At 41.7% G+C, this 72,089-nt stretch overlaps 1 long non-coding RNA gene across 1 annotated transcript; it reads right to left on the bottom strand.

The window, feature by feature from the left end:
* Positions 1–23,696: 23,696 nt before the first annotated feature.
* Positions 23,697–51,999, bottom strand: LOC144588588 (uncharacterized). The gene is made up of 2 exons (XR_013544204.1): positions 34,337–51,999; positions 23,697–32,793 (listed from the first exon to the last, which is right to left on the bottom strand). It is a non-coding gene; the product is annotated as an uncharacterized LOC144588588 (long non-coding RNA).
* Positions 52,000–72,089: the final 20,090 nt, after the last annotated feature.

The following is a 72,089-nucleotide window of genomic DNA, read 5'->3' as shown; positions in this document are numbered from 1 at the left end:
TCAGAATGAAGTGATTTTTTAAGCTCCTGCTCACTCCTCTAGGTTCCTCGCTCCAGGCCTCCTGAATTCCTCCCTGACACACTATCCACTATGCCACCATCGCTTTCAACAGGTCATGTAGCCCACCTTCAACCCTCATCTTGACCTAACAGGAGGATCCATCCTCACCAGTTCAAGGCTCAGCATGACCATTAAGTGCCTCTCCTGGTTGTGACCTCATTTTGACATCAGAGGATCCTGACCTATGGCTAGGCTGGTTAGGAGACTTGTGGGAGCTGCAGTCAAAGCAGGCAACTTCATCAATCTCTGCTTGGCATGTGATTCAAACCTTTGGGTTGGCCTTATTGGCCTCATGGGCCCTTCTCAACACAGAATAGAATGATTATATGATTCTCTGTATCCAACAATGAATCACTTTTTTAAAAAAATTACTCTATGGGAAGTAACACAATTAAACCAATTAGACTAATTCTGTAAGAATGCATTTTCTTCTTCTGTTTTATATTTTTTAATAGTGATCGACACAATATAACATTGTGTTGCTCATTATCTTGCAGCACCATTTATTGGAAAACATAAACTTCCAACAGAAGAGGAAAAGTTCATTTGCTTAGTTGCAATCCATGTATTTAGTACAAGTATTGATTCCTCTTTTAAAATGGAAAGAAAGACAGACAGGTTTTTCTTCCTGGTGTTCATTTTTATAAGGCATTTGGCACCCATCAAATAATGGCAACAAGCATTCCACCGCATCGTTGACGTATTTAAAACTCTTGTGGTATGATCTTTATAGTCCTTACAGTCGTAGAAGGCAGACAATTTTTATTGTGAATTCCTGAAGATGCGAATAAGCACGAAAGTGTTGTACATAGGTACTGTAACTGGCTGGGGTGGAATTGAGCAAAACCCTGGAAAGTGACTTTCTGTAACTGGAGTGTTTAGATATCTTGCTGCAGAATCAGAAGTTGGGAGTTTGATTCCCCACTGTGGCTCCTAGACAGGGGCTGGACTTGATGATTCATAGAGTCCCTCCCAGCTCTGCAATTCTATCAATCCGCCATCTATGTGAATAATGACCATCTTAGTTAGGGGATCTGGGAAGGTTGTAGTTCAAGAAAGTAACTTTTCTCACCTCTGCCATGGGCTTTGATCTGGTCCACTTAAGGTCCCCATGTGCCTACACAGAAGTGAAAAGGAAAAGGAGTATTTGCTGCACATGACGTATTTTGCATATTGAGTAAGTCAACCCCTAGCTAACAGCCATCATCACTCCATCTGAGGGGAACAAATTCCATGACTGCACAAAATTAAAGATTTGCATCTGCTAAAATTGCCGTACGGAGGAGAATGCATACAGGTTTGAAAGACAGGGGGAGTCAATGTGTGCAGCTGGCAAGCCAAGAAGAAAAAGGCTCAGAGTAACTCATCTTTTGGCAGTCAATATGCCACTGAATCCATATGCATGCCGGCAGGAAGGTCAAAGAAACGCTGCCCAAAGAAGGGAGCTTGTAGGGTCTCATCCATCAAAAATCCTATTAATAATACAATAGATTATTCACAGATAATGCAAATATAATTACAGTCACCCAGTTGCCCTGGCAAAGAGAGAGAGCACATATTTGATGTACAAAATAAATGGCGCACTCTGTTTGACACAGAGCCGGGGTCAATTTTGTTTAAGAATTTCAGAAAGCTGACATTTTTGGTGTAGGTTAGAGGAGAAAAATACTGGCTTAAATCTGAGGTGCAAGTCAAGGTGCGGTTACAGGTTGCAATACTCCTATTTTTGCGTCAGTTTAGCAAATATATGAGGCACAGCTAAGCACACTTTTTTTTTGGTCTGGGAAGTGAGTTATTTTAAATAGCCTGGAGGGAGTTGTTTATTTTAAATTGATAGTGAACATGATTTATTTTGAATCCTTCTGGCATGTGTGAGTGCCTGTATCAGAGTAAATACTGTGAGGGTCTGGGGGGTTTGCTGAAATGGGTGCCAAGTCAAAGAGGTTTTCCTCTTTTTTTTTCAATTTTAATTTTTGATCTAGCGCTATGCCAGTTCAAAATTATATAAAGAAACACGAGGACACTGGGGATACAGTCAATCCCACCCGTGGCCGTGTTTTGTTGCATGGAGGTCCCAGAGAAACCTGACCAACATGCCACAATGACAGGAAGCAGGAGGAAGCCAGCAAGAGCAGCTGGGACTGAACCAAGCCACTCGCCTGCTGTGGAAGCCAATGAGGAGGCGATGGCAAAGTTGCTGCAGCTCATTTTCAACAACAAACAGAAGGTCTTAGGTGCACTTTCTAGGCAAGGGAGGGGCTTTGCTCCTTCCCAGCCAACCAGCCCTTCTTGCTGCTTAAGTTCCTAGGCCAAATATAGGTCTTGATGCTCCCGTTACCATAGGTGACCATGAGGATGCACACAGTGGCACAAAAACCATGTGATGTTAAAACTTAATTTATAAAAGCCCAATCCAGCTTCTGCCTAATTTCAATAGTGTAACCGCACCCGAGGTATGATTGCTATACTGTGAAGATGGTGACATATGGAGATGCCACAAATACCAGCTATGAGGTATACAAAAGGAGTGGCACTTGTCCACTCCCCGACTCTGCTTTTAACTAATTTTTAATATCATCTACAGGCTGATATGTGGAAAATCACTTTTCTGTAGGTCTCAGAATCCAACTGCTGTCATGGCTGTCCTGGTCATGCTCTCTGGGTATTCTGGGAATTGTAGTTCCCGTTTCTCTCAGCAAATGACCCACTGAGGTCTCTGGAGACAGTAACCCACTCCTCTTGGAGCAGCCAAATGGCTAGGGAGGAAAGAGGAAATGGAGAGGAAAGGAGTTTTTCAAAGCAATAATGGGAGAGGGTCTCTGCATGCTGCATGATATCAATGGGGCAGTGAACCTGCTTAGGAATTGAGGCTAAATGTAAGAGCCCTTTTCCAAGGTACTGAACCCTTCTTGGGAGATAACTTCAGCACCTGGGATAGCAACTTTAAAGTTCAGATGAAAACCCTGAATGGACCGACAGCCTCAATGACAGCTCCAACCTCCACCGGAGATAGTGTGCCTGAGGTGTCAGAAAAGGGGGGGAGAGAAAAAATAGAGACACAGACAGACAGACAGACAGACAGACAGACAGACAGACAGACAGACAGACAGACAGACAGACAGACAGACAGAAGGGCTGGCCCACTCACTTTTGTCTATGGCTTTCTCCCTCACTGATTTTGGGCTCACCCACAGCTGGCATGCAATTCTTGACAGAAAACAAAACTTCTCACCTTTGTGTGTTGGCAGGTAATTTTAAGGGGTGTGGCTGACTGACATGGGCACAAGGTCAAGGGTGTAGCTCAGCAACTCAAGGATATGATCAAAGGCCAAATTATTAATGAGGAAGAACACACAAAACCTCAGTATTTTAGACAAAGAACTCTGTGAAGCAAAGTCCTTCTCGGCCTTGGACCTGTATTTAAGCTCAAAAAAGGTTTAAACAAGGGGAGGGTATAAAATGAATTTTATGCTCTGTATTTAAAGTACCAGGTAGTGTTTGGCAGAGGTTTAGGGATTATTAATCTACTGACAGTTGATAGCAGGAGCATCTAAGAGTGTGGAAATCTTATTTTTTGGACTACGACTCCCAGATCACACCACTTTTGAGAATTATATCCCAATAATGTAAATGTATCACATTCTAGGACATCAAACTGCAACTTCCATGCTCAGTCTGAGGTTGTATACCTTTATATGCCAAATTGGAAAGGAAACAAATTAGTCTTGTAGCCTTCTTACAGCATTTCTTGGAAATGTCTATTTGATAACAGCTGCTATGAAAAGACCATTATACTAGTTAGGAACGGTTTCGTGGAGGTGGGAGAAGGTGGATGCAGCTACAGTTGTTTGTTCTCTTTTCTTTCAGAGCAGCAACATGAAATCAACTGTCAGGAAGTCTGGAAATGCAAATACATCAAACTTCATGTGAATGTAAAAGCACCTGCATTCCAAAATCCACAATTAAACCCCTGCTAAACAGAGACTTCTTGCTGTTCCATGCTGTCAAGTCATCTCCAACTCATGGCAACCTTACGAAGGAGTGATCTCTAAAATGTTCTGTCCTCAGCTGCTCTGCTCTTGTAAACTCAAGGCTATGACATCTTTTAGGAAGTCATATCTGGTCTTCCTCATTTCCTGCTGCCTTCCCACCTTTCCCAGCATTATTGTCTTCTCCAGGGAATCCTGCCTTCTCATGATGTGCCTGAAGTAGGACAACCTCATTTTCAATATTTTTGCCTCCAGAAATAGTTTAGGCTTGATTTGATGTAGGACCCACTTGTTCATTTTACTGGCAGTCCAGGATATCTGCAAAGCTCTCCTCCAGCACCACATTTCAAATGAAACATTTTTTTTCCTGCCAGCTTTCTTTACTGTCCAGCTTTCACACCTGTATATGGTGATCAGAAATACAAGAGTGTGGATGATCTTGGTCTTGGTCTCCAGGGACACATCCTTACACTTGATTATCTTTCCAAATTCCATCATTTCTGCCCTTCCTAGTCCCAGGCTTCTTTTGATTTCTTGGCTGCAGACTCCATTTTGATTGATGATTGAACTAGTTATAGAAAACCTTTCATTATTTCAATTTATTCATTGTTAGCATTGGTGTAGTTCTTCTATAGTCATGATTTTGTCTCCTAATGTTCAAATGGAGTCAAAAGCCATTTCAAGTCATTGCTGCTTTCTGCCAGTAAGATGGTACCATCTACATATCTTAAATTATTGATGTCTCGTCCACCAATTTTCACATCTCCTTCATCTGAATCTAGCTTGGCTTTCTGTATGATACATTCTGTGCATAGATGAAACAGATCAAGGGATAAAATGCACCCTTGTTTGACAACTTTGCCTAGAGTAAACCACTCTGTCTCTCCATATTCTGTCCTAACAATAGCTTTTTCTCCACAATATAGTTTACACATCAGGACCATCAAGTGCTGAAGCACTCCTGGTTCTTTCAAAACTATCCATAGCTTATCATGATCAACACAGTCGAAGACTTTGCTGTAGTCTATCTTCTGAAATTCTTTGGTGAGTTCCAGTAGCAATCCTTGGGTGCCTCTTAAAAATATTATTCTAATTGACAATTCTAATTGTTACAAGTAGAGAAGCCACAGGATCATTTCCTTAGTGGAATTTGGTGGTAAGGTAGAGATTCTGACTGGGAAAAACTAAACTGGATCAGAACCCAGAACCCAGAAATTTCCTCTGAATACCCACCCATACACCCACACTCATACCCATCTCTGCACTTAAAGAAAGCTTCTCTAATCTCTGTCATTATAGACTGCACCAGGCATGCACAAAAGCCTTGGAGTAAGAAACTGGCAACAGGACTCGGAGGGGATTTACAGTACTCATTTCTGGCCCTATATCTTTCATATGATGCTAAACTGGTAATGAAAGAAGCACAGGGCTAGGTGAACACTGGCAAGGTGGTTGCTAAGTAACTATTGAGACCTCCCTTCTTCACTACCTGTAACTAAGGATGTCACACTTCAGGTAACGAGTGGTCCCCAGGGTTTGGGATCTGTGTCTTTGCTTTTCTATTGGGAGCATGCTTTCGGGTCATGCTAAATGTTTCTTTGGGAATTGTTGTGAAGGCTGGTTGTGGAGCCAGAGGTTGGGAGTTGTTTTTCCCACTGGGCCTTCAGGGAGAAAGAGCCAGCCTGTGTCACCTCGGGCAAACTCATCACATGAAGGGAGATATATCTCAGAAGCTCCTTCCAAGAATTGCACCAGAATTTGTATTCGGCTTCTGAATAAAACGATAACATTTTCAGTTCTGTGGTGTAGCTTTGCTTTGTTTCAAAATCATGACAATATCCATTTCAAGCACTGCACCAATGCCCTTAAATTTTGTCATAATGGAGTAGTAAATGCTGCTGTCAAACTTCATGAATATTCACTGGAGTATAATGTAATTATATCCCAAGGCATTGGGAGTCAATTGAAAATACATATTTACAGATGACTCTTTTGATGAGTACATGGAACAATATTTCAGCTCCAAGAGGCTCAAGGTGACGTGCAAATAATTGCCCAAGATTGCTTCTTCCACCAAAGGGTTAGTTATTGATTCTTCGGCTTGGCTGTTACTGCTAGTTAAATATTCAAGGAAGCTGTCACAACCGATTTCTGGGAAGGCTGGCTGGGTGTATGGGAGGGACACATTCGCCAATGTTCAAGCTCTTGCAATTAAAATGCAGAACTGGAGGGCAATAAGGATGGTTTGTAAGCAAAACATACTCTAGTTCTTGGTGGATGGATGAAGCAACTTAAAAACAATTAGCGACTTCTTTAATTGGATGTGTATGGATGAAAACGTTCCATCAATACATATGTTCTCTTTGTTAATTAACCAATAACTCATTGTTTGCTGCATATGTCAGATTATGGTTGCTTTCACTGACTCCAGAAATAATGTTGCATGTGAATTGGGCATTGGTTTTCAAAAGATACAACAGCTGTTTTCCAAAGGACCAAAATGATTGCCTAGTAACTTTGAGCTCTGTTTAGCCTTAACTAGTCCATCAAGTTTTTCAGAGACATTACTAGCAGAACACTCTCTTGGTTCTCTGCATTTTTTAAAAACACAACTTGAAAAGCTTTGAAATGAAATCAGGAACAAAAGCAGAAACACAATGCAAACCCAATGTGACAAAAGTGTTATGCCCCTTAATTCCACGAACCAACATTATTCCAAAAATTGTGCAAAGCCTCTTTAGTCCAAAATGTGCCAGGAATTAAATCTTACCTAAACCAGTATCTCCCATACAGTAATCTTATTTTATATAAGGAATGTTGTTTCAGAGGTTTTATTTATTTATTTATTTATTTACTTATTTACTTACTTACTTAAAACATTTATAGGTAAGGTAAAGGTTCCCCTTGACATTTAGTCCAGTCGTGTCCAACTCTAGGGCGCGGTGCTCATCCCCGTTTCCAAGCTGTAGAGGCAGCATTTTGTCAGTAGACAGTTTCCGTGGTCACGTGGTCACCGTGACTAGACAAAGAATGCCATTACCTTCCTACTGAGGTGGTCCCTATTTATCTACTCGCATTTATATGTTTTCGAACTGCGAGGCTGGCAAGAGCTGGGACAAGCAATGGGAGCTCACTCCGTCGCATTGATTTGATCTTACGACTGCAGGTCTTCTGACCTTGCAGCACAGAGGCTTCTGCGGTTTAACCCACAGCACCACCACGTCCCATTTATAGCCCACTCTATATTACAAGATTTCAGGACAGGTCACAGAGCCATATAAAACAAAGAAAAACATATAAACTATTTAAAATTTAAAACAGTTTAAAACACATAAAATTGAAACATTAAAATCACTGCGTTAAAACTTGTCAAGGCCAAGATCCACAACCCCCAAAGGTTTCGATTTGGTATATACTCGAAGGCTTTCCTGGCTGGGATCCAATGGTTGTTGTAGGCTTTTTGGGCTGTTTGGCTGTGTTCCAAAAGTTTTTCTTCCTAACGTTAAATCATTTCCATGTTGGTGCAGATAGAATTTCTACCCAAGAAAAGGGGATTCCACCATCAGCATGCTATGGCTGAGAAATTTCTCCTCCATGCCTCCACATTGTAAAATATTTTAGGGCCATAAAATAAAGCACCTCAACAAAGATTTGGCTTTCCATTGCCTTTTCTCTAACGCATGTATCAACATTCTGTTACCTCCATGAAGGTGATAAGGACTTAATTGTATAAGGATGCATAGACAGAACTCTCAAACAGCAGCCACCAAGGGAGACAGGGAAGGTGGAAGAACTGCAAGATAAAGCAGAGGAGAAGAATGTGGACAAGAGAGCAAGGAAGAGTGCAGGAAGAACCATGGAAAAGAGTCGCTGTTAGGAGCAAAAGACATTCTTCACCCATGGAACTGCAAAATTGCTTTCAGATTCTTGAAAAGGAGTCTGGCTGATAGCATGCAGAGAAGACATATAGGGGACCCCGCAGGAGGATATGAGAGAGGCAGAAGCTCAGCCAAGCAGAGTCACTGAACCCACATAAGATAAGAGTAGTAGGAGAGTTCCCTACTGAATGGGACTGAAACTGGTTGGGAAGATCTATGGACCCTCAGGTATAACGTTTCCCTGGGGGACAGATTAGGAATGTGATGGAAGGATTGCCATCTCTCACAAAACCCACCAATGAATATTCCTTCCTTCTCATCCATGTGGGAATCAATGACACAGCCAAGAGAAACTACAAAGAAATCACATCAAGTATTCTTGAAGGCTTTCGCGGCTGGGATCTGATGGTTGTTGTGGGTTTTTGGGGTTCTTTGGCTGTGTTCTGAAGGTTGTTCTTCCTGACGTTTCGCCAGTCTCTGTGGCCGGTATCTTCGGAGGACTAGAGTAGGAACTCTGTCCATACTGTGTTGCTGTTTGTTGGATAGTTGAGTATTTATAGCTGTGGAAACAGCTTTTGTCTTTTTTCAGGAGAAACGGTGATCAGTATGTTTTTGTTGTGATAAGGGGGGAGAGATTATCTGTTACTGTGATTGATGGGTGCCATTAGCTGGTCTTTTTCGTGCAATGATCCCTGGTCCTTGTGGCTGGGTAGAGTTCGTTGACCTTTTACAGGCTGCATTTTTCAATATTGGGAGCCAGGCTGTGTTTAGTTTTAGGCCTTCTTCCTTTTTGTTGAAATTCTGTTGATGTTTATAGATTTCAATGGCTTCCCTGTGCAGGCTAACATAATGATTGCTGGTGTTGTCCAGTACTACAGTATTTTGAAATAGAATTTCATATCCAACTTATTTTAGGGCATGTTCAGCTACTGCTGATTTTTCCGGTTATTTTAGTCTTCAGTGTCTCTCATGTTCTTTGATTCTGGTGTGAATGCTGCGTTCTGTGGTTCCAATATATACATGGTCACAACTGCAAGGTATCCGGTATACACCTGCAGTGGTGAGGGGTCCCTTCTGTCCTTTGCTGAATGTAACATTTGTTGTATTTTTGTGGTCGGTCTGAATACTGTTTGTAGGTTGTGTTTTTTCAAAAGTTTCCCCATGCGGTCCGTGACCCCTTTGATGTATGGCAGAAATACTTTATTTGTGGGTGGCTGTTTTTCCTCTTCAGTTTGATGTTGTTTTCTTGGTTTGATGGTTCTTTTGATTTCATTCTTGGAATAGCCATTTGCCTGTAGGGCCCAATTCAGATGGTTGAGTTCGATGCTGAGAAATTGAGCTTCACAATTCCAATTTGCATGGTCTACCAGTGTTTTGATTATGCCTCTTTTCTGTCGTGGGTGGTGGTTGGAGTTTTTGTGTAGGTACCGGTCTGTTTGGGTGGGTTTTCTGTAGACCTTGTGTCCCAATAGGAGGTCAGTTTTGCATATGACCATGACATCTAAGAACGGGAGTTGGCCCTCTATTTCTTTTTCCATGTTGAATTCAATCTTTGGGTGGATGCTGTTAAGATGGTTTAGAAATTCTACCAGTTTTTCTTCGCCATGGTTCCAAATTGCGAAGGTGTCATCCATGCATTGGAACCAGACTGTGAATGTGAAGGGTGCTGAAGCCAGGGCAAGTTTTTCAAAATGCTCTATGTAGAAATTTGGTATAACCAGGCTGAGGGGGCTGCCCATGGCCACACCATCTGTCTGTTCATAGAACTTGTTATCCCACTGAAAGTAGCTGGTCGTTAGGCAGTGTTGGAAAATGGCCTTGATGCCTTCTGGAAAGATCTGCTGGAGGAGTGCCAGGGTGTCCTTTATCGGTACCTTGGCGAATAGGGATACTACGTCAAAGCTAATCAGTCTGTCCCTGACTTTGAGTTTCAGGGTGCTGATCTTGCTTATGAAATGTCCTGAGTCTTTGATATATGTTGAGGTTTGTCCAATGTGGGTTTGTACGGGGTGGCTAGATATTTAACTAATTCATATGTCGGGGAGCCGATGGCACTGACAATGGGCCTGAGTGGGATTGAGTCTTTGTGAATTTTGGGAAGTCCGTATAGTCTTGGTGGGAGAGCTTCTGTCTTGCAGGTTCATTGAAGGACGTTGGGGTGCAGGGAGGAACTCCTGATCAGCATGTTTATTTGTTTTGTGATTTTGTTGGTTGGGTCCCATTTCAGTTTTCTGTAGGTGGTGGGGTCTAGAATCTCCCCTCCCTTATAACAACAAAAAACACGCTGATCACCCTTTCTCCTGAAAAAAGACAAAAGGTTCCCACAGGTATAAATACTCAACTATCCAACAAATACCAACATAGCATGGACAGAGTTCCTACTCCAGTCCTCTGAAGATGCCAGCCACAGAGACTGGTGAAACATCAGGAAGAACAACCTTCAGAACACGGCCAAAGAACCTGAAAAACTCACAAAATCACATCAAAGATTGAACCTTTGAGAAGGAAATTCAAACATTTTGGGATAGTCTTCATGCCCATCCTACCAGTACTCAAAAGTGAACAGAAAGAGAAAGAAAAATACTCTGGGTGAATGACTGGTGATGAAGGTGGTTCTGAAATGACAGATTTGGATTTTGGGATTATGGACTATGCTTCCTGTAAAATGGACTTCTGACAAATGATGGGTTGCACCTCATAAGGACTGGGAAGAATATGCTTGGCCACAACATGAAGAACTTCATCAGGCTGCTTTATAATAAATTGGAAGGGGAAGGGAAATGCAAGCTCAGAGGTAAAAAGAGATGAAGGTTTATGCAGTATAAGAGGAACAGAGCTAGCAGCTCTAATAGAGCTCAATATTGGTCTTTATGGACATTTATGAAGGAAAGCAGGCCACAAATCAAACTATCTCCAGTGCCTATAATGCCAGGGTTATGGGAAATAAACAAGAAGAACTGGAAATCTTAGTTCAGGAGGGTAAGTATGGGGATAACTGAAACTTGGTGGGATGAGTCCCATGACTAAAATCAAGTAACTAAAGGATATAAATTGTTCAAAAACAACAGAAAGAATAGAAAGGGAGGATGATTTGCATTATATGTTAAAAATACATGTTCCTGCACAGAAACACAGGAGAATTATCTTGGTTGTCCCATTGAGAATATTATGAGTGACAGAGTGTGACAGAGTGTGTGTGGGTTCTAGAAAGACCAGCACCCAGACCTGAGAAGAAGATAGAGAATTCGCGAGGGAAGATGGGATAGTGTGCCTAATACAGAGCTTCAAAAGAAGAAACAAGTTACAGACAGAGACAGTTTCGCTATTAATAAGAGGTTGCCGTGTGGACAAAGGTTTGGATTTTTGCAGTTGTTGTGCCCAGACAAGAGGGAAATGAACTGGAGCAAGAAGTCCAAATATAATTAAAACTGGAGAAAGCAAGCTTAAGAAAGAGGAAGCAGCCTAGCGGGAGCCAAGTCTGTGGCAGATGGAACAAACTGTACACATGAAAGGAAGCATTCCTGCATGACAACAGATTGTATCTGCCCAGGAAGCCAGGGTCTGCCTCCCCGTGTGCTTGTGCCAGCCCAGATTTAGCCCATTAACACAGCCCACAAGGAAAAGACCTATAAGAAGGATGACCCAGGAAGAGACCAGAGGGCTACGGAACAGCGCTGGAATGACCCCCATCACCCCTTCTGACGATTGATCACCCTCAGAGAAGCACCTTCTGGATGAGTGAGTATCTTGTGTAAATGGGAAGTATGAAAGAGAGGCCTCTTGGCACCTTTTGTCTTATATCCTACGTCTTATGTCTCATCAATAAATGTGACATGAATAGTGCTTAACCCAAAATTGTTGGTGTGTGGTCTTCTTGTCAGTAGTCTGGTTGGGTTCTCTCTCTCTCCTCTCATGGTCCCTCTCTCCAGGATATAAAGAACAAGAACACAGTTTGGGGTAACAAGAACATCTGGATTAATATAACTAGGTTAAAAAAACAAAAGCAATGTGTTAATTGCGATCTACTATTAAAGGACGTGGTGGTGCTGTGGGTTAAACCGCAGAAGCCTCTGTGCTGCAAGGTCAGAAGACCTGTAGTCGTAAGATCAAATCCATGCAACGGAGTGAGCCTCCGTTGCTTGTCCCAGCTGCTGCCAACCTAGCGGTTCGAAAGCATGAAAAATGCAAGTAGATAAATAGGTACCACCACGGTGGGAAGGTAACAGCGTTTCGTGTCTAGTTGAGCTGGCCACGTGACCACGGAAGATTGTCTTCAGACAAACACTAGCTCTATGGGTTGGAAATGGAGATGAGCACCAACCCCTAGAGTCAGACATGACTGGACAAATTGTCAAGGGGAACCTTTACCTATTAACCATTCATTCAAGGAGAAGATGCAGGCAAAACCTTTGAAAAACGAATTGCAGGAATGCCAAAGAAACACATTGTAGTAATAAGGGTAAATTTTAATTATCCTGGTATCTATTGAGAGGCAAACTCTGCCAAACGTGGTCCTTCCAAGAAATTCTTGGCTTGTGCAGCTGATTTTTTTCTTCTTCTACAAAATGTGGAGGAAGAAACGAAAGGATTAGCCATCCTTGACTTGATTCTAACCAAGAAAGACAGCTTAAAGGAAGAAGTGGAAGTAAAAAAGAACTCTGGGGTGGAAGTGCCCATATTTTACTCGAGTTCTTATTTCAAAGGAAACAAAAACAGAGTGTAGCTGCACAAGTACAATGGATTTTAGGAAAACTAATTTTGATAAACTCAAGACCATGATAAGTAAGGTCCCATAGCAGGAGATCCTAACAAGAAGAGGAGTCCAAAATGGGCGGGAGTTTCTAAAAAAGGAAACTCTAATGGAACAACTACAAACAACTCAAAAAAGAAAAAAAAGGTGGAAGGCAGAAGAAGAAGAAGAAGAAGAAGAAGAAGAAGAAGAAGAAGAAGAAGAAGAAGAAGAAGAAGAAGAAGAAGAAGAAGAAGAGTGAGACCGAAGTCCCTTCCTAAGGAAGCTTTGTGATCTCCTGGCCATGGAAAAGTAGACACAAGCATAATTTGGAAGTTAGATGGTTAAAGTGTTTATCTCTGAGGAAATCCTGCCCAGGGCAAGAAAATGGGCTAAAACTTAGGAAATAGTTACTTTCTTAAATGTCTGGTGTGATCCACAATGTGTCTGTTGAGTAATTAGGGTAATTGTATTCTAAAATTTGTGCCTTCACATAAGAAGTAAGCTGATCTGGATAGTTTTTATTTATGTGCAAAGTTTTGTTTCTATGTCACTGGCAGTAAAGAGGGGCTCAACTACATTTTTAATTGAAAGACACGAAGTCTATTGTCCTCCTCACTGATACTTCACATATAATGACAATATGTACTAGAAAGAGAATCCAGTCATATGCCTGTAAGTTCCTGAACAATGCCTATATTAGAGAGCATTTCACGTCACAATTTCCTTCTGTTATGTTAATGCAAATTTTGGGGGGGATGCAAGATGTATTACAACAGATCTCTTACCTCAGGATAGAATTATATCCCTGTCATTCCTCTTGTCTTAGCCTTTGTGGAGAAAAAAATAACACCATTTGTGTTTATTTAAATCCTTTTACATAAATGACGAATTTATTTAAGAAAGGGTGGAGTAATAATGCTAATGAATCCCCACAGGAATATAGTCTTCTGACAAAAACAGAGCATTTATGTTATATTGGAAGTCATTGCATAGCAAAGTAACTTTATACCAAATCAGACAATTTGTCTCTCCTAGAATTGTATACTCTAGGCATGCAATGCATCCTAGTATGTGTGTTGTGTTTGATGTGGACACAGCTCTTTCCAACTCAGGAGCTGCACAGCTGCTTCTGAAAATTAGTGGCTGCCACAAAAGTTTCTGTTACCTCTTACAGCTGGCAAAAACATTTAGTAGTAACTGAAGTAATGCTTTGTTGGAGCAGGATGACAGTACAGTGCTTTCCTCTGTTGTGGAATGTGGAGATAAGGAGACCAGAGTATCTCCTTACATTCTGGAACTATGCCTTGAATATAGTGAATAGAAATGAGATCTTTGATTTTTCTGGACTACAAATACCATTATTCTCCGTGGTGCAAGTTGTATCTATCTTACAGACACCTTCCAAACACTTATGTGTTTGGAAGGCCTCAACTGGAATGCTTAGCTAGGCCTAGCTCTGCTTAAGCTTCCTGTTCAGAAAGAAAGCTCCCAGGTACCACTGGGGCAGGAACAGGAAGTGTGAGTAAACTAGGCCTAGCTAAGCCATTAAACTGGTATCTTTTTCCAGGTGTGTCACATTCAGGGGAGAATCATGGTATTTATAGTCCAGAAAATAAAATTAAAAATCCCTAATAATAAATTGTAGTAGATGTCCAAGTTTTGGACAGGAGTCCTTCCTCCTAGCTCTTTTTTAAGGTATTAAACTTGGCATCTTCTCCATGCAAAGCATATACAAACCATATACTGAGTTATTCCACTTTCCACTTAAAGTTGCAAATTGTGTCACAGATACATCTCAGCTGGAGTAGGCTGAGTAGGTTCTTAAACTGATGGATGACCTGAGTCATTGCTGGAACAGAACCGTGTTTCTTATATTTGTAATAGTTTAGGACCAAGGTACATACAGTCACAAATACATAGCCATCCCTGTCAGCTCCACATTTCTTCCTATGGTTCTCTAGTGATGTTTAGTCATTACAATGGGCTTGAGATGTAACATCAGTGCACTTATTTGGTGGCAGAACAAAGGAAGGCAGGAGCAGCGAAGGCTGAAGATCAGAAAACCACCTCCCTTAAAGGCAGGAGGTGGGTTTTTTGTTTTTTGTTTGTTTCCATATGTCCATAGAAGGAGAGATTGGATCAGACAGTCATACTTATCATGTAGAGGCATACCAGAACCTCTGTGCCACTTCTCAGAAAGGCTAATCAATCAGAGAGACAGTAACGATCCTCCAGCTTGGTGGATCATACCTTGCACACTCAGGGTCCTTCCAAAACTTGGAAAAGTTACTTATTTTGCCTACAACACCCAGATTCTGCAAGTTATAACTCCAAAAGGTAACACCAATGAAGAGATTTGGTAAGGTAAAGGTAAAGGTAAAGGTTCCCCTTGACATTTAGTCCAGTCGTGTCCAACTCTAGGGTGCGGTGCTCATCCCCGTTTCCAAGCCATAGAGCCAGCATTTGTCCAAAGACAGTTTCCATGTTCACGTGGCCAGCACGACTAGACACGGAACGCCATTACCTTCCCACCGAGGTGGCACCTTGTTTATCTACTTGCATTTTTACATGTTTTCGAACTGCTAGGTTGGCAGGAGCTGGGATAAGTGAAGGGAGCTCATTCCGTCACGTGGATTTGATCTTATGACTGCTGGTCTTCTGACCTTGCAGCACAGAGGCTTCTGCGGTTTAACCTGCAGCGCCACCACGTCCCTATCAAAGAGGTTTGAGGTACATTGAAAGTGTAACTTGTTTTATTTGCAATACATCTTCATGGATCACAGCTCACCTCATTGTATGCATGCAGTCAAATATTTATACACATGGCTGGGAGGAAAGTGAAACGTTAAAAGAAATGCAGAGTGCCAGCATGCTGGTGAATCTTTGCAAGAGTCATTCAAAAGTCATTGGTAGGTGACAAGAACATTCAAGCACAGATATGCAGTTTAAGATAGAAAAATATTTGTCCCTGGTAATCATATGTTCAGTCTCTAGATATGCACTAGTTGGTGGATGGATCGAATCAGAAGGGCTGAAGAAATTAGGAATGTAAAAGTTACACACAGAGAAAACTGACAAAACAAAACTGGATGACACTGCAGACAACCTCATATGGATGAGTCAATGAACACACACAGTGAAAGTTATTTTTGTCCAAAAATGCAACCTTTGTCTTCAATCATGCCACAGAGTTGAAACACTTGATGTATTCATGTTAAGTCTTGTTAGGAATGTGCCTTAGAAGCTCATCTGAGGATGGCCATCGTGAGGTCAAGGACAAAAGTGTTCTGAAAGAGTGAAGCCTACTCGCAATAGATGTTGAATATTATTCTTTGTAATGTCAGATTTTTCTTCTGAAGAGAACGGGCTCTATGTTCTATATTAAGTGGCCCATGTAAAGTGTTGCATGGCATTGCTGGCAAAAGTTAATGTGTATCAAATTAGAAGATGTGCAGGTGTATAAACCTGTTGTAAATTGCCTTATCTAGACAGCATCTTAAAAAGCAGAGACATCATCTTGCCAACAAAAGTCCGAATAGTCAAAGCTATGGTTTTTCCTGTAGCAATGTATGGAAGTGAGAGCTGGACCATAAAGAAGGCTGACCGCCGAAGAATTGATGCTTTTGAATTGTGGGGCTGGAGGAGGCTCTTGAGAGACCCCTGGACTGCAAGGAGAACAAACCTATCCATTCTAAAGGAAATCAAGCCTGAGTGCTCACTGGAAGAACAGATCCTGAAGCTGAGGCTCCAGTACTTTGGCCATCTCATGAGAAGAGAAGACTCCCTGGAAAAGCCCCTGATGTTGGGAAAGTGTGAAGGCAAGAGGAGAAGGGGACGACAGAGGACGAGAGGGTTGGACAGTGTCATCCAAGCGACCAACATGAATTTGACCCAACTCCGGGAGGCAGTGGAAGACAGGAGGGCCTGGCGTGCTCTGGTCCATGGGGTCACAAAGAGTCGAATATGACTAAACGACTAAACAACAACAACAATAAATTTCCTTATTGGGTCCTGTAAAAGTGTAGACATCGGGAACTGGCTGTCAAGGTGGAGGAATTTGCAGTGATTTGGACACATCCAAACTCAGACTTAGGACCTGTCCAGACAAAGGAATTTGGAGTAGTCTGGATTGGACCTAAAAGGTTCTTGTCTTCAGTGCGATCTATTTTATCTCACACTCCAGTGTTCCTTCCGTCCACACTGGAAATGTTTAGTCTCCTGTGACAAGGACCTACACAAGTCCTTGGGTTATTAGTTTACTTACATGTAAACCAGTTTAATTGGGAGTCGGATCTACAACTGGTTTACTTATGAGTAAGGTTTAACTGGTTTACTTGTGAGCAACTTTACTCAGTTAACTCATGAGGGTGTACGGAAGAGAAACTGGGGCAAACCCATGGTGGCAGTACTATTGTGAGGGAAATATTTGGGTGAAGGTTGGAGAGATGGAAGGGAGGTCACCCCCCCCCCCAATTTTTCTGCCTTTCTACTCAGCCGGGGCTCTGCTACAGCTGACATAACCCCCTTCTCTGCCTCTTCTTGCAGCCATCATTTGGCTCGCTGCAGTGGCTTTCCTTTTTATTTATTTATAAATAAATGGCATATTGAAGGAGAAAATGCATCAGCCTAGCATGGTATTGGAATTGTTGTGCATCAATTAAGGAAATATTTTTTTAAAAAAGAAGAAGAAGAAGAAGAAGGAGAAGGAGACAAAAATAGAGCAGGAGGTTTCTTTGTCCTTTCTTTTAACGTCACACAACCCACCTATTTTATCAGAGGGTTGTCATCTCTGATAACACTGCCCACAACTCTATTTGGGCCTGGACTAACCATCCGCACAGGTTACATAACAAGATAATTAGGATCACCTTGAATCATACCAAAAACGATACATGCCCTACCGCTGTGCCAGAAAGTGCGTGAAGTGAGCTTTTTTACTCATGCAGCAGAAAGACTGGCTTATCTTGTTTTGGAAACAGTGATGTATATTGGTGCCGCTGCCTTAAATATGGCAATACTAATAATGGTTTTATGATCCACTGACCAAAGGGTGCCACAGGGCATTGCACCATCCTTTACATTCAAGAAAGATGTGCATGTGTGAGAGAGGTTTTTTTTTTTTTATTAAAATCAGACAGTTGCTTTTACAAAGTTGTATCTGATTCTTTAAAGAACAAGGACAAAAACATTCTTTAAAACGCTATTCCGGTGCCCAGATCTCCCAGCTAATTCCTGACTTTCTCACAGAGGTGAACTTTGATACTCCAAGATTCTGCTACATAAACTTGCATTTTAAAACACTGAGAGATAAAAACGACTTGACTTGGAAAGCAATAGCCTTGTCCGGCTATCTGAGCATAGCCAGGAGATTTCTTGGTTGTATCCCAATCTTTTGCTTGCTATTTTTAGAAACATAAATGCATGTGTGCAGAATAGGTGTGTATGAATGAATGCACTGTATTGTCTCAGTCAACCAGCCACTGACATCAAGGGAGGAGGGGGCAGGGCGGGAAAGACAGTGGTATGCATTTAAGCAATTAACTGAAAATGAAGTACATATATATATATATATATTCCCTGAATATTTTAGGAATAAAGGAACACTGACAGGACAGAGGGGGGAGCCTGTGGCTCATGCAGAAAGACAATCACGAGGACCTTCAGAATTGCCATCATAAAACTCTTTTGTCTTAAACATAGAGGCATGGTGTGGGAAACTGGGCTTTCCACCTCCTCAAGAGTCAGGGCAAGATTCCCGACCCACAGTTCATTTGTAGACTCAGGTGTTGCTGATAGAGACGCAGATGACACCCTTGAGGCCACAAGCGCAGCAATGGCCGGGATGGGATTGAAGGAGGAGGCAGGAAAGGAAGACTGTTGGACTAACACTGTGAACTAGGAGGTGTTTGAGGCCCAAGAGGTATTGCCATTGCTGGAGTACTTGACCTTCCACCACTAAGATCCCAATACAAGACACTGGGAAGAGTTTCTGGTGTCACCCAAGGAACTGGCTTGAGTTTGGCAAGATGAGGCCATGCATCAAGAACCAGAGGCGGTTGCATCGCTGGCAGAGGAAGCATCAGGGGCAAGTGGCCCCACAACAGAGACCTCCTGGCCAGCCCACTCAAAGCCAGCTGGGGGGGCACTCCTCCTACACCTTCTCCTTCTGGATCACACTACACCACAGAGCCTAGCCGGGTCTGAGTAAAGTTTGTCCATGCCTCTTGAGAGGATTACGGTGCCTACAGACCAGCTGCCTCCAGTGGAGATTATGGAGGCATGGCAGGGGAAGGAGTTCATGCTACACTCCTCCAAGGACAGCTGATGGAGTTTATACAGCACCCCTGTTGTGGCAGTCCGTGCCTGGCTCACCTGAGAGGTGTCCTTGAACTGATAGAGGAGGTGGGCTTCTCTGCTTCTCCCAGACTGGTAAGGGGTTTCTCTTCTCCAAAAAGATGTTGGGAGTTAAGTCAAATCCATAAATCTATAAAGTTACTAAGTTACCCCTTGTTGGCCATTTAAGGAGTTCCATTGCTCTAATAAAGAGCTTGTTTCTGCAAGCACTCATCAAGTCATTATGGAGGGGGCTATGGTGGCTGCTGATACACAGGAAGGTGCCCAATACAAGCTCAGACTACTAGCCCAGCTTACTGTTATTGTTTATTATCTTTAAGAGGTTTAGCACTGCATTGCATCTGAGTTAAGTGGTGTGACGAACTCTAGCAGAAGCAGAGCCAAGAGTGACTTTTTAAAAAAAACTCAAATTTTCTTGTTACCTCTTAATCTTTAAAAAGTAACTTGCCATTATTTGTGGCATTTTTGTGCATCCAAGCACCCCTGCCCTCCAGCACATCACACCTGCCCAGAACAATTTTTTTAACAAACACTGCTTGGAATACTGCCTTCTGTCCTCCAGGGAGTGTGGAGTGCAATTTTTTCCATGTTTTGAAGGCCCCTAAGGAACCCTAAGGCCACCCATTTACTTCCTTTTAAAAATGTTGGCTACTAGGGGGTGCAAGGGGGCACTTGAGTGTAAAAAACACTTTTTTAAAGAGAAACCCATTTTCAAGTTAAAAAGAACCACTTGAAGTGCCATTTACAAAAGAAAGACATATCCAAATTAGCCTTTAGCCCCTTCCTCCATTACAGTGACCCTCAAGCTGTTTATAAATCTGAAAAATGGTTCTCAGGCTTGCTAAAACGTGGATCAATGGAAGTGAAAAGCAGGCAAACCTCTGCATGTTCTCTAACAAGCCTACTCAGTTTAAGATCCACCAGGACAAATGATCTCAGATCCTAAGAGCAGCCCATCAGGAAAACCATAAACCAATTTTTAAAAAAAAACAGGTTTGGCACCACAAATGGTATGAGAGCATGCAGTTAAGCAGAGAGTCCTTGTGGCAGAGTGATTAGGTGGCTGCATCACGTTGGAACATTTTCCCCATGGACAAATGTGAGTCTCCCTCTCCCCTAACCCTTAGGAAGCTTGTTTAAACCAAGCTCTTTAAGGAGGCCTTCAAAAATATCCTCCCCCTGCGATAGATATGTTGATCCATAATGTTTAAACTTTGCCTTTGGGACGTGGTGGCGCTGCAGGCTAAACCGCAGAAGCCTGTGCTGCAGGGTCAGAAGACCAAGCAGTCGTAAGATCGAATCCACACGACGGAGTGAGCTCCCGTTGCTTTGTCCCAGCTCCCGCCAACCTAGCAGTTCGAAAGCATGCAAATGCAAGTAGATCAATAGGGACCACCTGGGTGGGAAGGTAACAGCGTTCTGTGTCTAAGTCGCACTGGCCATGGGACCACGGAAGATTGTCTTCGGACAAAAACGCTGGCTCTATGGCTTGGAAACAGGGATGAGTACCGCCCCCTAGAGTCGAACATGACTGGACAAAAATTGTCAAGGGGAACATTTACCTTTACCTTTGGTTAGCTGTTGCCATTGAGATTTGGTTCTTTGGTTGGAATTACATGTTTGTTTTTGTTGGAGTGAGTGGGTGAGGAGTTATTTTACTTGTTCTGAACTGCCCAGAGCAGTGGCACTAGATGGAGCGGTGGTATAGAAATGTAACCATCAACATCATGCAAAAAAAATATATAACTTGCCAGCCTCCAAAATCCCATGGGAGGATCAGGTAGTGAAGGTGTCAGAAAATAAAGAAAAATCAAGATCTTGCGAGATTTCCAGATCCAAACTGATAGACCCCTTGAACATAACACACCAGACACAGCAGTAATAGAACAAAGAAATGTGTGGATCATTGACATGGCAGTTCCAGGAGATGCCAGAGTTGAAGATAAAGAATTGGAAAAACTAACAAAATACAGAGACCTGGCAACTGAAATATCTCACAGTATTGTAAGCAGTTGCAGACTTCAGAAATAACCTCATCAGAGCTATAAAAATGGCAATGTTAGGAACAGCATATATACTGTATCGATATTTACCACACATTTAGGTTATGGTTAAAACTTGTATCTGTTATATAATACTAGTCAAAGTTTTTATAATTCTGATTTACTGTACCTGGTATTTTGGAATAATAATAATAATAATAATAATAATAATAATAATAATAATAATAATAATAATAATAATAATAATAATAATAATAATAATAATAATAATAATAATAATAATAATAATAATAATAATAATAATAATAAACTCAAAGGCTGACTTTGGCCACTCATAGGTTCTCAGACTGACCTGCTTTACAAGGTTGTTCTGAGGACAAAGAGGACACCATGCATGTTGCCTTCATCCCTTTAGAGCAGGGGTCCCCAACCCCCGGTCTGTGGCCGGTGCTGGTCCATGGCCTTGGCCATATCGGTCTACAGAGACAGATCTCGCACCTCCTGCATGCACTCCCCCCATGCCCACCCCGCACAGCCCCTTCGTGCATGCACGCGAGTGCGTACCAGTGCCCCACGAGTGCCCTCACCCCTTTTGCACATGCATGTGTGTGCACATGCCATGCGAGTGTCCCACCCCTTTGTGCATGCGTGCAAGTGCCTGTGCGCCCGCGTGAGCGAGCACCACCCCTTCCCACATGCGTGCGAGTGTGGGAGGGTGCCCCGCCCCCCACTCATGGACCCCATCGCCCCCAACCGGTCCGCCGTGTCAAAAAGGTTGGGAACCACTGCTTTAGAAGACAGGCAGGATATATATATGTGACAAATAATTATAAAGTATATTGTAGCAATTCATTACTGGTGACTTGTGTTCAGTATCCAGGCCTACAAATTTTGTGGATCTCACTCTTTAGACCAGATAATGAAACACTAAGCAGGATTACTGTTTGCAAAGGGATTATAATGGTTTCAATAGCTCTGTCAAGTCAATCTCCTTCAAAAATCGTTGATGATCCCAATGATTGCACCAGCTTCTGCTCCCTTATGTATCAATTTATTAAAAGGGCACATTGGCCTTGTCCAATTTTATCTTTTATTAAAGCAAAATTAAATAATTTTTTAAGAAGTCAATTATTAATATCTTCCATCTATAAACCATGCTGCTGTCAAGAAAATGTATTGACATGAAGTCTAGACATTTCAAGAGGGGATTCACCACATGAATATCAATAAATAGGTTATAACAAAGACTAAAGAGGTGAGGGAAATTATACTAATGCAAGGGAAAGCATTTAATGGTTGACAGTGATAATATAATAATTAAAAGTTCACCTTTTCCTAATTTTCTTTCCCCACAGGTCAGCATTTTTATTAAGCCGCTGCCAGATCGTTAACCAAATTATGATGGATCTTTGCCAGATGAAAATCAAACATTCACAGCTCATTTCCATATTAAAACAATAACATTTGTGTCCTGGACCTGGACCCAAGAATTGAGTTAACCTTCCCTAGAGCTAAATTCGGCTGGAGTTCTCCAACAGACACTGCCTGTCATTGGAAATCAACAACATTCAGTCATAAAACGCTAATTCTCTCTTATGCTCTGGCTCTCATTTGACAAGCAAAATGTGGGGAACTTTTTTAATTGGAAGGCAAATGCAAAAATCCATCACACCTCGTCATTCTGTTCACCTGACTAAATATGCTTCAGAAATCCCTGAAAAACGTCATGTTTGAAAACACTAAGGGTATTCTTTAAGGGTATTGTAGTACAGCCAGATTTGCATCCAGGGTGGTGGCTTGTGCTTAGAATCAGTGCAAACACCTTATAAGTAAAAAAGAAAGCTGCTTATTGCAGGAATTATACCTGGAGTTACAGAGATAACAGCCAAAATCCTCTTTTTTATGACCATTGGCATTAACAGCTTGGTTGTTTTGTTCAGTAGCAAACTGCCACAAGTTAAAAAGTCATGTAAGCATTTCCTGTCACATACTGGATAGAATCCTGTTGTCTACCATAAGCATATTCCCAGTGTGGTGTAACAGATAAAGCGATGGAGTAGGATTCTGGAGACCAGGTTTCAAATCTCCACTTGGCTATGGAAACTCACTGGGGGGGGGGGAGAGACTGGAACTGGTAAAGCCACTCTTTAAATATCTCACTTACCTTGCAAGCACTCTTAATATCATTATAAGTCAGTTCCGACTTGACAGCACACACCAACCAAGAGCATATGTGTGCTTAGTTTCACTGTGCACAGTTTTCCAACTGGAAATATGGCAGGAGGTGCCAAGAAATGCAACCAGCACCTCATCAATTAGTGGCCATTCACCACGGTGAGCTGTGTGATTGAACTTGTGGATGTTTAAATCAGTAACAGAATTCTGGACAACATGAGGAAGGCCCACATTTCTATGGCAAGCTCTGGTGGAAACACCCATATTGGATTTTTAGTTATTGATTCTGGCAACGGGCATGTTTTCTTAAACGAGAAGGAAGGCTCGGTGGGGATGTCAGATGAGATGATGAGCAAAGCCAAAGATAGTTTACATTAAAATACTGCATTATTTATTAGCCAGTTGTAGCCACTGGCATTTTTATACCACACAAAGAAATCATTACTGTCAATTGTCTCAGGCCATGATGTCCACTGGCACGCATCGAAACAGCTACTAATTTGACTGGGAGATATTTAGACACATGGAGATGCAAAATTTAAGAAGACTGGAATTGAGAGGAAGAGTGATTTCAGACATCTCAAAAGAATATGCAACCACTATCTTTTGCCAACATCCTACATTCATATTTGCCATCTTTTGTGTGTGTGTGTGTGTGTGTGTGTGTGTGTATTTATTTATTTGTTTATTTAATTTCTATGTCACCAAACTGTCACCAAATAAATAAAATTTATTTATTTAATTTCTATGTCACCAAACTGGCAACCCAGGCCTTCTGGCACAATATACACAATAACAGAACATAATATAAACAGTCAGTACAATATAAACAAATGAAAATAATATCAGGAAGACATTAAAATAAAATATTAAAAGCATGGCGGGTTTGAATATTAGCGAATACCTGGTTATTTAAGTGCTGCTGTATCAAGGTATAATAGAGTCCAGGGAGGCCTATCTAAATAAAAATGTTTTTAGTAATCGCTTAAAAGTTCCCAGGGAAGGTGCCAGGTGGATTTCAAGTGGGAAAGCATTCCACAATTGCGGGGCTACTGCTGAGAAGGCCCGGTTTCTGGTCACTGTTTTCCGAGCCTCTCTCCAGATCCAAACGCTCAACCACCCAGCCTGGGAAAACCTTACAGGACAGGCAGATATGGTTGGAAAGAGGTGTTCTGCCAGGTAACGAGGTCCCAAAACATTTTGGGCTTTGTATGTTAACACCATTACCTTGAAGCTGGCATTGAAACAAATGGGTAGCCAGTACAGGGTGGCCAGAGTGGGAGAGATATGTTGATGTCTTCTCACTCTGCTTAGTAGTCTGGTAGCCGAGTTCTGGATCTGCTGAAGTCTCCGTGACAGCACCAAGGGCAGCCCTACATCGACATCATTGCAGTAGTCTAATCTCGAGGCTACCCGTGCATGGACCATCATGGTGAGGGAGCAAGTATCAAGGTAGGGATGCAGCTGAGCAATCCACCTTAGATGGGACTAGGCGATGCGGACCACAGACGCTATCTGAGATTCCATTGATAGTGCTGGGTCCAAAAGTAACCCTAAGCTGTGCATCTCATCCTTCGTGGAAAGAGTGACACCCCCCCCCCCGATTGCAGACACTACGGGCCCCCACCTGCAGGATTTCTATCTTGTCCAGGTTCAGCCTCAGCCTATTATCCTTCATCCACCCCAGCACAGCGTCCAGGCAGTGCTCAAGGGACAGGATAGCATCCACTGCAGAAGGATGGAAGGAGAGATAGAGTTGAATGTCATCCATGTATTCCTGGCACAAAACTTCAAAACTCTTGATGACCTCCCCCAGCAGCCTCACATAGGTATTAAGTAGCAATGGTGAGATGATCAAACCCTGTGGGTATCCACAAGTGAGGGTTCACATAGAGGACAACATCTCCCCAAGCTGCACTCTCTGAAGACGGTCCCCCAGGAAGGACCAAAGCCAGGCCTCCCCCAGCCCTGGGAGCCTCCCGAACATTTCTGAAAATGTATTTTCGAAGGCTTTCACGTCTGGGATCTGATGGTTGTTGTGGGTTTTTCAGGCTCTTTGGCCGTGTTCTGAAGGTTGTTCTTCCTAATGTTTCGCCAGTCTCTGTGGCTGGCATCTTCAGAGGACAGGAGTCATAACTCTGTGCTCTGGTGCAGTTTGTTTGGATAGTTAAGTATTTATAGCTGTGGGATCAGTTTTTGTCCTTTTCAGGAGATGGGTGATGGTAGTGATCAGTGTTTTTTTTGTTGTGGGTGTATTGTTGTGATAAAAGGGACAGATTATCTGTCACTGTGATTGATGGGTGTTGATAGCTGATCTTTTGTATGCAGTGATCACCAGTCCTTGTGGCTGGGTACAGTTTGTTGACCTTTTGCAAGCTGTATTTTTCAGTGCTGAGAGCCAGGCTTTGTTGAGTTTTAAACTTTCTTCTTTTTTGATGAAGCTCTGCTGGTGTTTGTGGATTTCAATGGCTTCCCTGTGCAGTCTAACATAATGATTGGTGTAGTTGTCCAGTACTTACATATTTTGGTGAAACATTCCCATTTAATTCATCCTAAACAATTGTCTCTAACAATCTGTATTTTTAAAAAAATTTCTCTTAATAAGTCTTCCAGCTTTCTGCATTTTGTAAGTATTATGATTTCTTGGTCCTATTTGTGCATCTTAGGATTTCTTCATTGTTCATACTCCAAGAAATTCATAATCCAAGAAATTCTTAACATCCTAGCAACAAATGTTATATTACTTCTTCTTATACAGTACTTGTCTGTGTCAAAGCCAAGAATTCTGTGCCACACACCAGACTGAAAATAAATAGCAGAGTTTATTATACATTCTCAAGCCACTTCCAAGTTTTTGTTGCTTATTGTATTCTTTATCTTAAAGAAGATGCACTGGGTCACCTCTGTTCTAATTATTGTGCTTGGCTGTGGTCACATTGTTCATTCAACCTAATGCAACAGTACTTATATTTTTCAACATGCTCCAAACTTTTGTTTTGCATTTTGATCTGTATTTCTTGGGTTTCTTGCTTTTTATTGATTACCATTAATTTGGTTTCCTTAACATTTCTTTTCAGACTATATTCATTGACTTTGTTCAATAACATTAGTGGATCAGCTAATGATAACGTACCATCGCATTATCAGAATTGTTGATAGGTTGTAAGTAAGTATTTTCTCCTTCCACTTTATATCTAGATATCTTCTTTCACACACTCGTCAGCTTTCATTGCAACTTTTCCTTGCCAGTACATTTATAATTTTATAAAGATGGGGGACTCTTTTCTCAGGCTCAATTTTCATTCTTATACCGATCTTAGAATATGAATATCTTGAATCAACATACTTGTTTACGAACCATGTTGAAGTTTGTCAAGGATTTTCTCTTAGTCAGTAAAACAAGCATACATAGCAACATTCAATTCTTCAGAAAACTTCCGGTTTATGAATGTGGGATATTCTGCTTCTATGCCCACAATTCCAAAAGCCAGGAAATGGCCCAAAATTGCCTCACCATATTGTGCCCACTCTGCTAGCAGGAAAAAGGATTCCAGGCTTTATATATCAAAGGACAGCCTGAATGTTGACAATGCCAATGTCAGCAGTAGAGAAGGGCACAAATTAAAAAACAACCAGATTCATGTTTTTAAAGATCACTAATTTGTTAATTTGTATTCATACGAAACAATGTCCCTAATGAATATGAATCAATGAATTTTTAGTGATTTTTGATTCATTTATTATAGAGACACTAAAATTGCAGGGCGGCTTCCTCTGGCTCTCCTCTGCAATCATTCCAGGTTTGGTGAAGATTGGATTTCAGATATCTGAGTTATACATCTACAAAAAAGGGCATTCCCCCAGGAAAGTTTCCCCCAGGCACCTAGAGACGCCAAAATTACAGAGAAAATTCTACTGAGTCTCCTCTACAGTTCCTTCATGTTTGGTGAGGATTGGGTTACCCCCCAAGCCAGCTGCTAAAGGGCACCTTCCGGGAGGAGGGAAGAAATGCACTTTGTGGGTGTATTACTTGGATGTCTGAAAATTTTAAGCATGACCAAGGAGATTCATAGAATCAAATAATAACTGAGATGGATGGGCCTATAAGACCATCAAGTACAACCCACTGCTTCTAACAGGAATCCCAACCAAAGCAGATCTGACAGATGATTGTCAAATTTTCTCTTGAATACCTCCAGTAGTGGATTGGGCTAGAACTCTTCTACTGGTCATGCTCTCAAATTAACCCCTTTTAATATCTGAAAAGAGCTTCTGAAGTTGGAATCCTTAGCTGAACCCTCTTATGTAATCACCTAAGGTGTTGGTAAGGCTGCAAGCCAGCTTTGAGAATTTAGATTCCTGTGCTTAATTAAAAAAAATAAAACAAAGCCAAACACCTGAGATATGTCTGGAAGGAAAGATTGGTTTAAACCAGTGGCTCCCAACCTTGGGTAACCGAAGTGTTCGAGGACTGCAGTTCCCAGAACCCTTCACCGCTAGCTGTGCTGGCTGGGGTTTTTGGGACTTGAAGTCCAAGAACATCTGGGAACCACTGGTTTAAAAGATTGGACAACTTCTGCTACAACACTGTGCTCTCCCTGTGTTCTGTCTACCTAAAAAGATCTAGAGAGGAGGGTGTCATCTTATGCAACTGAGTGCAACTCAGTTGCACTCTCTCCTTGGGTTATGGAACATCTAATTATCTTTGAAATTATGCACTAATTATCTCCTGTGTGCTCATCCCCAATGCTCACACACAGCCTTGGCTCATGTCCAAATACTTTCTTCACAAGGGAGCAACTGACTTCATAGAGATGCCATAAAATTAATTCCCTTTTTTAAAAAAAGGAGTACCTATAAATATATCTTTCACGTTGAGCAACAGCAGAAGTGGTTGAAAGTGAAGGAACGGACAGCCCGTATTCCATGGCAGGGAATTAAAATGTCATGTGCCTCAGAAAAATGCAAATAATTTTGTCTTTTGCCCTATCCTAAATTTTAACAAGCAAATCAGTTGGTGCAGGTAACCGTCTGGGCTCAATTCCAGTGATAATTGGCAGCATTAACTTTACAGGAAATGCTTCCTTTGAAGGAGGGAAGGGGGAGAGAAAGCTTGCTTCTTCTCTTGCCTCAGGCAGACAATGTGAGCAGCTTGATTCCAAGGGTGTGGCCTTTTACTAATCTAAAGCACATATGATTTCTGTGGGAACAAAGCCAGTATAAATCCAGGCACAACCCAGTTTATGCTGAGGGAGAAGATAACGCTGCAGTGCTTCCTCCAGGTAGACCTTTAAGAGAGTTATTCCCTAGATCAAGTCGAGGTGACACAAAATAATCTCTCCAGAGATTTTGGGTTATATGGCCTGCATAATCCCCAATGATGGGCCACACCGTATGGGTCTAACGGGAATCCTGATGCAAAACCTCTGGAGGGAAACCTCTGATCATAGATTCGTATTAAAGTAGAAGGGAACAGAATACCTCATGATGAGCAAAGTGACAGAACATGAAATATTATACTATGGAAAGGCACTGAGAGAATCTTGTGAGATTAATAGATCATCTCCTGTTTATCCCCAGAGATAATTGACTAGAACAGTGGTTCCCAACCTATTTAAAGCTAAGAACAATGAGTATAAAGAGGCATCTTACATCATTAAAATACAATATTAAAGGTGAAACAATAAGTATACAAATATTTAAAAGGAACAAACACATGCCACTCAGAGATGGTAAACACAAGTAGCAGTAAAGACCAGTCAGAGCAGTAATACGTAACAATCCATGTGAAAGTCACTTATGTAGTCAGTCACTGAGAGAAAGCTTGCCTGAAGAGAGAGCTCTTTGCCTGCTTGCGGAAGGGCAGCAAAGATGGGGCCAGTACTGTGGGAGGGAGTTCCAAAGTCTGGGAGCAGCAACAGAGAAGACTCTCTCCCCTGTCCCCACCAATCATACTTGTACAGGTAGTGGGTCCAAGAGAAAAGCCTTCCCTGATGATCTTAGCGCCTAGGCCAGCTCACAATGGGAGACACCGTCTTTGAGATAGCTTGGACTGGGCCATTTAGAGCTTTATAGATTAAAACCAGCAATTCGAATTGTGCCTGGTAACTGACTGGCAGCCAATGGAACTGCTATAATGGGGGAGTGTGTTGTGTTATGTGATCCCTGTAACCAGCTCCAGTCAGCAATCTGGCTGCTGCATTTTAGACCCACTCAAGTTTCCTGACACTTTCCATGGGCAGCCCCACATAGACAGCATCACAGTAATTCAGCCAGGATGTAACTAAGGCATGTATCAACTTGGCCTAACTGCAGGTGAACGTAGTATTCTTGGACTGTAATTCCTAGAAGCCTTCGCCACCAGCTGTGTTACCTGAGTTACCACCAGCTGTGCTGCCTGTGGTTTCTGGGCATTGCACTCCAAGAACACCTGAGTTACCCAGAGCTACTAAGTTGAGTACAGAGCGGATCATCCAGAGAATTCTGGCTTTTACGATTTCAGCTAGAAAATCTCAATGAACCACATCAGAAAGGAAGAGAGAGAGAGAGTCTATCCAGCAACAGTCTGATGAAAACAGATGCCAAGGCCTTGTGGCTCACCCTGTAGTAACCTTGGAGGGGCATCAGCAGATCCATTGAAGAATTAGGGTGCCTTGATTTGGTTGCCCACTGCTTGTGAGGACTACAGGTATGGAGAGGTCTCCTTACGATGCCTCTTCATTTTTCTTCTTTCTTTGGGCTCAATCTGTATAACGGAGAAGCAGGGAAAGATGAAATGATCTGAAGTTGCTCCTTTTCACTCTCACTACTGCTTTCTACTCACACAAGATGGTCCTTTGCCACAGGGAGGGATTTAGAAAGTGGCCAGAGTTGCCAGCCCCTGATGCCAGCCTTGTCGATCATTATTCTTAGTTGTACAAATTATAAGCAGGAGTCTGGGAATGGCATGCCTCTTTCTCCACCATATTTATGGTTGGCACTGTTTCTTGCCCCACTCTGTCACCTGAAGAAGCTAGTAGTTCATCAAACCAGGCACCTCTGTAGCTGGAGGTGGCAGGATCAAAGATATGGGCCTAAATCCAGTTGGTGGTTGCAAATAGAGTAGAACCATTCAATCAGCTGCTGGAGACATAAGTCAGGACTTATGTAAATCCCACCCATTTCAACAGGTCGACCAACTGGACCCAGGCCAGTGAATTCACTACATTACAGATACATAGATATCTATGCCTTTTTTAAAAAAAAAAGAGTGGGAGAAAGTTTGAAATCTCTTGTTGAACAATTCTAGGGCTGTTGATTACTTCTAAATTGCAGAGTCTGATATTTACATTCAGCAGTACAGCAGGTAGATTTCCACTCCAATGAAATTGTGGGAACATCCAAATCTTGATTTTCTCTCTCCCTCCCTCCCAATTCACATTCTGTTCCCGTAAGTGCATATTATGTAACGATCTGAAGCTGTGCAGACTTGAAATCGGTATCTGAAAGAACAATGTGTTTCCCAGGCTCCAGTAGCTAAAGAGCTCAGAGCATTCAGACGCCCACAAAGGTTTTAATCTTTTAACACCTGGGTTGACGTCGACGAAGTTGGCTGCTGTAAGCTTTTGGAGCAGGGAGGAAATGTTGCCATGTAGCATTGAGAGCACAACACAAGGTTTTGAGAGCAAGAGGAGTGTCATAGCATACTCCATGCTGACTTATTTGATTTGGCCACTGACAGAAGAGTGAATCACCTGGGGTTGATGTATGCAGAACCTCTGCTGGTTGTTGTGTACCATTGGCCGAGGGATTTCAATCCCTTTAACAAAGCTCCTCTTCTAATAGACAACACAAAGGGGTAAAAAAGTCAAAATGTGCATTACATGGGGGGGGGGGAAGGAATATTATGGATGAAAAACTGAAGAGTCTCAAATTCCATAGTGGGCACACCCAGATGTTACCCAAGGCACTCCAATTTCAAACTGGAAATATTTATATATCTGTACACATTCACCAGAGGAGCACCTAACAGATTCCCCAAGGGTACCTGTCAAAAGCCATCTTTGGGCATGGGGCCGAGGAGAGACTGGCAGTGTGAAATCCCTACTAGGGGTGTGGGTGGGGAAGGTTGCCTTGAGGAAGCAAAACAGCATAGTCATTTCTGTTGTTATTATTGTGTAGTTGTTACTGTCCTATAGGACACCCCATATGCTCAGTCATGGACACATTGACATTTTTTTAGTTCAGTCATGTCTGATTCTAGGGGGTGGTGCTCATCCCGTTTTCAAACCGTAGAGCCAGCGCTTGTTCAAAGACAGTTTCCATGGTCACATGGCCAGTGTGACTAGGGAACACCATTCTCCCTTCCCACCGAGGTGGTACCTATTTATCTACTTGCATTTACATGCTTTTGAACTGCTAGGTTGGCGAGGAGCTGGGACAAAGCGAAGGGCGCTCACTCCGTTGCGTGGATTTGATCTTACGACTGCTGGTCTTCTGACCCTGCAGCACAGAGGCTTCTGCGGTTATGAATATATGTACAAAGGCCAGTGACACAATGGCGTGTCTTTGTGTGTTAAAAATTTTGCACAGATTCTGCAAATTGTACAAAACGCATAGCTAAACCATAGCAGCTGTTGCCTTGTTCGCTGGACTTCTCAAAATTAGAATGAATGGGTTGTTTGCTTCTTTTTGATCAATCAGTCAGTCTTTTCATGCTTGCAGCCGATGGTGTAATGATGTGTTCTCTGCCCCATAAAGAGAGATGTCATTAGTTTCGCTCAAGGCATTTTGCACAAATTGCAGAAACCTCTTAATGCCTTGTTCCTGTACTGAAAAATCTCATGGGGGCAGTGTCACTCACAGCACACTATCTTGATACCATGGGTGTTTGGAGGATGGCAAACGGGGTGTTGTCCCACTGAATTGTAAATATCATTATTATTTAATATACACAGACAAAGGCAGTGAGTGCATCACAGTGGCATGCACTCTTAATGTACATTATGCTAATATATCACTTTCCTCCACACACACCCCAAAATTCCTATAGATGTCCTTGTTTCCACGTGATGAGACAGCCCAACCCACTGAGAAGTAGTAACTTACCAGGATACCATGGTATCTCCAACTTCAATTATTTAAGATCCCTCTACTAATATTTAGTTAGGGCATGCCCCCATAACTAGAAAAGTAGTTAGAAGTTACAACTGTACTGCAAAATCAATTCAGTTACTCCAGCTAAGTTATAATTATAATTGTAACTTAGTTATCGCTTACTGCTGGAAAGAACTAGTTAGAAGTAATTAGCTGTTTGTAACCTGTTAAATCCATGTTCTAGCTTTTGATCCAGACAGCTTTGGATCATACGAAGGAAGAATAAGACCACTTAGATAGAAGTTTCTTTCCACTGAAGAAATGAGTCCACCGGGTATAAAGCAATTAGCTGGAGAGCACTTTATCTCCTTCTGCATCATAACCTTGTTGGAAAACATAACTATCACAGGTAGTGAGGCAAGAAGTTCATTGGGGTTACATCCCAAGGAGTGTGCTTCATTTGCCTGACCTGTTTGTCATATCTTGCTCTGTCCAGAATGTTGAATGGCTTCCTGGCAACTTTCTTACTAGTGAAAAGCAATTAAGCAAGCATTAGCAAAGAGTTCTGCCACTTGTGTTATGAACATGGCTGCATTTACAAGAAATACAGGGTAATTGCAGTGAAATGGTGTGTGGGGGGGAAGAGCTAAAATCAATTTTAGTGTGGATTCAAGACTGAGCACAGAATGTTTTCTCTGCTGGAGAAACCTACCTGGGTGTATCATGCCATCCAACTTGTGTTTATGTAGGCCACCCTTATGCAACCTAGTATGCCCAAACTATGTTAAACCTCCATTCTCATAACTCCCACCTGCCAGCCCCCAGTAAAGTGGTCAGGTTACCAGCAGCATCCTATCATAACAGGATGTCTAGGAATGGCTCCCTGTGTAATGTCACAAGGGCTGCGTTAGGATAAAGTCACAGGGATCAGAGTCATTAGCAACAACTATAAAATACTGCATGAGAGACAGACATAAAACAGAGAAACATAATGAATAATGTAAAATTCACTGTCAGGTTATTAGAGCTCTGCCTCTCAGGGTCTTGTCAGGAGTGATTTTGGACTGAAGGCTACAACAGACTGTGGGTACCACTACACAGCAAAAAAAAAAGAAAAGAAAAGAAAAAAGAAAAAGCAAATTCACTAGCTCTGAAGTCACATCGGGGAATCTGAGTTTCCCTGGACTCGTTTGCATCAACTGGCCACACATGGAGGAGGAAATTAGCCAAGTAGCCTTGTTTGCAGCTTGTTAGCATACCTTTCTTCTAGTTCTTTGCAGTTGGAAGGAACTGACTCATCATTATTGTGAAGAAGGTTATTGGCTGAAATCCCACAGTAAATCACAACTAGAGTAGGTCCTTGAATCAAATGAAATTACGGAGGAGTTTTCTCACCAAGTCCTCATAGTCAATGGGCCTACTCTAGTTGTGACTAATTAGGAAAAAGTGAGTTTTTTGTCTCCTGAGACAGGGCTTGATTTGTTCTAGGACTTGCTTGTCTTTCTAGCAGTCCAGAGTATCCACAAAGTTTTTCTTCAGCACCATAATTCAAATAAATCAACTATTTTCCTGTCCGTTTTCTTTATAGTCTAGCTTTCATGCCTGTACATGGTGACTGGAAATACAAGAGTATAAATGAGTTTGGTTTTTTGTCTCCATTGACAAAGCCTTACACTTGATGGTCTTTTCTAATTCCTTCATTGCTGCCTATCCAAATCTCAGTCTCCTCCTGATTTCTTTCTCTATTTAAATCAGCGAATGAACCAAGACATACAAAATCTTTCACTATTTCAGTTTTCTTTGTTGTCAACATTAAAGTTAATTCATGGGGTCACCATAACTCTCAGGTGACTTGACAGCACCATAAAAGTCTTGGTCTACCCAAACCACCTGTGCTAGGTTTACATTTTGGAACATGTTGTTCAAAAAACTTGACAAAATGTTTCATAAACAGTGAAAAACTGTGCAGATTATGTAGGAGTTTCCACACTCAAAAACATGTCTCAAGTGTAGTGGAAGACTTGTAAAACAAGGTCTGCTGAAGAAAAACAAAATATTGACATCACAAACCTGTTTACTATAGCTAATGTTTCACTCGCAGCACACGAATCTCTTGCTGTTTCAAACCCACAGTGCTTTGGAAAATCTTCCTTCAGTCCGATCCACTCTCTCCTGTGGAATGAAAAGGATAATCCAGACTTCCAGAAACAAGGGCAATTTCTTTCTCTCTTTTATGATGGAGTGAGAGGATGTATTATTTCGGATTTTATCTAAACCCCTGCATTCAATCCCGTCTGCAGATAAGGAGTGGAGCCTGCCTTGGGACTTGATGGGGTGGTCCTACTGCCATGGTACTCATGAGACCGTTCACTGATAGCCACATAGCATTTGGAAGTTACCACAGCTCTTCAGCCCCATCTGCCTCGTAATATAGATTCTCTGTCTGATAAAGGATGGGTTGTTATCGGGGTTTTGCATTTCCTTGGCTCACTCTCACTGTTGCAGCAATGGCACAGAGCCTGTCTCCACTGCCGTTGGATAATCTTTGTGGATTAGAATAAAGATTAGGAGTGGTGTGACGTTACCCTTTCTCCCAGGCTTCTTTGCACAAGACAGCTGTCCTTGTTTTCGACAGTGCAAAAGATATTTGACTGTATTCCTCCTTCTTTTTTCAGCATTCGCAAAAGTTATTTAAGTAGGGAAGGGTATTGCTGAATACCTGAATGTCTGGAGAGTTAATTTCTTGTCTGCCTTTTCTTCTGTCACTCAGCCCATAAAAACTTTCTGGTCTTTTTTCACAATGTTTGCTTTCTTTCCTTTTCCTTTTTTTCTGATTTAGGTAAAGGCAGGACCTTTGTGTGTGTGTGTGTGTGTGCGTGTGCGTGCCTAACACACACAGAGGAGGTATCCCAATCAATATTTGGATTTTACACAGTCGTTAATGTTTTGTGTTTGTTGTTCCCAGGCCCGCCAACTGTTTGCACGCCAAACAGATCACGTTTAGCCTGTCGGGTTGCCTAAGCTGGGTTTTAAATGTTTTATACACCTGACTGGTTCAAAGTGCCTTATACCTGAATTGCCCTGTGTGTAACCATTCAAATAATCCCACAAATGGTTAATTCTGAACTTGCTTTGTTTTTAATATTGGAGTATTTTTTTTTCTTTTCTCAAGAACATGGGGAAATATTTTGTCAATAAACCAAGGCACATATTTGTGTGCAGGGAGCTAAAAGGAGGGAAGTTTACTAAACTGCTCTTCGCCCATGCAAAGCAGCCACCTTTCTGAGGACCGCCTTGTTCAAGTTTCATTTCTCCACTAATTTACCCTCCCTTTGCCTGTAACTATGGATGGAAGAATGATAACAAGACATACATCTGACACCCAGGCATGGTTGTGCTCCCCTCCCCACACATTCATTTAATGCACGTTCTCATACCTCGGTGATATACACATTTTTGCTGGGCTTCTCAATCAACGTGATGACTGCCGTACAAGATATGTTACCCACATGGTGTCAGCTGTCTGAAGCATACATTAAAAACCAACCTTTCTACTGAAAGAACGGTTGACACCTATTTATCTATAGTGATGTTAAATCATCCATCCCTCTATGCTGTCTTGAATATATCTACATAACAGTTCAACAAAGCAAGAGCAGCCAATTTAAGAGCATAAGAGGAAAGGCTGCTGGATCAAATCTAGGGCCTATGTTGTCTTTTCTCAAGCACCCAGCTGTGTTCTGGTTAACCATCAAGACTTTCTGAACATGAGGATCAGCATTCCCATTCCCATACCACCCTGAACACACCTGATCTCATTTGATTTCCAAAGCTAAGCAAGGTTGGACCTGATTAGGACTTATATATAGGATCATAAGGTAAGAGTAAGGATGTTCTTACAAAGCTAGGAAGGAAACCTGCTGAAAACCCCAGAAAGCTCCTACAGGTCAGTGTTGACAATACTAGGCTGGACTCATTCCAGTCTGTCAGCATCCTTCTCAAAGTGTGGCGTCAAGAAAATAGCACAGTACTTAAGAGAGGGCCTAACCAGTGCTGAATAGAAGGGGGGGAATTAGTACCTCACAGGACTTGGAGACTATGCTTCTGTTAATGCAGCCTAAAATAGTATTTGCCTTTTTTGCAGCCACCTCACATTGCTGGCCCATATTCAGCTTTTGATCTACAACAATTCCAAGATCCTTCTCACTTGTAGTATTACTGAGACAAGGATTCCCCCATCCTGTAACTGTCATTTGGTTCTTCCACCATAGGTGTAGAACTTTGCGCTTATCCCTATTAAATTTCAGCCCTGTACTCAAGCTTATTAAGATCTTTTCGATTTTTGTTTCTGTCTTCCAAGTTATTAGCTATTTTTCTCTTCTATTCCCTTTTGGTTCTCTTTCTTTATTTTCTTTTTCTTCTTTTAAAGGCTTGCTGTCCTAGCACTAGGAAAATTAGATGACCAAAGAAAACCAAAGGAGCAAAGAAGAGAGGGAAAAAGAGGAAGTTGCCAATCAGGCTTGTTTGCAGCTTGTTAAGGTAGCTTTGCCGTAACTTGCCTCTTGGAAATCTGGATGGCCACAGCAGAGCTACCTTAACAAGCCTGTCTGGCTCACTCACTATAAGGTAGCTTCCTGTGCTCTTATGTGCTAGGTAGCCAAGAAGCTGTCAATCTTCCAAAACATTCGACTCTGTAACAGAGCACCGATAGCTGCTTGATCACATTGCCAAATGCAGTGTTATTTCAATACAAGCACTTAGCAAAAGTACTGTGCCGCCTGGGGGGAGTCTAGGATTTGTAGTCCAAAAAGTAACTTTTTCAAGCTTTACTATCAACTTGTTTCTCTGCTGAAAAAATTACCAGGGTGCAGGTCAGTGTGGTGGTGGTGGTTGCACATTTGAACAAAGATCACCTCAATCTAAAAATAGGGTCTCAAGGAAGAGGCTAGACCATTATTATTTCTCCACTTGCAAGCCATTTTTCTTTCTATACTAGCAGTATTCCAAAATTGTGCCATTCCGGTCCTGGCAATGACTGTATGAATCAGACCATTTTCCTCTTGTTGTACTATGCTCTGACGTGGATGTGTGAAAACAAACACTCAGAGAAAACCCTGCTTCTGCGATAAAAGCAATGACGTGCCGTATTCAAAACTCTCCTTTGCTCAGATAAAGATGCTTACCTCTGATAGGCCCTATTCTTATAGAGATCTCAAGAAGGGTCTTAAAAGGCAGTCCAATTTAACATTACTACACATTGGCTGGATAGAATACTCTCATCATGCTGTTAAAATGCCAGAAAAGACAACGGATTAAAACTATGCCATCATTGTTTTTCTCTGTTCCAGTTTGCAATTCAGATGCAACTGCTCCATTTTAACGAGGCCAAATTTCTTCCTCTTTTTGTTGCAATCTTGGGTCTTGACTATGGTCTAAACAGGTGGAAACAGATCCGTTGTTATGTATAGCTGAGCCTAGACTCTGCGTTGTTAGGTATGTTTTGATGTTATCAGTAAGCACTCAGCCTTCCCTTCACCTGTTCTCAATTCCTCTGAATCAACAGAGCAAGAGGAGGTATTTGTATAGGTCAAGAGATAACCTTTGGGTAAGTATCATAGGCTCTGCTCTTCTGCCAAAATTGCCTTTAATTGTTTGCCAGCTAATAAGCAGCCAGGAAGGCTGTCCCTCTCTCATAAAGAGATTTTTTGTTTCCTCAAAAGAAGAGAAATGCACATAACCCAGGGTTTAGGAATTTAAACACCATCCTTTTCAGAAATAAATCAAACACTGTTGCACAAAGTCTTCCTCCTATTTTCTCAACTTTAGGTCAAGCATGGAGATACCATAAGCAGGGCTGAAATGAAAAATGCTCAGCTTAGAATTTTATTCAATTTTTTTTTTATGCTTTATGAATGTGGTTAACTAAAGGAAAAGGGAGTCAGTTTCTGGGATTTTCACCTGCTTGGTGTCTCTTTGTGAAAGGTAGTGAGCACAAGAGGGTATCGAGTAGACCAACCTTAACTTAGGTGTTCTTGGACTGCAACTCCCAAAAACCCCAGCCAGCACAGCTAGTGGTGAAGGCTTCTGGGAATTGAAGTCTAAGAACACCTGGGTTACCCAAGGTTGGAAATCACTGCTGCAGACCATCTTGACTACTGACATGGATCTTGTCAACATTCAGGCTGCCATTTGCTATGTCAAATTTGGTATCCTTCTTCCTGCTTCAATGTAGGCACAATACGGTGCAGCAATATCAGGCCATTTCCTGGCATTTTGAATCATCGGCAGAGAAACACAATGTCTCACATTTATAAACTGGAAGGCTTTTTTTTTAAAGAACTGAATATTCTGGCTTTTTAAAATGGAAGTTTAAGTAAATTCCACACAGATATGTTCCAACAGAAATGTCTCTCCTGTAAAATCACCCAGGATGTCCAGAAGATGAGCGCATGATGGTCACTGGGGAATGACAGAAGCAAGAACAGCTGGGATGTGGCTGTAGTCCCTCTGTGCCAAGATATTTTAAAGCAGGGATCCCCAACGCTCAGGCTGGGGACTGGTACCGGTCCGTGGCCTTGGAAGGACAGAGCCATCAGGACAGATGAGTGGCAAGCAGGAGGTGAGTGGCAAGTGAAGCTCCTCCTCCTGTCAGCACACTCCTATTAGGTTCTAATGCCACTGTTGATCTGACAGGAGGCGGAGCTTCATTCCCTGCTCCCCTCCTCCTGATGCTAGATCAACTGTGCCTGTGGCATTAGAATCTAATAGAAGCCTGCGCTCCTATTAGGTTTTAAGCCGCTGCTGATCTAACAGGCAGTGGAGATTCAACTGAAGCTCACCTCCTGCTTGCCATTTCCTTTGTTATTGGTGTGGAAACTTACCTGAGAGGCAGAAATAACTTGCATAACAAGTAGCCCGCACGAGGTCCTTGGGAGAATGGTTTTCAACTAAACAGGTCTCTGGTGTCCAAAAGGTTGGAGACCACTGTTTTAAAGGACTGTTTTGGACTTAACACATACAGTGAAGAAATATATATACCTTTTAACCTCCCAGGTAAACTAATGTTGCCATGCCTGCTCCAAAGAATGCAGACAAGAAAGCTATGTTCCAATTTTCAAACCCTTTCCTTGAGTAACGCAAGCGGAGGAAGAAATGCTCTACAAACACGTTGTGTGCTTGTTTTCCAAAAGGTGTCTCCTTGCTTTCTGAAATGTAAAAAGGGAGGGCTTGGAGTTAGCAAAGATTGGCATTGGAAACCAAGGACAAAATCATGTAAAAGAAAGTGAGAAAAGATGGGCAGCCGGGAGGAGGGGAAATCAACTCATTTGTACTATGGTGTTGGAGGTAAGCCTTACAAATACCATACCAGAAAGGCAGATAAGTCTCAGCAGAGCAAAAATTAGGAAACTGGGGCTATCCTATCATGCATGTATAATGAAAAATACAGAACTGACCAGAAAAGACAACATTACTGGGAATAGTGGAGAGGCAGTAGGAAGAGAGGAAGACCTAACATGAGACAGATTGGGACTTATTGGAAAAGACAATATTGCTAGGAAGGGGGGCAGTAGGAAGAGAGAACAACCACGAGACACTGTTGGTTTGCAAGATCTGAGCACAGCTGTTAACAATAAGACATTTTGGAGGTCATTAACTCATGTAGTCACTATGCATCAGAAGTGACTTGATTATCAAACAGTTGTATAAAAGCAAAGCAAAGCATGCTGTTTACTGCCCCATAGAACTTAAAGCAGTCTCTGGCTGGTTTACAAATGAATTATGCCAGCTACACATTATCGTATCGTCCCCCTCCCCAGCAAACTGGGTTCTCAATTAACTGACCTTGGAAGGCTGGAAAGCTGAGTGAACCTCAAGATGGCTATCTGGATTAAACCCACATCGTGAGCAGTTTTGGCTTCAGTACTGCAGTTTAACTGTTGTGCCACAAGGCTCCTATAGTAACAAGAAAGGCGGAATGGTTGAGAGTATGATAGGATATAGGCACCAAAGTTCTGCTAACATTGAGTAAGACCATCCCCAGCCACAAAGCAGAAACCAGTTATTTCACAGCTTAAACAAGTGAGCTTCTGAGTATTTGTTGTCTACTCTTTTAAAAATATATTTTAAAATATATTTACAACCAGATACAGAATTCCATTGTAAGTACACATCCCTGTTCAGTCAAGAAGGAGTTAAAAATTCAATTGAGACCTTTTGTGGCCTCAAAGGAAGCCCCACACAGAGTGCATTACAATAATAAAATTTTTGAGACTAGAAATGCATGGACCAATGTTGTTAAGGACATGCCGTCCAGATAGGGACACAGCTGGGCAATTCCCAAAGCTGGAAAAATGCAGAACATGCCACAGCAAAGACCTATTTTTCCATGTTCAGTGCTGGGTCTAAATCATGCCCAGGCTGCACACCTGAACTTTAAACAGATGGAGTTGATTCTATGAAATTTAGGAGAAATGCCCCCCCGACAATTAGATGGACCTCCTAACAACATGATCTCCATCTTGTCTAGATTCAGCTTAAGCCTGTTTTGTTAGTCCATTCCAGTACTGTAGCCAGGCAGCTCTTTAGGAACTGGATGGCATCCACTGCAGATGGATTAAAGAAGAGACAGAGCACTGTATCATCCATATACTGAACTTCCAAATCTCCTGAAAACCTCTCCCAGTGGCTTTATATAGATATTACACAGCACTGGGGATATGATCAACCCCTGTGGAGCCCCACAACTGAGGATCCCGAGGGCCAAAACATTCTTCCCAAACTCATAGGAAGAACTGGGGAGATGCCCCAGCGGACTTCTCAGGGGGCTGTTAGACCAAGGACTCATCTGAGGAAGACCATGAACTGCCTTGGGAATGAGATTATATATATGTGAAGAAGACCCTTGGAGTGGGGTCCTAGTACACTGAAAGGTCCCAGAAGGAGAGAAGGAGAAACACAAGGATCCCCCCCCTCCTTATTGGGGCAAGAGGAAAAATCACTCAGGGAAGGGGGAAAAACCTGAGTCCACCCCAGGGAACCTTCGGCCACCCAACTATGATGGCTGGTAGAGAAAATGACAGAGGGGCCACCAGTGCTGAGAAGAGAAAGAGGCAAGAAGATTGTCAAGCTGGGGGAAGCCTGGATTTCCAGTAGGAGTCTTCTAGCATATTTGGCCTCACGGTGAGTATATTGCCCCTCATTACAGAGGGCAGGCCCTTTGTGGACTGAGATCTAGGCCAGGAAACCTTCTTCATACCCAGTGATGAGAACTGGAGCCACAAGAGACAGTACCAACCTCCCAGTAATGGGAACTGAGGGGCCAAGGGAGCATCTTGTTGGAAATCTCACCAGTGAGCACAACTTGTTCTGGGGCCGGTGAACACTGTTTGAACCCTGTGTTTGTCGCCCTCCTCCTGATCTAATAAATCCTATTTTGTAGAACCCTCGGGAGTATATCGAACAGAGGACAGAAGAAGGGACCTCTGTTGTGCCAGCCTGGGCTGATAAGGCGCGCACACACATTGAGATTCCAACTTGGGCTTGCCACACCTTGCTTTATTGTTTGGGAAATTGACAAACCTCTCTTTTTTTGCCTGATTTGCTTTCACTTGTTTACTGTTTACAGAGGTGTGTTTGAATAGTACATCTTAAATAGGAGAAGCTGGGTTACTCATCTTCTCTCTCTCTCTCTCTCTCTCTCTCTCTCTGTTGCTGTGGGGAGGATTATTAAACACAATGCTATGGAACACATTCGCTGTCACTGCTCCAGTTCTTTTCATCTTCTTTCATCATATATATAACACAGGCTTCTTGCGTCGAGAGATCAAATCAAAACACATTCCCTTTGGAGTGACTAAAGATCACCTGTTCTTCCCGAGGCCGGTGACTTAGTCATAGTGATGAAGCACTTTTTCCCCTTCATCTGCTGAGAAGGGCTGTTCTGACTTCATTTAAAAGATTTAAAAATCAAGTTCTCTTGGTCAAATGTATTCCATGTCTAAGATAACATTTAAAATGCACATGATAACAAATCACAGAGTTTGGATAGGTCCTTTAAAAGCATGAGTCATGATAATTCAAGCACTCCAAAAGATTATACAAGAGGCAACCCTCTTAGTGAGCAGACTGTTTTAGTTATACAAAAAGTAGTTAGTTTCCATTATCTTTACAGTATTTTAAAGGTAACCCTTTCATTTCCTGTTCCTAAAAAGAACTAGAATACCAATTTTAGTTTTTCGCTTGTTTTTAAGCAAAACCTCCTTCTCCTATCTTAGTTACATTGAAGAAAACCTATTTGAAGCAGGTTTTAACATATCCTACTTCTTGGAAAGTTGTAATTTACTAGTAGGGACCAAGTGTTTCTTTGAGAAACTGATTTAAAAAAACAAAGCCACCGTGTCTTGGAGGTGGAAAGAACCATCATGATCTAAACTGCTGGGTAGATGTGAGCACGAACCACAAAAACGGTGGTCCATGGTGTTTCGTGGTTTGTTGCTACCCAAGAACCACAAACTATCTGAACGTTTTTTAAAAAACGAACCATGAAATGATTCGTTTTGTTGAAAAATGTTAGTGTCTTGGAGGAGGGGGACTAAACCCTCCACTCCCACCTTTGTCTCCTTCTCATTGCCCCCGCTCCTCCATACCTGGTCCTGGTGCCCCCTTCTCCTCCTACATCCCTGCAAATGGGCAACCTGGCACCACGGGCCCCCATGTGATGCTGGAGTACCCTTTTGCAGCCCCACAGCCTGTCCACTGTCCCCATCGGCTCACTATCTGGTCCTGTCAACTCATTCTCTTCCTTTTCCTCCTCCCCCACTGCTGCCATCTTGAGAGACAGGCCAAGCTTCCCTTCCAGAAGCCTGGCCTGCTGTCACTGTGCATGCGCTCCCCTATCAGCTGATAGTTGAACCCATGCACAGAGACTGCAGCCCCAACGCTTAGAAGGGAAGCTAGGCCTGCCGCGTCTCAAGATGGTGGCAGGCATGGAGGACACAGAGGAGGAAGAGACAGGACCATATAGGAAGGCAACTGAGGCAGTGGGGAGAGGTCAGACTGTGGGGGTGAGGGGGAACAATCCAGAAAGTTTGTTATATTGTTGTTGTTGTTTTTTTAAAAAAAGAGGTTTGTGGTTCGAGTCAGTTCAGGTTCATTGGTTTTTGACAAACCAAACCAAACCAATGAACCAGCGAATTTTTAACGAACTTATTTGTTTGTTTGTTTATTTATTTATTTATTTGATTTATATCACTTCCTGGTTTGTTTGGTTTTTTTTAGTTTGTGCCCATTTCTACCACTGGCCAATACTTTTTCACAAGCTTTTAACCCTATACTGTACTTCCTTTGATAAACTTAAACATTTAATGCTCTCATTCAAACGTTTCTTCTGCAATACCTTTATTTGAAATCTGAAATACTGTGATTAAAGACAAATCACAACCATTATATATTTAGGGCAAGAAATATGTATCTCAACCAGTTTAGCCCTGTTCCTGTTTTACATACTGTTATGGAGAAACAAATATTATATTTTAATACTGAATATGTTCGTTTCAAACTAGACATGCATCTACCAAAATCCTAATATGTCCCCCAGATGGGACACACACTTCTGGCTGAGAACTGCTCAACCAGAGAGTAATAAAAAAACAATCTATCTAAAAAAAATGCACAGTGAGGTGTCATCCACACTGATGTTTTCAGAGCTTAGTTTAAGATTTCAAAGCAGCAGTTTTTATTCTGGCTTCTCTCTCCTCATTGAGAAGGAATGGCCAGCTGCTGAGCTCCATCACTGAGACATAAATCCTTACAATTCACTCATATTACCAAAACAGGCTCTCTTCGTACATAATTCTGGCCGAGTTATCGACACCCAGAAGACGAAACCACTGTGAAAACTAGGGAACTAAAGAATGCTCGCTAAACCCTCTCATTCTGATTGACACAGGGTATTCTGATATATTGAGACAACTACAGTGGAGAATTTTCAACCCCCATGGGGTTCCTCACCTTCCGTGTCAGGAGTGGGTCCCCCCCCCACTAAGTTTTTTCACAAGTTATGCAAAATGTTGCTGTGGTAGAATTTGCAAAACTAGGGTCCTTTACATTTAGAAAGACAAGTACATGTACATGCATAGCACAGAAAGAATGTCTGTTTGATTAAAAAGATGGAACAAAGCCCATTCAGTCCTCCAGATCTTTAGAAGTCTGTGAAACAAACCAGCAGTTATTGCAGTTTTACAGAACTAGGGCAGGCTGCCCGGTTTGTGTGAATCTATTCAACTGACAGTAGTAGAAAAGATCTCCTTCTTCAGTGGGTTGAAGAGGAAAATTGCAGTTCCTTATTATAAACCAAGTAAAATATTAATCCTTAGTCAACACTGGGCTGGAGGTAGCCAAGGCCAAGCTTTAGAACCTGGAGGGATTGGACGATGATGATGTCAGGTTTCTTTGGGACTATGGATTCGAGATTCAATGCAATTGGTTCTCTTAAACTCAGCCATTCCATAGCGAAGGTCTAATCAAAGATATTTTCTGAAATCACTGGAATCCAGGGAGACAGCAGTGACAATGATGAGGGTGTCAGCAGAGGAAGGCATGAAGATACAGGAGAACAGTAAGACAGATGGCAAATACTACCATAACTACTTTCCACACACCCAATCTCATCTGATTTCAGGAGCTAAGAAGGCCTGGGCCAGATTAGGCTTTGAGCAAGATGAGCCAGTAAATGACATTAAAAGACACTGCATGAAGCATCTTCTGATGTTGCTCTTTTTCTATGCCAAAGTGGAAGGGACGCAACGCTAGTTTTGAGAATGGCATAGCCATGGTTTTTAGATCTCTTGTGTTTTTTCTGCACCTTCCACAGATAATTGGTGCCTAGCCTGATGAAGGCTTATAGAGGCTGAGAGCTAATTTTTCTCTGTGTTTTTTTTAGTGAGGTACCATGTACCCTTATGGGATGTGGTGGCACTGTGGGTTAAATCGCAAAAGCCTCTGTGCTGCAAGGTCAGAAGACCAGCAATTGTAAGATCAAATCCATGTGACGGAGTGAGCTCCCATCGCTTGTCCCAGCTCCTGCCAACCTAGCAATTCAAAAGCATGTAAATGCGAGTAGATAAATAGGTACCACCGCGGTAACGGTGTTCTGCGTCTAGTCATGCTGGCCACGTGACTTTGGAAACTGTCTAAGGACAAACGCTGGCTCTACGGCTTGGAGATGGGGATGAACACCATGCCCTAGAGTCGGACACGACTGGACTAAATGTCAAGGAGACATTTACCTTACCATGTGCACTAGCTATTGAGTTGTGTATGAAGACCACATATCATAGTATTTTTTAAAAGCCTGACAAAGCCTACTGAAGAGGACTTGAATCAGTGTCTCAGTACGTTCCTACTCATGTCTGCTGAGAAGGAAGACTCCAAGAACTGAAAGAGGGAGTGATAAAATCTAATTTGCCTTTTGCAACCTTCTCATTTTTGAACGCAAGCCCTTCCTGAATCTTGTCCACATCAGATGCATACTTTTAAAGGTGTATGTGAAAAGATGCATGTGGTCTTACGTAGTTTTAAAACTCATGAACCTTTGGAGCACATTTTTGTACACATCTCTGTCTAATGTATACTTCTGGGGGCAATTAGTTTCCCTCTTACATGCCTTTTCAAACTGTTATTTTACCCAACGTACACATTTTGTGTTTGGTGTAATGATATAAAGAATGCTTGCTAAATTCTTTGTTCTTATCTGTTTAGGCTGTCTCAACTTGACAAGACCTCTTGACAAGGAATTTTCAACCCTAGTGAGATTCCTCACCTCTGGGGCAAGGGTAAGATAAAGAGGGCTATTTTTTTTTTTCTTCCCAAGCTCTTCAGAACTTATCACTTCCACAAACTATTTCCCGAAAACCTGAAAAGAAAAGCACAAATATACACATACATGCATACACACATACAAAGCACAGAACAATGTCTGCTGGATAAACAAGCAATACTTCTGAGACTCAAACATCCATACCACGAGGTAGTAAAGCATCATCATATTGAGCTTAATCGTTCTGAGCTATTTGCATTGAAACAGTAGGTAAGAGCCTTATTTTGAGCAATTTTGCTAAATTCCCATAACAAATCCTTTCCACCTCTGTTCTCTTCTTTTGCCAAAAGTGCAACAAAGCACTTCATCCTCTCATAGGATGGGAAAAATAGGATGGGAGGAGCCAGTAAAAGACAAGCCAGAAAGATGCAGAGCAGATGCACATCCCTAGACAGAGAACCACATTCTGAAATCTACAGAAGAGCAGAATATGAAGACATTGGCACAAGAGTTTCAAAAATGTGAATGTTAGCTTCATTTTTAAATGCAAATTTAATTACTATTTCACCTATTTTCCCTCCTAGCTAAGGAGGCAAAGGATTGCAGCCTCAAACAGAAATATGACAGAAATTCTGCCTAGAGAGCAGGTATTTCTCAAACATCCTACAACTGAAGCAACTGAAATATCTACTTGTATTCTGTAAAGAATCACAGTACGTAAGAGTATGTAAAATGTGCAAATCTGTCCGTCTGGCTTTCTTTGAATTTCTTAACTGCCCCCTGGCATTATCATCCTGTTTCATTCCTCTCCTGGGTTTTGAGACTCTCTTTACCTCTCCTCCCACCCCCATCAGCCACTTCTGTCTAATTATGGATGCATCTCCCTCCAAAAAAAATGTGTACCTTTTAAAACATTTTTTTCCTCAGGTATGTATTTCTAGATGCATATTTGCATTCCCTAATATTGTCCAAATATTTTTGTGAACCTATTTTGGAACAGACTCCTATACATCTTTGATCTTCTGTGCACTTTCGACCCTTTGGGATGTATGAGTAGCCCTGCAAATGTGTTGCTTTCTAGGAAAGAAGCGTTGTGCACCATTTGGCAGTCTCATACTCCTGACAGTCTTGACATTTCAGTGTACAAGTTCAAGGCACGTCTTTCTCATCCTTGGTGATACAATGTGGTTCCTCCCCAATGTGCAGAAAGAGTTGTATTCAGACTTCATGTCAGAATGAAGCAGAATGCATGGCTTTGAGAACAGCATGCAAAACCCTTTTCCTAGGGTCCACCCTAATTAATAAATTTAGGGTATCATGTTGATTCCGACTTCTGACAGCTCATGCTGAGGTCTCCTCAGAAGAAAATACTCCGGAGTGCTTTATCATTTCCATCTGGTGTGGTTGCTGTGGGAGCATGAAGTTTGGCCAAGGTTACACAGGCTGGTTGTCCTCCTACAAATCACAGTACAGGGATCAAAGTGCTGACTTTTGGTTCTGCATTAGAGTTGGGGGTATTCAAATCCAAATACGAATATCCTCCAACAGGTGGAAATAAAGAGGGCCCTGCCCCATGGGGCCGGACTGTCCATTCACTGCTGTCCATTTCGCCACTGACACAAGCCTTCCTATTGCAGCGTTGTCTGCAATGGATTAGCCATTCTGCGACCTGGCAGAGAGGCTTGTCATCCTGCCTCCTGCCAGGAGTGGTTAATCTGTTGTGGAAAACGGTATGATAGGAAGGCTTTGTCGAGCTCGCATCAATGGCAAAATGGTGAGTGGACAGCCTGGCCCCATGGGGCCCGACTCTTGTTATTTCCATCTGTGGGGGGAGTATTCTTATTTGTATACAAATACGAATCCCCCCATCTCTATTCTGCATCAAGGTGATCCACCTCACTGAGCTATCCAACCCATACAACCTACCATAGAATCCTATGAAACAGCAATCAGCATGTTCAAGCCCCAGCCGCAAATACAGCCTTTCTAAGGTCCCAATGTGGCCCTCTGGGCTTTCTCCATTAAGCTATCCTTCAATAGTTTTCCAGTTTTGTATCTCTTTTTCTCCATTCTAAATGGTGGCAACTTGTCCCCTCCATGAGTTGCATTAGTCAAAAGCACTACATGCTTTAATACATGCTCACATTTTTGGCCCCACATATTTGCTATGGGTCCTGCCCACCACTAGAATATGGACCTCAAGATCCTGTCTGAAATTGACTTTGGCATAGGGATGAACCTTCCCTGTTCCTCACAAATGACCCCCAAACACAAAGTAGGGTCTGTGCTTCCCTTCTCTGACTGCCATGCCTGTCCGATCTCCTCCACCCATGTTTACCTCCATGACGTGGGAGTCAGTAGGATGTGAAACAACAGGTTTTATTAAACCGTTATCTAAACTTTTAGTACTCTCAACTTGTAAGAATAATATTTTTTTCATCAACATAATCTCTTCCTTGTAACTTTCCGGTGGGTTTCTCCTGGGGTGTCTTTTTGATCTTAAAGAAAGTCCATGTTGAGTCCCCCAGCTTCCGTCAGGACATAGCAGTGGCCTCACATACACCAGACAGATGCCACCACAACAGGGAGGGCTTCTACAACCCCACTGTATGCAAGTGTGTAGCTCTTCTCCCTGTTGTTCTTCTTTGGATATGGAGGGTTTGGTAGCCCCAATCCTGTGTCTTAGGCTAGGGTACCACTACTCCTTCACTCTTTTCTCAAGAGGAAACCAATTTGGACCAAAACCTTCTCTCTCATCTCTCTCATTTCCTGCAGTAAGAAGGTTTAAGAGGAAGTTGGTTGACTATGCTTTCTGCGTCCACCTCTAAACACTACAGGGATTTTCTACTATTTCCTTCCATTTTGCAATGTGCTTCATTTCCTCCAACACCCCGATAGTAACTAGATTTACTTAACCCCTAGGTTCCCAACCTTTGTTACTCAGATGTTTTTGAACTGCAACTCCCAGAAACCCCAGCCAGCACAGTTGGTGGTGAAGGCTTCTAGGAGTTGCAGTCCACAACTCCTGAGTAAGCCAAGGTTGAGAACCAGTGACTTAACGTATCTGCTCTTCCACTGCGTCTTTTCAGATCTCTCCTATATTTGCTCCATTCTTCTCCTCCTCTGACTCTCTTCCTCTCTTTCCTCCCTTTTTATATCCTTCCCTCATTTCCCTTCTCCTCCTCTGCCTTTTCTCCTTTTCCCCCTCCTTCACCTTATATCCTTTTCCTGTATCTTCCTCCTCCACCATCTCCTCCCAAATGATGAGAGTTCTCCCCAATCAATAGGTGAGCTTGATGTCATGAATCCTCATGTCTCAGGGGAGAAGCACAATGGCGCATCGATAGCGAACCTGTCTTCCCAGGCATTGGTCTCACAGACTCTCTTTTCCCCTGTTTCATGTTCTTTCATCGATTGCTGAAAGACAGCCTCTAAAGCAGGAATGATTTTGTATTAAAAAAAAGAGGGGATACATGAAAGTGTTGTATTTCTTTCATGTTCACTCTTCAGTGTAACATTTCTCTCACCCTTTGTCAAATCTCCCGAGAAATCTTTCATCCAATGGCATTGCAAAGGCTGCTGTCAGCAGTCAATCAGAATATTTCAGGGGAGAGGGCACACTAAATGTGTAAAAAGGCCTGGGTTGGTTGGAGCTCAGTGAGTAATATTCAGTCATTTCTTGTGGGGTTACTGTGTGCTAGCTCATGGTACCCTCCATCTCACAGTATCCTGTCTGCCTTCCTGCCTGCCTCAATGAAATCCTTTTTAGGTCCTTTCATTCTCTGCCTTTTTCTTAATTTGGGGGGTATTCCTTCCTCCCATTTCTTTGGATTATTTTTGCTGCTGCCGAGAAGTCTATGTCAGCGTGCCTCCTTGGAATTATTTTCTGGTTCTCCCCCCCCACCCCCCGATTCCTTTAGCATTTTATTTTCATTGCCTGACTTGTCTGCTGGTGGTTGCATACTGGTTGCATACATGCTGTGTGTGTATGTGTTGCTTGCTTTTTTCTGTGTTTTTTGGAGACAGCTCACCCTCCCTTACTCCCTCCTCCTTCTCCTCCTCTCTCTCTCTCTCTCTCTCTGTTTTATTTTACAACTGGGAAAACAATAACTTTCTCAGTTTGATGACTTGTTCTGTTTGATTGACTTAATTTTTTTTGTTAATTTACTTTGTATGTATTCTGTTATAAATGCATTTATTTATTTATTTATTTGTTTGTTTGTTTGTTTGTTTGTTTATTTGTTTATTTGTTTATTTGTTTATTATCATCCATTTAGTAGCTAGCCACTGCTCTAGGTGGATTACAACAGTTAAAACACTCACCCACCATATACAAATGAACAAATAAAGTAACAATAATCACCACCACCCCTGAGGTGGGAGCAACAAAACAAAGTTCAAATATGATGTGTCTGTCACAGGAGGAGGAAGTTCTTAAAAGCCGCCTTTCCTGAAGGGAGAGAGAGATTGTGTGTGTGTGAGAGAGAGAGCACCTGGCGTACATCCACAGACAATGCGTTCCAAAGCATTCTAGCCACCATATTTTGGTGAGTCCAGTGCCCCAAAAATACAAAAGCAAAAGAATAAGAAATGAAACAAATACAAAAAAAATTTCACTGCATATATCCTTAGAAATCCCCCTACTTTTGCTATACAGTATGAATATGTATAGGGCCGAAGCAGAACTTGAAAACCTGTCCAGAATCCCAGTGGCCATACTGGCTGAGGGATTCTGGTAATTGTAGTCCCAAAAAGTAACTTCTCCAGCTCTGGGCTCAAAGAAGAAGACCAGCTTAAGCACAACTAACAGATAACCATCCACCTTCTATCTAGAAATTTCTAATAAATTTTTCCCCTGTTTACAAACCTTCCCTGGAGATTTCTAAACACAGGTTGGATATCCATCTTTCAGGTACACATTCACTGTGGGTTTCCTGCATCGGAAGAGGGCTGGACTAGATGACCTTTGGTTTCCTTTGCAATTCTACAATTCTTTGATTCTGTCAAGTGTGGGTGAGCATGTACACCAGTGCTGACCAATCTGTGAGTCAAATACTGAGGTCACTGTCTCTTTCCGGCCTCATAAATGCTTCTGCTAGACCATCTTTGTGGACAATACACTAAAGCCGGACGGGCACTGCAATTTTTGGAAAGAGCTATTAAATAAACTGGCAGCTTTTGCTCCTCTCAGACACTTGGGATGTTATTCCAGTGCCCGGCTGTCTGGAAGAATGGCTTCACACAGGCTGTGTGTGTCTGACTGAGCTCCCACAGTTGTTTATTAAAGCGAAAGCTCTCAGCCTTAAAAAGAATTTTTACAGGATTGGACTGGAAATTGGGCTTATCAGAAGCCAGATCTGAAGCCAGATGTAATTGAGATATGCATGTATTAGGTAGTTGTTTTTTTGTAAAGCATGAGTGACTACCTCCCTCCACGACCCCTCTTCAGAAGTCCATCCTGTTTTTAGGCTTCCACTTCAGCTGAGTAAAAAAAGATGGTAAAAGCCTCGTATCACAGCCTCCCCCACATATATCCATTGGATGGAGATTCAGAGCAGACAAAAAGAAGCACTTCTCCAAGGCTCATGTCATTTATTTGTGGAATTCAATGTCCTCCCACCACCAGCTGTGGCTGTAGCCAGCGGCTCAAACTGTTTTGAATACAAACTGAAGAAAGCTGGCAGTGGCTACTAGCCATGGTGGCCTCAGGAGATCCCAAGGCAAAATGTGACTGGAACATCAGTTCCTGGCAACCTAGAAGCAGAGAGGGCTTTTTTTTACTTTCAGAGGCACAGAGGAGAGCCAGTCCCCTTCTGGATGACAAGTGCCAGAATCCACAGGACAACACAAGGGATTCTGGGCCTGATGCCATCAAGTCCCTCTCTCCCTGCTCTCCATGGTGGCATTGGCATCAGCTTTGGTGTCTTTCTCTTCTTCTTCCTCCTCCTCCCTTGGAGCAGCCAGCAAAATGGTGGCAGCCTGGCAGCAGTGCTGGGCAGAAGATCTCACCTTATGCATTCTAGGAAGTTGCCAGGCTGGCATGCAAGAGGTTAGGTAAACATATGCCTGAGGAGCCCAGATCACTGCCTGAGGTTGGCATTGCCAGGGCAACAGGGATGATCCCGGTTGCCTCAAGGCCCATCTTTGGAGCTCAGGGGTGGGTTAGTGGGCAGGTTCCTCACTGGAGTCATGGCTTGTGAGGCAGCAGACCTTCTTGTTGAGGGCCCTGCTCCCCCCCTCCCCCGACTCATGATTTGGAAGAATGGGCCTGAATCACAAGTCAAGTCTGAGTCTTTAAAAAAAAACAACACATGGTTGACTCCAAGTTGAGTCTCGAGTATGACTTAAGTTGGACTTGAATCGCAAGTCACAAGTCCCCATCTCTACAAAGCAATAGCTGTAATCTCACACTGAGCATTATTGATGGTTGCCATGGCCACCAATGTTTCTTGTCATGGCGGGCAAGGCTGGGTCCACAGACTGCACAGAGCCCCACAAGGCTGTTTTGGAGGGCTAAATTCTCTAGAGCTCCCTCTAGGTGTCATGGTCTGATTTTCAGCCCCCTCCTAAAAAGAGGGTCTCCCCATTCCTCTAGGAGTGGCGGTTCTTGCTCTGGGGTTTGTGCAAATCCTCCCTCATACAATTAGTTGAACCTCAAAAAATTGAAAAAGGAAGTGGACATCCAATCACTTCTATTTTAGATTTTTTTTGCTATTTTTAGGATTGATTGATTGATTGATTGATTGATTGATTGATTGATTGATTGAGTGATTGATTGATTGATTGATTGATTGATTGATTGATTGATTGGCAGCTTTAATCCCACTTATGGGAGGTATGTGAAAAACTGGCCTGCATGCCTACAAAACTTGCCTGACCCATGTTTAAGATGATAAATAAATAAATAAATAAATAAATAAATAAATAAATAAATAAATAAATAAATAAATAAATAAATAAATAATACTACATGTGGCAGATTGCAGTCAATTTCTTTACATTACAATACATCGGGAGAATGGAATGGGCTGCTGATTTGGTTGAGGTCTGCAATTTAGGCCTTGGAAGTTTCCTAGAGCAGCCCCCCCTCAAACTCCACAAATTTCCACCCCTTCAGAAGGAAGATGGAGTCACCTCCCCCTAGCAAGCGTTAGCAGAGCGTTCCCGATTGTGCTTTCTTTCCCACATACGGGAAACATCTGGTTGTTGAGCTATACTTCATGGAATCCCAGAACCAGCCATATTGGCTGTGGGTTCTGAGAGTTACAGTATATCCAAAGAACAAATTTCCCCATCTCTGCATCTTATTTACAGTATTTGGGGAACATGAAGGTGAGGAAACAGCACTAAATTGCCAGACTAAATGTGATAGTCACTCCTAAATGTTGTTGCTCTGTGCATCAAGTAACTCCCAAATCTGACAACCCTAGGAAGATGGGTTACAGTATTGCCTTCACACAGTAAGGTTCCACAGCCAAGTGGGGATTTGAACCCAAGCCTACCGAAGCCTAGTCCAACATTCCGTCCACTACACCAGTGGTCCCCAACCTTGGGCCTCCAGATGTTTTTGGACTACAAGTCCCAGAAGCCTTCACCACCACCTCTGCTGGCTAGGATTTCTGGGAGTTGAAGTCCAAGCACATCTGGAGGCCCAAGGTTGGGGACCATTGCACTACACTACCTGGGATGCAAGCCTGTTGCAGCAGTACTGGCCAGTATGACCGGGTCTCTTTTGATACCCCACCCAAATCTATCTATCTATCTATCTATCTATCTATCTATCTATCTATCTATCTATTTATTTATTTATTTATTTATTTATTTATTTATTTATTTATTTATTTATTTATTTATTTATTTATACCACGCCCCTCTAGACCATGCCTACTCTAAGATTCAGTGAAGTGTCTGAACATTTTCTCCCACAACCCGAGATAATTACTATTTAAAAAATTATGAAGAAGGCTAGTGTAATTTCTATACCACAGAATGTGCTGCAGTTTTCTTTTTTTGGACTGAACGTGTGCCCTAAGCCTCTGTTCTAAAAACAGCCTAGAGTGTCTTTGTTTAAACAAGAGGAAACAATACCGTCCCAAACAGAAGGGAAATGACAAAATCATATAAATGTCATGAACGGAAAGGAAATAATCATCAGACACCTCCGCCCCTCCCCATCCCAGGGAATAAATATGAGGCAATAAAATTCATTTCACGCCAGGAACGCAAACGATAGACAATGTTGTTTGTTATAAATCCTCCCCATTTTATCATATAGCAAATCCTGCCACTGTCCAGTCATGCATTCGCATCCGTATTTTTTCCCTATGAGGAAAAGGGAAGACAGACAGGTGACCAGATGCCAGGAAGTTAGAAAATAGTGTTTTTTTGTTGGTGGAGGAAAGAAGCCATTAACAAAAAGGACACACTAGAAAGGAAAGTGACACATTAGCCAACTTCCACAAAGAAACTTTATCCTGGTGGCCAGAATCTTACTGGAATTTCACTTTGGAGGAAGTGAAATATGTAATTACAGGCAAATAACAAAACAAATTGCAGTTAAATAAGCCAAGTGTCAGCTGTATTCCTGCATGCATGCCTCGTGATGCTGTTGGCAAGTAACTAGGCATATGGATAGCACTTTGTCAAATAGCTGGAACCTGACACCACGACTTAACGTGATTCCCCTTACTCCAGTGACACTCCACAAGCTGTGTGTAATAATTTTTGTTGGGTCATTTCTTTGTAAGACCTTTCCAGAATCCACACTTGCCACAAACAACTTGTGAATGTAGGAGGAAGACATTCACCTATCTGGCTTTTAAATATTGTCTTTTTGAGGGTGTAAGCTGCCTTGGGGAGGGGAAAGATGAGGTAAAAATATTTTAAATAGATGAATAATAATAATTATCTAGACAGAAAACTTTCCATTCTTAGCTCTTAAAAGTTTGACTTCACATTTTTGTTAATCCTATGAACCATGCTTGTGGTGCTGAATCAAGCATGCCACCTCTTTTTCGTGGCAGGCTCCACATCTTTTAAAAATACAGGGTGGGCCACTCCGATACAATCTTCTCCATATTAAGAATAACTGTAACCTGTTGGATGGTGGCCCAGGCAGAAGTCTGATGTGTTGTGATCCATTGTGGAAGGCACCTAGAAAAAAAATGCAATTTTCATTTTTCTTTGTAAATTTGAGGAAAGAATCTGAAATTAAATATATGGAAGTGGGAGAAGATGAAATCTCACACTTTTTTTCACCTGAACAACTACTTCTAAACAAGAAACTAAAGTTAAGGTCATATATAGAAGTGCATCTGTTTTGAATGTAGCGAGGCTTAGGGTAATGGGGGCCCAGGATAATTTTTTTAAGAAATTCTGAAACAGCAACTTGGCCCATCTCAGTAAGTCCTGACATGTAGCATGCATGTGCGGAATTTTCATAGATCTCAACCATAAGATCCTGCACATGGCTGCTGCATGCTAAGCCTCACAAAGATGAGCCAAGTTGCTGTATTAGGATGAAAACAGGATTCAGGTGGCAACTGTAGATAGATAGATAGATAGATAGATAGATAGATAGATAGATAGATAGATAGATAGATAGATAGATAGATAGATAGATAGATAGATAGATAGATAGATAGATAGATAGATAGATAGATAGATAGATAGATAGATAGAGAAAGAGAGAGAGAGAGAGAGAGAGAGAGAGAGAGAGAGAGAGAGAGAAAGATGAACACAGAGAGAATTATCGTGTGTATCCAGCCAATTAGCTATTTTACAAATTAAATTGTTATCCCATGTTTTCAAAGACAACATGCTATAGCTGTCTCAAGATTTCACCCACCCATTGTGATGGTTGTACAGCGAATCATTGACTCTTACAAACCAGCAATTGTATGACGTATGGGTTATTTTGAAGCCTTTGAGTTTCTCGGTGGATTTCCAAATAGAGTTGCATATGTGAGTAAGCATGCCTTTCCATCCCCTTGAGAGTTTTTCCAGCTATTAAGTTTCATATGCAGCAAAATGAAGATTTTCCACCTGATTTTAAGGAAAGAGTGCTGGTATCAGCTTGTAGGGGTGCCATGGACCAGGAGTTTGTAGCTGGTGGTCAATGTGTTCAGGGAATGGGGGATGTTTTAGTTCATGAAAGGAAACCATAAAATTTCCCTGGCCTGTACCACAAGCACTGAGTGGGCATGACCCAGAATCCTTTGTAATTTGTAGCAAACCATCTGATGTAGAAAAAGTTTCCTTGAGGGTTCAAAAAATAGTCTGAAAATCATTGTTGACATAGGTTTCATCATGTATTTTTATACAGGAGACCTTTGGACGGTGTGTGTGTATGGAATGGCAAATTCATTTAGTTCTGTTGGCAGATTGGGGTGGCCGTATCACCAAAATGAAGGTCACATATCAGGAAAAACACAGATAAAAAAGGTAGAGGTTTCCTTTAATGTGCACATATCAATTATCAACATATAATATATCAACTATGCTGACAAAATTCCGCATATTCAAAGATATGGTTTTTCCAGTAGCAATGTATGGAAGTGAGAGCTGGACCATAAAGAAGGCTGACCACCGAAGAATGGATGCTTTTGAATTGTGGTGCTGGAGGAGACTCTTGCAAGGAGAACAAACCTATCCATTCTGAAGGAAATCAACCCTGAGTGCTGCCTGGAAGGATAGATCCTGAAGCTGAGGCTCCAAAACTTTGGCCATCTCATGAGAAGAGAAGACTCCCTGGAAAAGACCCTGATGTTGGGAAAGGGTGAAGGCAAGAGGAGAAAGGGGATGACAGAAGACGAGATGGTTGGACAGTGTCATCTAAGTGACCAACATGAATTTGACCTGATTCCGGGAGGCAGCATAAGACAGGAGGGCCTGGCATGCTCTGGTCCATGGGGTCGCAAAGAGTCGGACACGACTAAACGACTAAACAACAACAAAATCAATTTGTATTTATAGATGCAAAATTTGAACTACATTTTATAATTTAAGCACAATTACACTGACCATGTCACCTGCATGCCTGCTGCTGAGTGTGCTGTCCAGATGTATGCTCTAAATAGACAGCTTCAAATACTGTATTTCCTTCCTTAGGATTCTTTATCTTTAAATCAGACTTGGATGAAACTGTAGGAGGATACTTAGAAAATAACGATTACCTTTGACAAGTTTTTCAACAAAGGACTGCCTTACCTAAAAGAGGACATGTGTCCACCCTATGGGAGGGCCTCAGTTCACCTCCCGTTTTTTCAAATTCCAAGGTAGGTCTTTGGTAGGTCAAGATGGTAAAAGGGGAAGAGAGACTGCTTTGGGAGGTGCCCATCCCTTGTATCAGCCGTGAATGTCTGAATATATACTCAACATGCCATTAGTTGTGTCATTTAGGTGAGCAGCATGGAATGGTATTAGGTCTCTTATCTGTGTTCATTGCTTACATTACAAATAGTATGGTTTCTACTGTAGCTCTGCTTTTGATTACTGGCTCTGTCTGCTGCTGTCATCTGAGTAACTTTCCCTGCTTTGATTTTAATCGTTTCTGTCTGATTGACTCAAGACACCATTTCATTAAGCTTTGCTTTGCTGCTTTGAGTCACAAAAACACTCTGCTGTATATATATCTTGTCTCGCCACCCTGCTATTTTTATCTTCCGATTCCTATTCCTTCCCTTCAGAAGCATTCTTTTCCCTGTTGCTTCCTTCCTAGCTACTCCTAAGGCTGCTAGTGTTTTAGACATCATCATTAGGGACGACTTCTCAGTCCAGTGTTTCCCCACAAATAATTTAAATCCTTTATTGTTCTCATGAAACATGATTGTTTGTGGAGACATGGAAAAATTCACCGCCACCAGAAAACATTTCCACAAAGGTAAGTCATCTCAACCAGGAGCTCTTAATTTTTCACGTTTTATATCGCAACAAGGATGCAAAGAATACTTGTAAATTCTTTGTTCACATCAGTTGACTCTGTCTTAATTTCATGAGAAACTTCCATACAGATTTTTCAGTGCTGCATAATTTCTCACCTCCAAATAAGAACAAGTTAGCAAGCTTTATTTCTTCTCCACATGATGCCCATCACTTTCACATATACGAGGGGGTGCTGATAAGTACTGAGCCTTTCCCAGAAATAAATTGAGCTAGGAAGCTGTAACTGCCACACTATTCTACAAAATCCCCCAGAAAGTCAATGCACTTGCAACATCTGTCCTGCAGCTTCTTAAATCCTTGCAAATCAAATTCTTCCAACTGCTGGTGTAGCCATTCATTTGCAGCATGAGTTGCCTCCAAAACAGTCCCGAATCATTGTCCCTTTAGGTGTTTTTTGAGTTTGGGGAACAGATAATAGTCAGAAGGAGCCAGGTTGGGAGAATAGGGTGGATGGGGCATCACTTGAAAACCTAAGGACATCAAGTTTTGCCATTGTTTCACCTGCAGTGTGTGATGAGGTGTTATCATGCAACAGGATGACACCTTTGGAGAGCTTTTCTTGACATTTTTCCTTGATGTTTTGCCTCAACTTTGTCAATAAAGCACAGTAATATTTTGCATTGACGGTTGAACCCTGTTGGAGGTAGTCCACCAGCAGAACTCCCTTCTTATCGCAAAAAACTGTTGCCATTTGCATCTGCACTGACCTTTGCACTTGGAACATCTTTAGCCTGAGGGAACCACTGTGCCTCCATTCCTTAGACTGTTCCTTTGTCTCAGGATCTTAACACTAGATCCATGTCTCATCATCAGTTACCAGTTTGCCCAGAAAATCTGACTCATTTCTTGCAAAATGTTCCCAAACAGCCACCGATGACTCCACACATTTCCTCTTTTGTTCAGTTGTCATTCTCATTTCAAAGTCATTGTGGATAATGGCACCAACTCTCTCACATGATATTCTCAGATATATAGCAATACCTTTGGTTGATATTCGGCGATCCTCCATGATCATGTCATGGATGGCTTTCACATTGGCAGGCACAGAGACAGAAACAGGCCTTCCACTGGGTTTCTCACTTTCAACACCGAAATGGCCAGATATAAAATTGACAACTCAATGTTACACATGAAGGGCCACTGGCAGCCATAGTTTGTGACATTTCATCATGGATCTGCTTTGCACCTTTCCCTTGGAGAAACAGGAACTTGATTATGGTCCTATGCTCTTCCACATTGAACTTTTTTGGAGGTGCCGCCATGTTCACTTTGGACATGAACATGAAAGATAAGTTAAAATCATAGGTTTCAACAAGTAGTGGAGGTTCAGAGTTTTCTCCAAAATTCTTAAAATTAACCATAAAGAAGTATTAAGAGAAGAAAGGGTTAAACACAATAAGGAGATGGATGAAAAATATTAAAGAGAAAAATACTATAAAGGAAATTTTAGGGGAAGGAGAGAGAATATCCTGGATAAATATACTTCAAATGGAAACTTGGACCAAGAGAGTGGACGAGAAATGTAGGAGAGTTTAGAAATTTGAGGACATCATTGAACAAAGACAAAATCAAGAAGAAGGAAAGAAAAGAAAGGGAACATTTAGCATAATTTATAAGATTTTAGTATATTCTGGATTCAAAAAAGTGATGATGAAAAACCAGTGGCAGGAGGACTTCGAGGAAGAGATTAAAGGAGAGGATTGGAATAACATATGGTCACAAAGAATAATGAAGAATAAGGGTAAAACAAAATTGTTATAAAGAAGCATGGAGATGGTATTTTACTCAAGTGAGCTTGAATATAATAAAAAAAATACCATCTCATTGCTGGAGATGTAAAAAAGGGATCTATATACATATGTGGTGGATATGCAAAAGAAACGACACTGTTTTTTAAAGAAATTAGAAAAATATTGGATATGATATTCAGATATCACCAATTATCGCTCTCCTAAATATAATTAGGAGTGATTGTCGTAAAAAAGAACTGAAAGAGTTAATTGTTATAGTGGTTACAGTAGCAAGATTAATATTTGCAAAGAATTGGAAAAGCAAGAAAAAAATTAATCTTGAAGGTTTGTATAAAGAAATATGGAGTTTAAGAATCAATGATAAGTTAACATGTGAATGAAAATAAGAAAAGGAATTGTGAAGTCTAATGATTTTAAAGATATATGGAATTCATATTTGGAGCATGGTTTTTTTGGAAGGGGAAAGGCTATATGCCAACAAAAGAATCAGTGTATTTTTGGAGAGGAATGGGGTGAAAATGGGTACAAACTGATATTATTGGTCACTTAGTCCCAAAGGTGAAGGTGTCACAGGTCCAATGTGTATTGTGTGTAGTAATTCTAGAACTGTATTTTAGTTTTAATATCAAATAAAATACACATATAAAAAAAGCAAAGATTTAAAACTAGAGATGGGCATAAAACGAACCATGAACCCAAAAAAAACACCCAACGTCCTGGGTTGGTTTGTGGTTCATTTCTCAACCCATTCGGGGATCCTGTTTTGCTGAAGCAAAATGAAATATTGAACTTTTGCCCCTTTGGCATTGTGTTTGCTCCGGCAACTGTGGATGCCCATCCCCTTCTCACTGCCCCCATTGCCTCTGCCTAGCACTGCTACGGGTTCCATCTTCAGAGGCAGCCGGCCTGGCTTCTCTGCCAAGAGCCAGCTGTTGCCTCTGAACATGCGTTTGTGGTGGCAGTGGCAGTAGGGCCCAACCCCAGGCACACATTGGAAAGAGTAACTGTGGCGATCCCCTCTGAAGCCCCTATTCCCTCAGGTCTTCACGAGGTTCTCGCTCTTCTTCTTCCTTCACTGCCACCAGGTATTGCTGTCTCAATACCATTCAATCAAAAGGACATGTGTACTTTTAAAACTTAAATGATTTATTATATCAGGGAAGTTAAATATATTATTATTGCTCAATAAGCAAATCACAGGTTGCTAATCACTTGTATCTGTCAATTTTACTTTAACTTTAAAACTCTGTTGACTCTCTGTTCCATTTAGCGTTCTTACAGATCTCTAACTCACTCTAGGTTCACTTTTAAGTTTCACACTGTCTCTCACTACCAGAATCTCTCTCATACTCCATACACCAGCCTTTATATCCAGCCCCCTCCCCCCTTGGCACCGCCTTCCGTCCACTTATTGGCTCCTTCTCCACTGCTCAGCCGTGATGGACAGGTGAGGGCAGGGCTGTTCGCTACAGTAACCTGGAACCCGTTTATTTTTCCAGGGTTCATAGTGTTTTGTGGTTCCTGATTAGCCCATCAATTACTCTGTCAAAGAAAGGAGGGAACATATTTCCCAGAGAAGAACATCTGTATGTTTACAGTCTTTGGGGGAAAAATTCTATTAGTATTTGTGTACGGTTTGTGTAATTTCCCATGGTTAATTGTGGTTAATCGATAGGGTACTGGGGCACATCTCGGATACATGGTTGGGTTTGTGATGAACCATGCAATCAAGATATGCCCCAGTATCTTATTGATTTAGACATAATTAGCCATGGCAAGTCCTGCAAACCTTATACAAACACCCACAGGACTCTGTCCAATCTGTTTTGATATGAATCTTTCATGGTATGTTTCAAAGATATTAAATCTTGTTGTGGTCTGATGGGAGTAAACACAGATAAAAGTAATTACTGCATTGTAGCTGAAAGTTATAATAACTGAATATAAGTGTTACTCTCATGATAACTAGAACATTTAAAGAAAATGAACCAAAAATCACAAGAGTTTGATTAGGATACGAGCTATTGCTATGACAAACATCCCAAAATCAGAAAATTCCTAATTTTGTGATTTGAAAATGCATTCCATCTGTACGGGTTGAAAACTACCACTGGTTGAAAACTACTAATCCAAACATACCAGGAGTTGACCTTGAGGAAGCAGCAAGGACACGGAAGGTCCCTTAAACAAGGATGTACTTGTAAACTGTTGCAGAGTTTTGAATTTCTGGAAAATTTTTCATTTTGCTACACAGCAGAAGTACAGAGCACCATAGAGAAGAATAGCCTCAGCTTCCCCAAAGCCCACCCCTTTCTCATTAACTGGCACTTAAAGTCTCAATAACTCACTTGGAGACATAGTTGGAGAAAGAATTTTAAAAAATTTACCTACAGTTGCTTGAAATTACAGACTTGTGTATAGTGCTTTCTTTACTGCACACATACTAGCACCAATCGAACAGATCAATAACAACAAAACAACTGCCACCAAAAATTCAAAAGCCACAAGGAACGATTGGTTGGTGCTGGATAGATAGACAATTACTCCAGGCCAGAAAAGTTCCTTCCAGTCACTCAAACTACAGAAAGCATGTGAGGTTGTAAATAAAACTCCAACACTAGAAACTCCAACACTAGATTGAGATCAGGGTAACTAAAGAAGCTTCGGCATCTCTTGGATCAGCCGTCAAAGGATGGTTCTATCAGTTTGTTCCTAAATCTAATTCATCTTTGAGAGTCTGTCAGTATCAGGCCCTTAATTTCTGTGTACATTTACTGCGTCTTATCACTCTGATTCTGTAATTTCTGAAGTGATTATGTATACGACACTGGAATTATGAAAAAATAAGAAAATATAGACATAGGTACATAGCATTTTACAAATATCTAGCCAAAGTGCAAGGATGGATTTGTGTAGTGTATGGGTGAAACAATACAGGAAACTGAGTGCAGAATAAAGAGAAGGTTAAAAGGTGCCAGCCAAGCAGGTTCATTGACTTTTCCAGGGCTTGTCAGGCATCATGTAATCCCCACAGCATCCTACTGGAACGCATAAAGATGTGACGAATACTAAATTATCACCATCATAAAAAACAACCAAAAACCAAACAACTTATGTATTATTTACAAGCACAGTGTGAGCTGTCAGGTCAGTTAAATCAATTATTCGCCATTTGTTCAATTCAGCTTTGTATAAATCTTCATTTTCTCACTCAGCAAATTCCAAATTTACTACGAAGCGGTGTACTATGACCTTAATGAGAACAGTTGGTGGAGCAGGGTGGGAGTTATTTTAAAAATGTTATTTTTATGTATACAATTTAAGTGGTGGTCTGTATGTCTTTATCTCTTGCAGTGGATAGATCTGTTACATTTCTTTTTTCCAATAATTGGCTGCTCAACAAGACTTAGCTCTTCCCAAAATTTCATTTCCTTGCCTTTACAGTTTAGGGAATTTCCCTCTGGCATTCTATGAATGAAGGGGGTGGGTAGTCTCTTTTTATGACAATACATACTCCTTGGACTGGTGATATCATAAAGTTGTAAAAAGGTCTTCACTGACACCAAGACTATACGAATAAAATTAATTTCACAAGCAATTTAAAATAAACGACCCTCTTGCACCCAAGTAAAATCTGTCACTTTCCAACAACAACAACAACAACAACAACAACAACAACAACAACAACAAATGTTTCACAAACAAAATCCATGCTTCCATGTGCATCACGTAGTCACCTTTTAAAAAATCAATTTCAAACATGCGAATCCCAATTCAAATACAGTTGTTTCCCCACATGTAACTTTGGTGTAAAGCAAGTGCTTGAATGTGACACCTCACAAGCTTCTTTCACCTGCAGGAATATGCAGATTAGCTTGATTTGTTTTGTGACTGGTCTTCAGGCTTAAAACGTGGAATTTCTTTGAAACCTGATTGTGCAAACACAGAAAGATTGATGACCTTTTGGCCCTGCTTATGGACACAGTAGATTAGGCTTCACAGGACCATGAATTTGTCTTAAACAAAGAACGCAGTGTTTGGGACTACTAATTTCTCTGGAAGATGACAAAAGTTGTCAAACCTAAACAGGACTTGACAGAACTGAAAGAATCTAAATGGACGAGTGGTTAACAATTGAATGTGGTTGAGTTAGTCATGCTAGCCCTCATGCTCACCGGCTTGCCTTCAAATAGTTTGCTGGTTTAGAATTGGAGAATCATGAAGTTGGAAGGGGCCTAATAAGGGCATCGAATCCAACCCCCTTCTCAGTGCAGGAATACAAGTCAAAGCAGATGGTTGGCCAATTTTCTCTTAAATACCTTCAGCGTTTGAGTTACTTATCACGTCCTGGTGTAATTGGTTCCACTGCTGTAATGCTCTAACAGTTAAGACCAGACATAGGAACTTCATATTTATATCACTGGGGTTACAAATACAGTGGTACTTCACATGATGATTACCATGCAAACGATGAATCCGCATGACGATGAGATTTTGCAATCGCCATTGCGCTTCACAAAACAGTGTTTCCCATGGGCGATTTTCACTGGACGATGTTTCAGTCCGTGCTTCACAAGATGACAATTTCTACAGCTCATCGGTGGCTCCGCAAAATGGCTTCCCTATGGGCGATCTTCGCAAAACGACAACTATTTTCCCCATTGGAACGCATTAAACGGATTTCAATGTATTCTAATGGGGAAATGCTTTTTGCAAGATGATGTTTTCGCTAAACAGCGATTTCAATGGAACGGATTAACATCGTCTTGCGTGGCACCACTGTATGAAGTGTGACACCTATACTCCATCCCCCCCAGAACCAGCCCAGTTCGCTCACCAGGCTTTGCGTAGCTTGCACATCCATCATTAGTAACATTATGCCATCCCCGTTGGCATTTCCTCATACACACACACACACAGTGCTGATGCCTCCAGTGATGAGGGAGGATGACAGGTCTCCCTGCTCAACTGCTGAGAGGTCAGCACTGCAGCGAGGTGGGGAAGTGCCAGCCAGGCTACTTCTGCGATTGGCATGATGTTGGCAACACAAAGCTCAGTGAGTGGTCCAGGCTGGTTCTGAGGGGAGGATCTGAAGGGCTCTGGTCACCTGTGGTGATAATATTTGTATATGTCTATTCTGGAAGATGGATACGAACATCTCATCTCTAGTTAAGACATTTTTCTTGATATTCAGCTGAAATCTAGCTCCCTGTAGTCCCATTATTACATGTCCTGCACTCTGGGATGATGGAAAACAGATCCTGCCCCTCCTCTGTATGACTGCCTTTCAAGGATTTATTATCATATCAAAAGTCTGTATTTTTTTTCTCAAGGCTATACATGCTGATTTCTTTCATTCTTTCATCCTAGGGCTTGGTTTCCAGTCCCCGGATCATCCTTGTTGCCCTCCTCTGAACTTGTTCCTTCTTAAATTGTGGTGTCCAGAACAAGACATAGTACTCAAGATGAGGCCTAGCCAGTGCCCAATAGAGGGAGACTAGTTCTTTATGGGATTTGGAGACTATACTTCTGTTGATGCAGACTGTAATCGTGTTGGCCTTTTTTGCCACAACATCACACTGTTGGTCATATTCAGCTTGTGATCTGCAACAAATCCATTTGATCCAAGATCAAATGCCAAGTATCCCCCATTTTGTAATGGTGTTTTTTGAGGATTTGTTGTTGTTGTTTTTTTACCCCTGTTTAAACAGAGGGGAAAACTTATGGACCTTTCCATCCACTCAAGCCCTGTCCAAAAGAGCGGAATACAACTAACAACACAAAATACAACTCAAGTATCAGCAAAAGGTGTGTCTTCTTGAAAGCAGAAGTAGCATGTTGTCATATTTTTAAAAAATCATTTTAAAAGAAACAATTGATTTTTTTTTTTACTGACCTAACCCCAATGGAATAGGAACATAGGACCATAATACTTAGTCAGATTATTGGTCCATTTAGTCTATTATTGTCAGCACTGATTGACAGCCACTCTCTAAGACTGGCCCAACCCTCACCTGAGGGGACTTGACATTGTATTCTTTCACCGTTTCCCATTCAAATTGTAACCAAGACTGACTCTGCTTAGCTTCTGAAAGCAGGTTAGATCAAGCATGTTCAAGGTGCTTTACTGGCAGTACAAAGAGAAAATATACTAAAAGGAAAAACAATGCAACAAGATAAATTAATGGACTTCATTATTTCCTAAATAATAAAAGGGCAATACACTTCCAGATATCCAGTGTATCTCCTTCATCTAGGCAGATACACTCTTAGAAAGAGAGGGAGATTTTAGTAGGTGATACAGTGTATTTTTATCAGCATATTTTTATCAAATATTTCATATTCATTATAACATGTTTTAATTGATGATGTTTTTAACACTCTTTTGTTTTAATTGCAGTTTTATAATGATGCCTCCATTTTTTGTGATTTTAAACATGTATTTTTTTTAATTGTACACTGTCTTTTGACCATTCTTTGGGAGAAACATGGGATATAAATAAAGCAAGTAAATATCCCATTCCAAGAGAAAAATATATTGTTGTGCAATGTATAGTAAAACCCAAGAAAGTTATAAAATGCAAGAAAATGAAGGCTAAACTAAATTTCATTTTGAGATGTATTTTTCTTAAAAAGCAGCCGCTTAACCCTTGTTGACGAATGTTTCCAAACAAAAGTTTGTTGAATTCATTGCCCTTGCTTTATTCTGCATACCCTAAAATCCCTAACTTTGGCAGCATCCAATCAAGCTGGACATTGGTCAACCCTCAGTCTAGGATCACTGCAAAGAAAAGAAGTGATGTTGAGAACCCATCAAGTCACCTATATTGCTGATTGGCCGTGTTTAGCTTGGCTGGTCACCCACGTTGCATGGGCTTGATATCTCTGTAAGCCTGCCATTTTCATTTGCCACCAATCATAAGATGATGATTCATACTACTGCACACCTCGTATTTTATATACTGTTTGACAAGGAGCATGTCAGAGCGTGTAGCTCCTAGGAGAGCCACCTAGTCATCATGTTTGTTGACATCCTTTTGCCTCCTGCATCAATTGCACATAACATACCTTCTACCACAAGGCGTAGTCAGGAACCATTTCAAGCTGCCTTTTGAACCCACACATGTTGGTTTTGCATGAGCCTGTTTTCAAAGACAGCTGTTCCAGTTTTTTCAAATCCTACATTTGATCAACCCTCGGGGCTTATTTCCCGGACGCTTCGACCATGCTGACAGTCAGAGATGTGTCAAAAGGGAAGTTCACAAAGAGCTGTGCTCATTTCTTCTGCCCTGCTCACTCACAACTGTTGCTTCTCTTGGCAGGGTTTGACACAATTTATTTCTTAGTTGTTGCAAACAAATATGCAGAGATCACCAGCGAGTTCACAGGCTCTGAAGGATGGAGAATCCAAACCCTGGAACTTCGTCAGTCTAGCAGAACAAAAACACAGATGCTGCAAGCCAGCAAAGGGAATCTGGAAGACAGGGCAAGCTCATTTTCTGCGGTTACAGATGGTGGGATAGAAAGTAATGAATTCCAAAGAGATTTCAGCCAAACATTAGGAAGACTTCCTGATACACAGAGCTGTCTGACAGTTGAATGGGACTTCCTCAGAAGGTGGTGGACTTTGCAAAGCATCACTTTGCTTGCATAGGAAATTAAAGTAATGGCCCTATTATTACTGCACTCCTTGGCAACTCCTTTCTTAGGGACCGGAATGTATACTGAGCATTTCCAATCTGTGAGCTATTGTTTTGTTTTCCATATTTGTTGACATATTCTTGTTAGGATATCTTGTTAGGATATGCTATCTAGGGTTATGGACTTTGCCATTTGATACCCTGTGTGGATCCAGTTTTGGGAACCATTGCTCTAAGACAGCTGACGAGGAACCTGAGACCCTTTAGATACCATTAAAGTACAACTTCTGCCATCCATCACCACTAGACTGAGGCTGATGAGAGTTGTACTGCTCTCACCAACTGTGGCCTTCCATGTATATAGGCTAGATATATGGAGGGCCACAGTTCTCTGCCTTTGTGCTATTGAAACTTCAGAGAGCTATTAAAGAAAGACCATTTCCAGACCACACGGAAATAGATTGAAGATCAGACTAAGAAGTAATTGCCCTGTTTTTAAAGCTGCCTGCACCCCTAACAATCTCCCTAATTTTTGTCCTTGCTGCATCCTGTACTTGAAATCGAATCAACCAAATTAAAATGAAATTTTCTCTAAATAAAAAAAAGAAATGGGAACAGCAAGGGGCAGAAAGTTGCAACCCTCCATTCTGATAATTGCTTTTTGGACAATAAAGGCGCAAAATGCCATGTTTGCCTTTCAAAACTAAATTTTGCAAACATTACTATGGAACAAATGATGGGACTTTGACCAGAGAAATAGCTGAGTGGTAGAACACCACCATTGCCTGCAGGAGGACCATCTAAACCCTGTGATCCTGTGGCTTCTGTGACATGAAGTCCTGAACATTTGAAGGATCACAAGTTCAACACTCTTCATGGAGATAATAATGAGACCGACGGGCAAGAGTTCAACTCAACAAAAGGTGCCTTCATTTCCAGCCTTGGAAAAACATCAAGGCCAGTTTCCTTTCATCTGCATCGGAAAGTACTTGGGCCGTAATATGGCAACAGTACATTTTGCAGGGTTAAGCTATGAAATGTACTGGCTCATCTTTTTAAAAGAGTGGAATTGAAAGCACCTTTTGTATAGCCATTAAGAAGAAAGAGATATCTGAGGCAATAGAGTGCAAAGGGAACAGCCTGAAAAAATCTTATCATAATTGCTGGGTGGGTCCCAGAAGAGCCTTAGGCATAGCTATCCTACGTATGAAATCTGATGCACATGTTGGTTTTATTTTGTAACATTTAACATCCGTGGTTCTAAGAGAGAGAGAGAGAGAGAAAGGGACAATTATCTTTTCATTTCATTACGATGCTCATGTTACTGTGTAACAAAACACATTTTCCACTTTGGGACATGTCTGTGCAGAGTCTGTGGATGCATTTCACATGTTTCACCAGCTGACTACATTCAGGGAAGGACCGGAGTTTAGCAATCAAGTAGAACCCTGGTTGCCAAACTTGCAAAGTTCATGGCATTCATTCCACATTAGATTAATTGTGTACACCTGCATTCTGGGAATGCAGGAGTTTTAGGAGGTATGGATAGGTTTGTTGGTGTTGGTGTTGGTGTTGGTGTTGTGTTTTTTGTTTTTTTGTTGTTGTTTTTGGATTTTCTGGGCTGCCATTTTTCATTCTGGGAGTTCTACCTTCCTTATAAGCACCTTAGGTAAAGGTAAAGGTTCCCCTTGACATTTAGTCCAGTCGTGTCCGACTCTAGGGAGCGGTGCTCATCCCCGTTTCCAAAGCCACAGAGCCAGCGTTTGTCTGAAGACAGTTTCCATGGTCACGTGGCCAGCGCGACTAGACATGGAACGCCTTTACCTTCCCACTGTGGTGGTACCTATTTATCTACTCACATTTACATGCTTTCGAACTGCTAGGTTGGCAGGAGCTGGGACAAGCGACGGGAGCTCACTCCGTCGCGTGGATTCGATCTTACAACTGCTGGTCTTCCGACCTTGCAGCACAGAGGCTTCTGCGGTTTAACCCACAGCACCACCACATCCTTACATATTCCTTAATGTGATGCACCTGGGCAGTGGGGGACTCCAAATTAGAAAGTTTCGAGGCTTAAGTAGGTCTAGCCCTGACAATGCTTCCTGCTCAGAATGAAGTTTCCCAGCTAGCTCTGTGGCAGGAACAGAAAGCTTGGCCTAGCTAAGTCAAAAACCTTCAATTTAGGTTTCGTAAGGTGCTTGCAAGATAAATAGAACTCCCAGAAAGGAGTGTTATGGCATTTATAGTTTAGAAAATGAAAAGAATACTCCTATTAGCAGCAATGTGTATAATAGCTATTCCCCGTTGTGTCCTATGAACAGTGTTTACTTTCTTTGATTGCCTTTTGCAGGGCCATATAAGTCACGCAAGGAAATGTGCCTTTCACAAGATCTTGCCCACCCTTATTGGATGTTTTACGGTTGAAACCCTGAGACATTTCCAACAAAACCTGGCTAAAAACGATTTTTAATTGATCCAATAACAGGTATCACCCGCCCTTACATTTGTGTAACCCCGGGGTCCACACAACCTTTTCCTTGTTCCTCATGGTACTGTGCTCCTGATAATAATCTCATTCCCAGCTAAATCAATGATTGTGCCATTGATTATATTTCATTCATTATATTTCGTTTACAAAACCTTTGGAAATGATGAGAGAATGTCCCCACTCACTCTAAAACTTCCCTTTAAAAGGAGTTCTTGAGAACCATCTAGAAAAGCTTACTTGTTAATGCATGTAAAAATAACGTGGTTGAATGCAAACGGTAACTTTGTGATGCTGTCTTTGGAGAAAGGAAGGAACAGTGTGAGCTTAATTGGCCGAAATGTCCAAGGGCTGTCCATAATGAAACTCAGTTGGTAAAAGCTGTGCTAGATCCAAATCCTTTCCTGTTTGGGAATGGTGGGAATTCCTTAGGATTATGCTCTTCCTGGACTAATTTTATGTCATCAGAGAGGAATGGACTATCAGGCTGTCAGCTGTAATGGGGTTAAAGGCTGAAGCTCCAGAGGGGGGCCAAGACACCTGAAAGCCTTGGGACCCGTCCATTGGTTCATATGGCCCTGGGTATGGATCTGGCATAACTTGGCTCCTCCTTCAACGGCCTCTTCCAAACACTTGTGGGGTTTTTGCCTCCTCTGCTCTCAGATTTCACTTTTGGCAGATCCCTGAGAGCAGATGGCAGAAGAGGGTGATTCTGGCAGAAGGACCTTTCTTTCCACTGGCAGAAGAGACTCTGCTGAACTCGAATTCACTCCACATAAAAATGGCACTCTCATTATTATTATTATTATTACAGTGGTGCCTCGCTTGACGAGGATAATCCGTTCCAGCAAAATCGCTGTAGAACGAAATCCTCGTCAAGCGAAATGAAAAAGCCCATTGAAACGCATTGAAAACTGCTCAATGTGTTCCAATGGGCGAAATACCTCAGCATCCAGTGAAGATGCCTGTAATGCGAGGAATCCGTCCTAAGCACAGCGGGGAGCCATTTTAAACAGTGGGTGGCCATTTTGAAACCCACCGATCAGCTGTTTTCTGATCGTTGTAAAGTGAAAAATCGGTTCCCGAAACAGGGAAACAATCATCATGAAGCGATTTTCCCTATTTAAAACATTGTTTTGCAAATGCAAAAGCGATTGCAAAAACTTCACCATTAAGCAATTTCCTCATCTAACAAGGTAATTGTCAAGCGCAGCACCACTGTATTATGGTATCACGAAGATTTGGAAGGTAGCAATTAATAAGTTAACATGTGATAGTAAGTTAAAGAAAGGATTGCCGAATAAGAATATATTTAACAATACGTATATGGGAAAATTTTATAGAGTTTGTTTTAATAAAAGGGAAAGGTCAATTACTTATACAAGAAGCATTACAATTTTGGAGGGAACAGAGGGCCATCCAATAATGATTATATCAGACGTGTTCATTTTGGTCCTGTTGTTGGGGTGCACTGAATTTTATTTTGGGTAACTGTTGGTTGTTCTATATTGTTTTATTTTGTTTTTATATGTTGTGTATTAATATATATTAATACACAACATATAAAAACAAAATAAAACAATATATGTACTGTAATGTATTACAGGTAATTATGTAGATTGCAATTTGTTACTTCCAAGCTCTGCTCCATCAGGACTCTGTGGTGTAATTCAGCAATGCCTCCTTTCAGTTTCATCCTTGTTACATCTTTTGGTGGGGCTTTGTGCTTCCCGTAGCATCATCTGGCCAGGCAGGTTGCTTGCTTTCCTGTTTTAATGGCAAGACGAAGGAGGGGAAAAATGCTTCTCGGAAAGCAATGCTGGGTTGACTTGCCAATGGCTTCGGGAAATTTTTTTCCCCCCACCGGTTGCCTAGCAACCGTCCAAGGGGCGGGATTGCTAGTCTACACCAGCAGAATGTCTCCTTGGGGAATGAAATGGAAATGCAGGACTGCAACGATTTGTCTTGGATTCTGATCATCCGGGAGGAACCTGAGTATTGCTAGGAGACACAGCTAAAAAAAAAGGGACCGATTCTGGAAATTAGAAGCTTCAAAAGAATTCACTGAATCCTTCGCCCATGACCGTTTGGTTTGCCAACAGCATCTGTGAAGGTGTCTGCACAGCACAGTTGCAGCATGTTGATAACATTTCAGTTGCCATGACTTTAGCCTACAGGATCCTGTGAC

This window comes from Pogona vitticeps, chromosome 4 (assembly GCF_051106095.1).
Source record: "Pogona vitticeps strain Pit_001003342236 chromosome 4, PviZW2.1, whole genome shotgun sequence".
NCBI lineage: Eukaryota > Metazoa > Chordata > Lepidosauria > Squamata > Agamidae > Pogona > Pogona vitticeps.
Note: the sequence above shows the minus strand (reverse complement) of the source record. Positions and strands in the feature narration are given on the sequence as shown.